Consider the following 58,348-nt stretch of genomic DNA (forward strand, 5'->3'; position numbering starts at 1 on the left):
TTTAGTTAAGAGGGTTTGAGACAAACCTGACAATTAAACAATTAAGATTCTATGAAGCAGGGATCATCAACTAGATTCAGCCGCGGACTGACTTTTTTTCTCGAGCGGATGGTCAGGGGGCCGGAACATAATTACAAATAATTTGTAGACTGAAAATTGACCACAAGAAGCCTGAAAAACTATCATGTTTGACCAAAACATAATCACATTACATTTTTATTAAATCACACATCTCTCTATTGTGCATGGGAATACTTTGGAACAGATTTCCAAAATCATTTGGAGCTGATTTTCTGGTGTTTTTACAGTATTTTATGCTTTTGTTTTGCTCAGAAAACGGGAGGACGAATAAAATCACCTGACCAGCGGACCGCAAGTTGGGGAACCCTGCTGTAAAGACCTCTGTGAGAAGTGGTCTTGTTGAAATGGATATATTGCATTTGGAGTCTGGCAATGACATGCAAGGCTCTCTAAAATGTGTTGTAGTGCTCTCTTATTTTGGAAAACAACTCACATACCAAAAGAAATACATTTTATGACCTGTTGGCCGTAAGAAGTGACTCATGAGCCAAAACTGAGTGAAAAGAAACATTCCCAAAATAAGTCAATCTAGATGTTCAGCAACCGGACACATTTATGTGACCCCATTTATGTGAGTCCTATTAATGGTTGCCTTTTCTCTAACTCTGTAACTCTCCGTGAAGTCTTCTCCAGGCAGCCCTGACGTGGTCTGAATGAAGAAAGAGAGAGGAGCCACTTACCTGTATCTCAAAACACTATCTGGATTGTGGGAGGCAGAGAACAAGAAAGGAGAGGGAGGAATGGAGAGAGGGATTAGAAACTAATCCAGGACACAGCCAATCCCAGAGGAGCTCCTTTTCTTCCAAGACGCAGACAAAACAGTCGCACGGATTACTGCACTTTAGTGTATTGTCTTTTTTTAAAGCATTATTCCTTTTGTATGGTGTTTCATTGTCCCTAAATGCCTGGTGTCCCGGGCCTGTGGTAAATTTGCTGAACTGTACAACAAAGGATAAAAGAGGACAACAGTCCTGGTGAGAGGGGAGCGAAGTGACAGGATGTCTCATGGACTGTGTGGTGCCACACGCAGATAAAGCGCTTTAGTGGAGACGACATGTGTGAACGGACCCCATGCTCTTTCTGCTGGGTCTCAGAGGGACTGAAAGCTGACACCCCTGTGGACGGTACATTCAAGATCAAACTTCTATGAGGGAATACTGAGTGGCTAGTGAGTGACAGGTTGGAGATATTTTAGTTGTTGATTACAGGGGAGTATAAGGTGAGGTTGCTTTCAAAGCAGGATTACAAATTAGTTTCTGGAAACACTTACTGTATCTGAAGGGAAGAAGGACTTGATTGAGGAAACCTGCGGCAGCCTAGAAACCTCCATCATTAACTGGAAGGACCTGAGTTGTCAGTTAAGTGACTAAGTATCAAGTGTGTGTTTTGGTATTTGAGTGCAGTGTGTTCATGTGTGTAGGTGCATTAGAGAAGATTATTAGATGACAATCAAAGGTGTCAGCCTATTGAGTCACTCCTCAATAAGCCATATCTAAAGTGACCTGGTTGGTGAGAGTTGTTGTCTTGGTATTGTCTTGGTGTTGAAGCCTGTAGCGGTAAGAAGAGAAAGCACTGGGTGAGAGTGAAGTGGTAATAAAGGGTGTTTTAAAGCTGACATAATCCCATTACAGTTCCTTAACAAGTTATTTATAATCTCCAACATGTTTATTGGACAGAGCACACAGCCTGACTCCTATCTACTGTACTGTGCCAAGTCGAGAAGGAATTTTAACTAGGTTTACAGAAAACATAAATATTTCTTCTCATTTTACGAGGATCTCGTAAACCTCTGGCAAGGTGATTAGTGTCTAGACGGGTGGGATGTTCGTTAACTGTTTGTAAACAAGACCTTGGATGGTTTTCACAGAAAGGGGTCTCTAGGTAACACTGCTGGCTGTCCAGCCTTGACAGAAGACATTGGTGCTCATTTTAAAGGAGGTAGGTATAGACTTCAGTTTGGACTGATCCTAAAAAGAGAAGAACAATAATATTTTTTTGTAACGCCTCATTGCTTAACTTTGAGAGGGAAGTTTAAGGACCTGTATATTTGTGTTGCTGAAGGGAAAGGTGCATTTAAGTGACCTAATTATAGAAATTGTTGTGCACGTCTAAGATTGATTTAGCTCTAGAAACGTTCACAGGTATGAGCTTGCCAACAGAGAGAGCATCATAGTTATATTGTTAGTGTTCACAAGCAGAAACACAAGTTCAAAATAACAGCCAGGCACTACTCCAATCCACAAAGAGTGAAATGTATTTTGTCTGATGGACAGAATATGAGCATCTCTTGGTATTCTCTCACTCTTTCACTGCACAAATACTGGATGAGTTATCTTTCACTGTCAGTATATATTTGGAGCCGCAACTGGATATATTTTCTGAACTGACATTCAAAAACCCACCGTCTGGAAAAAGCCTAGTGGATCCCAAGCTCTCAGACCACGTAGGCTGTGGTTATTCCAGAATCCCTGGGATGTGTCATTCCTCCTCTTTTTATTCCTCATGACTGAAAGCTGCTGGGAAGGAGGACAGGATTTCTTTGAGGCTGGAGTCATTCTAAAGCACAGAATTGGCCCTGAGAGAGAAAGCTTTGAATGTTGACTGACTCCAATAGATAACCATCATTCAGCTGAAAACTTCAGTGGGACTTCCTAAAGCCAAACTGCAGGCTTACGCTCGATGAATAGCTGGCACTTGCTGCCGTGTGGAGAATGTATTCTACACACATTCTCAGCACACAATTTGTGTTTTTCTTTTTTTAAGGATCCAGAAAGTTGTTTAAGTGTCTTCTAACACTAATTTTACATTGGAAAAGTTGACTGATTTCTTACTGAATTTTTTATCCCCCTGATTAATTATATTTAAAGGGTATTCATCTCTGCTACCATGAGTCTGGGAAAACTGCCAGGGATTAAAGGCCTAGTGTCAGGCTCTCAGGGGAAGAGGCGCTTTAAGAGCGAACTCTCCGTGGACATGATCAGCCCACCGCTACCAGATTTTCGCCACACCATGCACGTGGGCCGCGGCGGCGATGTGTTCGGAGACACCTCCTTCCTTAGCAATCATGGGGGCAAAGGGGAACCAGTGAGCCCCGATTCACCCACCACCAGCACGAAGACCACCCGCTTCTTCTCCCGCACCCTGAGGCATGTACGCCGGTCCCCTGTGCCCCGTGCCAGGATCGGTTCCCGTGACCTTTCACCCCCACCGCCTCCTGTCTCACCCATCATCAAGAACGCCATCTCACTGCCCCAGCTGAACATTGACATGCCCAACGGCTACCAGAGGGTGCTGTTCCCCAGCTCAGTGAGCTCCCCAGATGCCTCCCTCTACAGCTACGGTAAGAACATCTGTAATGGGAAAAAGCACATATTGCACACACACACACACACACACACACACACACACACACACACACACACACACACACACACACACACACACACACACACACACACACACACACACACACACACACACACACACACACACACACACACACACACACACACACACAGGTTGCCATTTCCTCTTCTCAAACCACCAAACAGTCAACAAACAGATAATTTGCAATTACCTTGGTTACACCTGTGCACAATTACGCCTATAAACACAAACAAACACAGCTGGGGAGAGAAAGATACCGAGAGGGCATTTCCTGTCATCTTTAGTGTTTGTGTGCTGCTTGACTGCACCGCAGAAACCCAACACTCATCATCTCCCTTTTAAATCACTGCTGGTACAGCGAAACTGTGTGTGTGTGTTCAGGGGTAGGGGTTTTTAGAACGGTATGTGGGATGTCTGGAATTCCCCCCAGCCACTGGAATAGTTACCCAACTCAGATGGAATGTACCCAAATAAAGAGCAGCAACAGAGGGCACAGAGAGCTAGATGATCTGGGGGATCTGTGATGTACATGTTCATTTGTATATTCTGGTCATTTCTTTAGCTCTTCTTTCTTTCCTCTCCTGTCCCATTTTCCTCTCATTCCTTTTCTACTCTCCACATCATCAACTTTTGAAAAACTTTAAGTTCCTTTCTCTTTCCCACTCTGTTATCCTCTTTATATGTCTTTCTGGGTCCTCCTCCCACTTCTCTTTCAGTAGCGGCTGAGAACTGTCCACTGTGCAGAAAACCAAGCCCCCCCCCCCCCCCACCCCAGGGAGCATTCAGAACCAGGAACCAGTGAAGTCATGGCACTGTGGAATGTGTGTGGGTTGGGCTGGTGCTCTGAAAACACTAAACACCTTGCTTGTTTTATACTGTCACCCTCTGGCCAATGTGGCAAACTGCAAGGCTCCCTGACATTATTTTCAATGCACTTCTTTGAAAGTTGGTTTCTCTGTCTAATGAAAGTAATTTGATATTATACTGTATACTTTTTCAAGGCATGAACTGTTCTAAAAATGTTTTACATTTTAATATGTTTGTCTCCTTCCTGTCTGCAGGTCTGCAGTCTGGTTTCATCACACTACCCCGCCACGCCCGCCTAGATAAACAGCTGCAGGACGGCACCGGACTGTTCGCTCAGAACTTTAGCTGTGGCTCGCTCCCAGACAACGATGGCTTCGCGCTAACGCGCTCCGATTCCTTCACCTCTTTCACAGTGGACCTTGGCCCCTCCCTCATGAGTGAGGTTCTGGGCATGATTGACAGCCCCAGTTGCCTCACTATGCCCAATCACAACTGGGAGTTGGGGGAAGAGGAGGAAGAGGAGGAAGAGGAGGAGCAGAGCTCTGTGTTTGAGCTGGCTGTTCAGAGCCCCATGCTAAGCTCATCAAACCCTTCCATGTCAAGCACTCCGCTCAAAATGAATGTGAACAACAGGGGGCGCTCTTGCAGCTCAGAGTGGGCAGAGGGAGAGGAGGAGGATGAGAGGTCTCTTAAGACGCCAGACGCATCTATGGGGTCTCCTACACAGGTAGAACCAGTTATGGAAGCTGAGAGGTTCCAGAGGGCAGCTGACGTGCTGGCGCGTCACTACGGGGGAGGCTCCTTCTCCAGGAGTCATCGCAGCGATTCTGCCTCCTCCTCTTCCTCACCCCTCAGCCAGCCTAAAGCCCCTTACGCCTTCCCTGAGGAAGAGGAGATCAAAGTCTGAAACATTTACCAAATGTCTATCCTTGTGAGGAGAAGAACCCTTTTGATCATTAGACTACTTACTGGGTGACATTGGTTCTGAATCCTTGCACTCAAGACCTTCAGAGGGATCCATGTTTTTCTATAAACCTTTTACATGAATGATTTGAATTGGAAAGCTCCTCCTCATAACGATAAGAGCTCTCTTGTCTACCATCTAACAACTGGATCAATACTGTCTCTTGTTCAGTTCTAGAGAAGCTTGTGTAGAGTTTCTCAGACATGATCTGACAGCAACATTGGACAGGGTACATATAAAAAACAACCTTTAAAACATGACAGGTTTCATTATATCTTCATAAGAAATATACCTTATACTAAGCAGATCCCATTAAACTGTCATTACATTCTGGGATGGATCAATCTCTTGATATTGCGCAATTCTGTGCTATAGCAGCTGCAGTACAACAGTCACACAAGATACCGTACAACAACCAGAAGGAAGGACACAGGGATCATGAGCCAAGGCTGTCTGTCAAAAGCACTCATAGTGGTCATTCACAGAAGTAAGGAACATAATATGTTTTATGTTTAGAAGACAAAGGTAGGATTTCCAGCCTAATGACACACTCCTTCTGTGAAAAGGATTGAAAGGGGAAATAAAACATGACTATCTGCAAAACTATTTGTCACAGTATGTGGATACTAAAGGGACAATACATTTTGTTTTGTTTGATTTTGTTTCTATCCACCTAACCTAAATTGACATATCTTCAGTGACAAAAGCATCTATGTTTTTTATTCAGAGTTCCGTGGTCACAGTTTTAACTTTCAGTTAGACCTAACACAAAGCCAATTTCATCATTTATCATTTCCCGAGAAAAGTTTGAAAGGAATAAAGCTTTTCTCACTAATATCTGGAATAATATCTAAGATTGCACTGCATGCTAAAGTTGAAATGAAGGGTGTGTCCTGTAAAATGTATCAAACTAATTTGGGTTACATAGCCCCATAATCGTTTAAACCTATAGCTGCCTTACAGTGATAGTTATTGTCAAGTACTTTTTCCAAGTATGTTTGTTCTCAGTGTTATGTTCATACATGTGAGTATACTTTTTTTTTAAATAACAAGGAAAAAAATGCATTGTCATACATGAAGGTAATCAAATTAAGTTGAATATTAGCTATGTTCATAAGACTACAGGCACTCTACTTAAAATGACCAGTACAGACTTGTATGTGATGTCACATATGAATACAGTATGTATACGGAATAAAATATGACTGTATAATTTCATCCATTTACCAGTAGCTGTCGTAGCAGTCATATTCTTAATAAATACCGTTTTTTAATAAGCATGGTTCTGTCCTTTTTGACACATTGAGTGGATAAAGAAAATATACAGAAACAAGCAACAGTGATTTTCAACCAGGAATGGATATTCACTATAGACCAGAGGTAACTTGATTCAGCCGTGGGACAATTTATTTCTGAGTGAATAGGGGGCCGGAACATAATGATAATAATTTGTACACTGCAAATTGACCACAAGTAAGACCAGACAGATATTGTATTTGGAAATAACATTATCATTTCATACCATACATTGAGACACTATCACGTGTCTCTCTACTTATTCAAGGGAATACCTGGGAACAGATTTACAAGATTAACATCATAATTTGTACTAAAAACTACATTAGACATACAAAGAAGGCAATACTATATTGTCCCTTCATTCAGATGTAGAAGCTAAACACTCAAATTCCACTTTCTGAGACCCCAATGACTAAGAATGAGGACTCAGAGCAGAGACACGGCATCTCTTCCTCTCTCTCTGTCAACAACTTCCTGCACACACACACCTGAGGTTATCTTGGTGCAAGTAAGATGACATTCCACAAAAGCATTCACAGACAAGCACATGTATAAACACAAATGCACTTTTACATCTACCCACCACAGCCACACACACACAATGCTGTGCAATTTCTCGGAGCAAACGAAACTCATTATCCTTGTAAACCTGCTTTATAAAGGTGAGTCATTCAGAACAAACTCTGTCTTCATCATGTGACAGGGTGGGGGAATGCATTCTCAAAGGTCTACAGTTGAAGTCGGAAGCTTACATACACCTTAGCCAAATACATTTAAACTCAGTTTTTCACAATTCCTGACATTTAATCCTTGTAAAAAATTCCCTGTCTTAGGTCAGTAAGGATCACCACTTTATTTTAAGAATGTGAAATGTCAAAATAATAGTAGAGAGAATGATTTATTTCAGCTTTTATTTCTTTCATCACATTCCCAGTGGGTCAGAAGTTTACATACACTCAATTAGTATTTGGTAGCATTGCCTTAAAATTGTTTAACTAAGGTCAAACGTTTCAGGTAGCCTTCCACAAGCTTCCCACAATAAGTTGGGTGAATTTTGTCCCATTCCTCCTGACAGAACTGGTGTAACTGAGTCAGGATTGTAGGCCTCCTTGCTCGCACAGGCTTTTTCAGTTCTGCCCACAATTTTTCTATGGGATTGAGGTCAGGGCTTTGTGATGGCCACAATATCTTGACTTGTTGTCCTTAAGCCATTTTGCCACAACTTTGGATGTATGCTTGCGGTCATTGTCCAAATCTGATTGTTTTTTGCAAATTCTTTTGATTCGAAAGAATTGGCTGTAGGGAACACTTTTTCAAGGGAAGCAGGTAACAGTTATCAGCCCCCAACAAACTGTTACGATCAGTAGGTTTCCTGTATAGATCAGAGTATAGAACCTTATCCTCACACAAAAAAAGAAAATCAAGGAAACGGATTTGACGTGTGCCAGACTGCATAGTGTAACGTTTATCGTCTGGAGAAAGAGAGGAGGACCAAAGTGCAGCGTGGTACGTATCCATAATTACTTTTTATCAAGATGAATACACGAACAAAAAACAACAAAACGACCAACAAACAGTTCTGACAGATGCAACAAACACTAACCAGAAAATAATCACCCACAACTCAAAGTGGGAAAACAGGCTACCTAAATATGGTTCTCAATCAGAGACAACGATAGACAGCTGCCTCTGATTGAGAACCACACACGGCCAAACACAAAGAAATAGACAACATAGAACACCAGACATAGAATGCCCACCCAAACTCACGCCCTGACCAACCAAAATAGAGACATAAAAAGGATCTCTGCGGTCAGGGCGTGACACATAGTAAATCTCAGGTGCTTAGAACAAGAGTTAAGAAAAGCATGGAATGCCTGGAGCTGTTTTTCATCAACCCTCCATAGAACATCAAATATCAATGAACCGTTTCCATATAATAATATTTTTTTGTTTTTTGTACTGTTTCACAAACAAATTAGCATAGTTAGGAGCCAATTGATGATCCCATAGCAGTACTCTTGGTCTGAATAAAGAAATAATTTATAAACATTAAATAGTTTCTAAACATGTGTGAGTACTATTTCAGTAAATGTTATAATGCATGCACTGGAAGGTAGTTCATTAGGGTCACGTTGCAGAAGAAAATGTTCCATGGTTTCAATACCGCCCTCGTGTGGAATATTCATGTATAACGATTCAACGTCAAAAGTAACTAAAAATGTATTCACAGGGAGAGAATCAAGAGATTCAATAATAGAGATCATACTGCTGGTGTCCTATTATTGTCAAACACACGTTAGTTAGTAATTTTGGCTTGTAAAACTGACGCTCTGGCATTTTCCACATTTTGCACCAGGTTTGGCAATTTACCTGTCTAACATCAGCTCGTTTGCGCTGGGGTGGGAGAGGTGGGAGGTGGGGACATTTGAGAACCACTCAAATTACCTATTTTCCCAAATGCAGATGATTACAGCATGGATTTTGTCAGCTGTGGCCATGGCGCAATGCCCATGCAAATATTATTATTTTTGTACATCTTAATCACCAAAGATTTATTAAAACCATGTTTGTGAGCAGCAAAACAGTGAGCGGACATTCCCTTTTTATCTATGTATTGGACATTACTTTAGCCAGTTCCTGTTATTATTTTGGATGTGCGTAAAACCCCCTCCAAGGCCATGTGTCCATATGCCCATCATGGATCGAGAGATGCGATGATGCCGGTGACCCTAGTATTTAGAAACGTTTAAGTTATTTTCCTGTACAATTTCTTGTTTTACGTTTCCTTTAATTCAAAATCAGGCCATCAATAGGCTATCCTACTACAACAAAGTCTGGTTCATCTGCGTCGGTGCATATTTTTTTTAAATCCTGGCCATGCATTAGTCAAGCAGCCTATCAATAAAAGGTTTTAAAATTGTCTACTCATCAGAGTGCCTTGAAATATTTTGGAGGTTTTTGCCCGCATGCTTTTGTATAATTCACAATTCACACACTGTACCTGCGCCGTTACACTCAAAAGCTACTGAATTGGTGGAACTTTTGACTTCACCTAATTTTAACATTGTCATAAGAAGCACATGTTCAACTTAATAAAAAAACGAGTTTTTCCGTCTCAAGAGGTTATCCCGTTGTGACAGGGGGAATGGAAGCTTGTTGTGTGTAACAGGGAGTGGCAATTGAATGCAAGCTTAATATATATATTTTTTAGTTAACAATTCTAGCCTGTCTATCAATGGGTAAAGGGTTGACGTGTTATGCTCGACCTGCTCAGTTTGACCACAAAACACCAGAAAATTGCCAAAAAGAGTAGAACCAGTTCACCTGCTTTTACACTATGGTTTGACTATGATTTTCAATGTTCCTTTTGAAAGAAATTATATTGAAAAAGGAATAATTTCATAATATTAAAATGAGAGTTCAGTTCCTGTAACAGGGACGTAAATTAATCACTAATCACATGAAATAAATAATTATATTCCGAAATGACTTAGTCAAAGCTACAAAATAACTAGGGCTTTACAATGATGGTGAACACTTTGAGAAATGTTGGGGTTAAGTGGATTAAAATCTTTCTAGAAGTCACAGAGGGTGCATGGAGGGACATGTCAAAATGCAGAATTTTGGCACTTTAGCAAATCTTTATTAATATTTTTTTTTAATCAGATTTATTGCATTCTCTATGTGGTCTATATGAAAGGGCACTTAATTTAATATAAACGGCTTATAAAATGCAATATTAGTGCACAATTTCTACCTAAAATATCAAAGGGTTATGGCACTTTTAGTGGAACGACCCACCGGCATACTTAATTTCGCATGTTCAAATATCCATCCCCATTTTCAAAGAACGCGTCTCGTCCGAATACCAAAGCCACGCTCCTTCAAATGTATTTAAATGTTTCAGTCCTATAATGTCATATCAACGGCAAAAGTATATTGCCTATTGAGAACGTGCCTCGCACATGAAATACAATTAGTAAGAGCCTTTTTATTTCTGGAGAAGTGCGACTGTGATGTGTAAAGACATGTAGACCTACATGTTGAAGCCAACTAGAACAATGTGGATTGCAAATAGCATATTTAGCAAAACTGGATGCATTTTATTGTTGCTATTATTCGTTACTGTGTGCTATTTAATAATTGGATCAATCCACAATATTGCGTGCCTTCCAGACGAATAGGAGTTGATTATAATGCAAAGACTGTTAATAATCTACACAATTTGAGACAACCGCATAAAGGTTGGTATAAAGCCATGAAGAACGTTGATTGGCCTGTGAGTGGTCAAGCTCTTGTCACACTTACAATTTATTTATTCATCCAAACCCTGCCCTTTTGCGTCACCGCCAGCGTTTGAAATATTTCTGCCACACCCACAATTTGACAGCACTGCGTGATTGCACTAAGAGTTACCATTGTTAGATTTGTTAAAATAGAACCATGTGAATATTAAATCTTGAAATATCCTAACAAAAAACAACTCTCCTGTCTCTGTCTATACCTAACAGACATTGAAAACGAAAATGATGATTTGGTGGATCGTTGTGAGGAAAGTTTAACCCCCACTTGCACAATTCCTTAGGCTCATCAAGATCAAGATACCATGGTTCACCTGGATCACTTTACTGACACCCATATTTCAAGAAACGTGGATAATGTTGACACAGTGAGCAAGAAAGCTGTAATAAATATTGCAACAGCAGTGTTTATACTATTGTTAAACAATTGGGGGGTCATTGAAATGTTCAAGATAAGTGATATTGTGTTTCCTGTACAAGTAAGGTTAAACCTCTTTCAAGAATACTTGGCAATTTGTACCAACATCTCTCAGTAGTTAGAGCTTTTGTGTTAAAGCACGGCAACTATTTCTACAGTTGGAGCCTGAGGCCCTTGACATCACAGACATTGAGAGTCAACACAGCACAGACAAGCAAGACTGATGAAGAAAATAAAGAAATCATAACATCTTCTAATTTCCCAGAAAGTGGTAAGAAATTTACATTTGAGTAATTTAGTGGATGCTCTTATCCAGAGCAACTTACAATTATAAGTAAGACAGGTGAGATTGTTTTAGTCAACCATCATGTCATAGCATTGTACGTGATTTACAGCTAACTTACAGTATGTACATTTAATTGTTCTTATAATAATTTTTCAGTGACACCTGTTCTGACAATTGCATTGATTGGTGGCACTGATTCTATGGAGATTGAATCTGGAAATCTCCTTCTTGGTCAAAAGGATCTACCAGCAGCAGAACTCTCACAGATAGCACCCAGGATGTGTGATTTGTCCGGTCGTTGTGTCTCTGTCATCAACATGCTGGGCTTGCAGAGTTCTGAACTTACCCAGGAGAATCACAAAGGTCCACTTGTGCATAAGCAGGGTATCAATACTGTCCTCTGACTTCTACCATTGGGTCAGCTTATTGATGAATTCAAAATGGGAGTGGGGTGGCTGGAAAGAATGCTTGGAGAGGGAGCCCTTGCCTTTACAATAATCGTCTTTACCCACAAGAATGATCAAGACTTTGGGTTGGGTGATCTAAAGGACAACAATGATCTGATGGATCTCATAGAAATGTGTAGAAATAGGTATCTCACCTGCAAAAAGAGTATGAATGATCCAATCGAGATTTCAACATTACTTGAACAGATAGACCTCATGGTGTCTGAAAATGATCCATGCTGCTACACAGGATAAATGTATGATGAAGAGATCAGGTAACGGCAACTGAAAACAGATTGGGGTGACCGATCACAAAGCGAGGAGAAAACTGCATCAGGTATGTCCTCAATGCATTTGTTGCAGCAGCCGCATATTAAAAAAGGCAGAGTGGGAATTATACGGTGACATTCGAGGGGGGGTCTATTTTTTTCAGAGAGCACTGTGTGCACTCACACCATTTGATGAATGGAAAGAGACATCTGTTACAAAACACCAAAAAGTGTAATGACATTTGGCGATTGTCATTGACCACGTTTACATGCAAATCAAATCAAGCTTTATACAGCACATTTCAGAAATGGAATGAAACGCAATGTGCTTGACAGGAAAAAACTATAAAAATAAAAGCTGCAATATTTACTACACAACAAACATAAGGTAAAAAACAAAAGAATGACACAAACTGAACAACTAAAAAGCACCCTAAGGAAAAGCAAAGCTAAAAATATATGTTTTAAGATCTATTTGAAATATGTCCACAGTTTCGGCCCCCCTCAGGTTCTATGGGAGGCTCTCCATGCCTCTTGGTCCTAGACTTTGGGATAGTTAAAAGGACAGTGCCAGAGGACCTGAGGGACCTACTGGGTACATAACTTAAAAGCATGTCTGACATGTATTGGGGTGAACAATCATGGATTGATTTAAAAACCAAGAGAAGAATCTTAAAAGGAATTCTAAAACTCACAGGCAGCCAGTGCAGAGACCTTTAAACCGGTGTAATGTGTGCTCTCTGTCTGGTCTTGGTCAGTACCCGTGCTGCAGCATTCTGTATGTTTTGCAGTTGACCAATGGCTTTCTTGGGTAGACCAGACAGGAGAGCATTACAGTAGTCTAGCCTACTTGTAATAAAAGCATGGATGAGTCTCTCTGTATCAGCCTGAGAGAGAAACGGCCACACCTTGGCAATGTTCCTCAGGTGGTAAAAAGCTATGTTGGTCACATTCCTAATGTGTGACTTAAAATGTAGTCCAGAATTGAAAATAACACCAAGATTTTTTACCTGGTGTTTTTTCTTTATTGCCCGTGAATTCAAATGTGCGGCTAGATTCTCTCTCTGTGCTTTGGTTCCAACAATAAGTACCTTGGTCTTTAACTGGAGGAAGTTATGAGCCAACCAAGTATTTAAATCACTAATACAGTCTAATCATTTATCCATGGAGCTAAAATCCTCTGGTGACACAGAAATGTAAAGTTGTGTATCGTCTGCGTAGCAGTGAAAATCAATGCTGTGCTTTCTGATAACGCTGCCAAGGGGTAACATATATAAACTGAACAGTACCGGACCCAAACTCGAAACTTGTGGAACGCCACATGTGATATGTATTTTCTCTGAGTTATGTTCACCAAGGGTCACAAAAAACTCTCGACCGGTTAAATAGGTCTAAAACCAATTTAGAACCGGAGAGGCCAACCCACCTCTCCAGTCTGTCCAGAAGGACATCATGGTCAACAGCGTCGAATGCAGCACTTAAATCTAAGAGTACAAGGACAGAGAGCTGTTTGGCATCTGTGTTGGCTCTATAATAATTTACTACCTTAACTAAGGCTGTCTCTGTGCTGGGCACAATAACCACATTGTATTTTTTTTTAAATAGTTGGCACTTAAAAAATCATTTAGCTGTTTGAACTTCAATTTCTCCAGAACTCTGCTTAAGAATGGAAGGTTGGAGATTGGCCAAAAATTGCTAAAAGCTGAAGAATCTAGATTATTTTTATTCAGAAGGGCTTTCACCATAGCAGTTTTTAGTGCACATCAATATCCCGTTATTATTCGGGATACTTAAGTATTCTGTTTTTGAGTTGAGGCATATGAACATCATATCCCGTTTACAATAACTCAAAAAGCTTGTATCCCGTTTATGAGAAGCCTGGATAAAATGCCTGGGATATGATAATCTTAGACGGAATACTGTGGTATGTAAACATCTTATCCCGTTTACTGTTATTTTTCAGTCTGTGCAGGCTCAGTTTCACATATCATGGGTGTTGTGTGATGTTTTCATCTGATTGCCAAACAAAACACTTCAAAAAGTAGGTTTGATCCACCATAATCATTTCATAATAATTTATTTTGCTGATACTCATACTGCACCGTATTGCCTACTGGCTATTTTCACCCCTAATTTAGACAAGTTTCAATGACAATGACAGTTACATGCAAGAAATAGCAACTCATGTCAAAGAAAGCATGAAGGAATTTGAATCTAAGATAAGAAAATATGCATTCAAAAAGGAATTTACGATTGATCTTTCACTTCATGTACAGTAAGTGAGCTTGCAGGAAGTAAGTTAGCAGATTCCCATAACAAATTCAGAAGCAACAATGATGCCCTTACTTACCTGGAGCAGAAGAGAACACAGTACAACAAGATTTTCAAAAGACACTGCAAAGGTTCCTCATCTGCAGCTGTGTTTGCTGAGTGAATTTGCAACACACTGAAATAATCGATTGTACAGCGGTCTATGACCAGACGGCCATTGACTTGGCTGGAGAAATGCAATTAAGTCACCCACCATTCAGTGGAAACAGGTCTAACACGGAGAAACACATCCTGACATCACTGGCGGAAGAGAATTTTGACAAGTTCATGACCTACATTCACAACCCAAGGAAACACTTTGAGAAATCTATGAGAGAGAATGTAGAGAAATATATGCTCACAAAAAGGTCCAAAGTCCTTGCCTTGATTGAAGGGAACATAAAAGTTAAAGAGCAGTGTGTGAGCCATGCAGTGCATACAGCAACAAGACGGTCAAAAACAGGAATGGAGACACCAACATGTGGCTTAGAGAGTTTTCCAGTGCTCTAAAAGATGAGCTGAAATTTGCAGAAAATCATTTCAGTGATTTCTGTGACATAACCGACTTTGACTTCCTCGAAGAAGAGGTAAGGGAAGGTCTTGCCAACAGAATCATGGAGATCAACAGAAGCCTCAGCAATGTGTCACTCCTGAGCATGAAGCAGTTCAGGGAGAGGCCAGATGAGATTCTGATCAAACATTTTTGTGATTGCTGCTGGGTAAGGTGTCCCTTCTGTAAAGCCATCTGCACAAACACCATGGAAGGGCACAAACCGAAGGATCACAATGTCCCTTTTCATCGCCCTAAACGAATCAATGCATGCCACTTCAAAGACACAGTAGAATTTTGGATAGATTTTTGTACAACTTCAGTAACAAGTAAATGGCCGGTTTTACCCATCCCATGAATCAGAGGATAAATATATTTTGAAAGAATCCTGAAAAGCTGGCCCAGGATTTGCTGATTGGAGCATCACACCAGACCTCTCTGAACTTCCATACTGGAAGTGGTTTGTTTGTCGATTTCAAGAAGATCTGGAAAGGTATTATGACCTAAAATTCCAGGGCAAATAGTTTCATAACCTCATCCTCATATTACCCTTGTGTTTAGTGTACGTGCGATTGTAAATATTATTGCAACAAATATACCATACTATGGGAAAAAAGATAAACAGTGATAGACTGTGGTCAACCCAGATACATATTTAATATGTCCAACAGTTCACTAATACATATATTAGAACAATGATTTGATGAATGTCATTGCTCCTGTCCTAACCCATTGATCTAACTAAATCACCCCTCATATATTGGGGTCTAGTAGATTTTGAAAGAAGTAAGTTTGAGGTCTCCTTTGATACGAATGTAGGTAATGACATCTAGGCCTTCACGATTGGGGAACTGGATCTCCTGTCCATCAGGCATCTCCACTTCAAACATGTCGCCCGTCAGCTTCAGCACAATCTTGAGAGGGAGAAACCCCATTTGTTTACATCATTAGTGTTGTAGCACATTCACCCTTACACCCACATGGCCAATTGCAACGAACAAGCTGGACTAAGCATTAGCGCTAGTTTCCTTAAAATGATACTAGCGGGAGATTACATGGACATAGGCCCTAATTGTTTCTGTTATATTGAACACCTGAAACATTATGCCCAAGATTCTCCATTTTTATAGTCAGGATCAAACCCCCCTCCCTCCATATTTTCAACCTCCATTTTCACACCTTGAATGTAGAACCCCTTTGGAGTGGATTGTGGATCTCTCTCTTCTCATCACCCCAGCAGCCGGCAATCTTTGAGTTGCACACGAGCACAGTACCATCAGTGTCATCATTGAAGCGTGGGTTAAAGTGCAGTGCCAGGTCATCTTCATCACAGCCCAGGTCGATCTGGAACCTGGATATGGGAAATAGGAAATCACATAATTCCAGAAACCCTAATACATGTTTGTCTAACATTAATTGATTTCACGCATACAGTATACCAAAACAAAACCATTCTCTGGTCCGTCCTCTCCTCTTTCGAGCAATAATTTGTGAACCTGGAAGTTTATAATTTTTTTATGCATAAGATTAATTTATGGGTCCCTCTGTGTGATATAAACACAAAAAACAGTTAAATGCAGCTCCCAAGTGGTGCAGACACTGCATCTCAGTGCAAGAGGCGTCACTGCAGTACCTGGTTCGAATCCAGGCTGCATCACATCCGGCTGTGATTGGGAGTCCCATAGGGCGGCTCACAATTGGCCCCGCATCGTCCGGGTTTGGCCGGGGTAGGCCGTCATTGTAAACAAGAATTTGTTCTTAACTGACTTTCCTAGTTAAATAAAATTAAAATGTTTACATGTACCTCTCAGCCTCATCCATAATCCTCCCCTGTACTTTGAACTGGTCTCCAGCTCTCAGCTCCACATGCTTCAGCTCAAGTTCCTATGAAGAACCATATAATTAAATTGAGTGCTTTTGAACATAAGGTAAAAGTGATTTTGTATTTTAATATGTCATGTTGGGTTATAAAATATTTAATGACTGACTTTTAATAATCATTGGAATCACAATGTGCAGTGCATGCATAGATTACTTTTTCAACAATTACCATGTTGTCAAAACATAATCAAGACTCAAGGGCCTGACCGTTTAAATTAATTCACTCAGCAACACATATCTGAGTGCAGTAAGCATGTAGGCCACTATGGCTGCGTTTACACAGGCAGCCCAATTCTGATCTTTTCTCACAAAAGATAAGATTTGGGCTGTCTGTATAAACACAGCCTCTTCAGTAAGTAACTGTGTGGAATAAAAGTATCAGCATATGCATGAAAGTTAATGAGACTTACCATTGGCATTGCCATGTTGTCACTGGTGGTGAAAGCGGCCCTGAATGTGGTTTGAGTTGCAAGACGGACTGGGATCGGACAAGATACCCTTATTTCCTGAGATACAGAGAGTAGAATGTTAGTTGCAAGTTTGAACTATCCTTTTATGTGCGCAACTCTCCTCACACAGGTCACTCACTGATTAGCATAATAGTGAGGCGTGCTAAATGATGATTCAATAAATAAATAAAAATGATTCTCTCACTCACACCCTGATACTAGGTTATGAGAAGACGCTTGGTGGCAGACTGGCAGTGAAGATAGTTGCCTACTAAACTGATGCTTTTACTCACATTGAAAAGCCTGATATTTGATCAAAGTCACTCTGATCAGTAATCAACTGTGTAGTGCTGCACTGTATATTATAAACTGGGTGGTTTGAGCCCTGAATGCTGATTGGCTGACAGCCACTAGTGGTGCTGTAATGACGGTGTTTAAAGTAAATGACTGTCCAGTGAAAAATCTCACTTTTAAAAGATCATGTTGTGTTAACTCATACCCAAATAATGTTATCAACTCATCTTTTACTCATATTTTGTGGCCAAAGCATACATTTCAGAAGAAAACACACTTCAAACCCCACCTTAAAGTTGTATCTCAAACAGACCGTTTCAAAAACACTTGCTATTTCCTCATATAACGTGATGTCACGTTTTTGGCCCAGACGTCTCATTGGCTCATTGGCTGAGCTGGCCATTAAGTCGTTTACTTGTCATTAATATTTTTAACGACTGGTATACGCCCACAGCATTCTGTTGTTTCAAACACAGAAAAGCTGCTTTTTAATATAATAAAAACAATTGAAGGAAATAACTATTTAACTAATATTGTAATTAATTATAGGTCATATTTATTAGAAATCTGGAAACACTGGACAGTTAAAGTGCATGATCTGCCCTTAACAAATACAACAATGAATAGATTTTATGAATCAACAGTATATTCAGATATATGTGCTGGGAAAGTGTGACTACGTCCCTATCCTATCAACCTTTTAGTCTTTGAATGGTCTTCCAAGTGCAAAACACACAAAAACGCTATTGAAAATCTTTTAGAAAAGGCATCAGGTAGAATAAGAAGATGAATCCACAAATAATATTTTATACATATCTTAAATAACAGCGTGTTCATGAATTTTATGATATAATATTGAAATCCAGTCCAAAACAGTATGATCCTTGCTATCTGGAATTCTTGGGACCTCCCTACCCCATTGAAGTAGAAACATTAAATGGTTAAGGTAAGGGTTAAGGTTAGGTAAGGATTATGTTTAGGGTAGGGATAAGGTAAGGGTGGGACGTCCCAAGGGTTCAGGATAGCGCTGTTTTGCATGTTACTGTTTAATAAATAAAAATATCTATGGGGAAAGAGGAAAAAGGAATCAGTGACAGTTTCCGCCAAATTCCCGGAAGTGACGAGGACAAGTAAACAGAATCTTCTTTTTGACAGATGAATAACCCGTGAAGTGGTGCGAAGAAATACAAAATAATCTAAAATAAAATGTACATTTAAAGAAACATTCCCCAGGGGCATGAGATAAACGTTTGTGTTAAGATAACAACGCGCGTCATCAACTGTCGGAGGTAAATAGCTGGCCATTGGCCACCTTTCTTTTTTATCATGCTCATTTGCAATATACATACTGCTGACAGCTGCCAACATTGGGTAGCCTAGCAAGCAAGTAAACTAACATTTTTTTAGGGAAGTGGCTAGCTACGGCGCAGCGTTCCAAGGCACTGCATCGCTGTGCTAGAGGCGTCACTACAGACTCTGGTTCGATTCCAGGCTGTATCACAACCGGCCGTGATTGGGAGTCCCATAGGGCGGCGCACAATTGGCCCAGCGTCGTTAGGGTTTGGCCGGGGTAGGCCGTCATTGTAAATAAGAACTTGTTCTTAACTGACTTGCCTAGTTAAATAAAAGCCTAGCTAGTCTTGAACCAGGACCGACTAGCTGTGCTTGTGAAGACGACGATCTCGTCATATTCATCGTCGCCCAGGTACTGGTTCAAGCTAGGCTCAACTATCTACCGTTGGCTTCATCATTAACTGACTAGCTAATTCCAATTTCTTGCCAGCAAATAAAGCTTTCTAGTTATATTTGTTGCCCACATATTCTGTTACACTTACTGTGTCAGCATTGGCAACCTTAACCTGGGATGGAATTTTGTGTGCCGTAACTAGTTAACTTATTTTTTTAATGTCTTTATAGACTAAGATTAATCAATGCCATTCTTGTTTTCCTCTTAGACAGATTATACAGGATAAACAGTCCTGGAATGTTCACAGACATGGACTATGAGTTGGAGGAGGACAAACTGTAAGTAAATATGATTTGCATCCTTTTCATGTTCTACATGTGAAAACAGGTTTTATATATATATATATATAGGTTTTATATATATATATATATATATATATATATATATGCAAACATTTCTAACAGAAATACCTTATTTACATAAGTATTCAGACCCTTTGCCATGAGACTCGAAATTGAGCTCAGGTGCATCCTGTTTCCATTGATCATCCTTGAGATGTTTCTACAACTTGTTTGGAGTCCACCTGTGGTAAATTCAATTGATTGGACATCATTTGGAAAGGCACACACTTGTCTATATAAGGTCCCACAGTTGACAGTGCATGTCAGAGCAAAAACCAAGCCATGAGGTTGAAGGAATTGTCTGTAGTGCTTCGAGACAGGATTGTGTCAAGACAGAGATCTGGGGAAGGGTACCAAAAAATGTCTGCAGCATTGAAGGTCCCCAACAACAGTTGCCTCCATCATTCTTATATGGAAGAAGTTTGGAACCACCAAGACTCTTCCTAGAGCTGGCCGCCTGGCCAAACTGACCAAGAACCCGACGGTCACGCTGACAGAGCTCCAGAGTTCCTCTGTGGAGATGGGAGAACCTTCCAGAAGGACAACCATCTCTGCAGCACTCCACCAATCAGGCTTTTATGCTAGAGTGGCTTGACTGAAGCCATTCCTCCAGTAAAAGGCACAAGACAGTCCGCTTGGAGTTTGCCAAAAGGCACCTAAAGGAATCTTACCATGAGAAACAAGATTCTCTAGTCTGATGAAACCAAGATTGAACTCTTTGGCCTGAATGCCAAGCATCACATCAGGGGGGAACCAGGCACCGCTCATCACCTGGCCAATACCATCCCTACGGTGGCAGCATCATGCTTTGGGGATGTTTTTCAGTAGCAGGGAATCAGAGACTAGTCAGGATCAAGGGAAAGATGAACGGAGCAAAGTACAGAGAGATCCTTGATGAAAACCTGCTCCAGAGCACTCAGGACCTCAGACTCGGGCGAAGGTTCACCTTGACAACAATGACCCAAAGCACACAGCCAAGACAACGCAGGAGTGGCTTCGGGACAAGTCTCTGAATGTCCTTGAGTGGCCCAGCCAGAGCCCGGACTTGAACCTGATCAAACATCTCTTGAGAGACCTGAAAATAATGGGAGAAACTCCCCAAATACAGGTGTGCCAAGCTTGTAGCGTCATACCCAAGAAGACTTGAGGCTGTAATCGCTGCCAAAGGTGCTTCATCAAAGTACTGAGTAAAGGGTCTTTGCTTTGCCATTATGGGGGTATTGTGTACAGATTGATGAAGAGAAAAAACTATTTAATCAATTTTAGAATAAGGCTGTAACGTAACAAAATGTGGAAAAAGTGAAGTGGTCTGAATACTTTCCAAATGCACTGTACATCTAATCTAATTGGCTTTGACAGCGCTTGCTTTCCCAAATCATATTGTGGACACTAGACAGACAATGTATTAAAAAGATCTCCAATTATTCTTCAACAGGGGGATCCCTACAGTCCCTGGGACTATATCACTGAAGAAGGATGCTCAGAACCTGATAGGGATCAGCATCGGGGGTGGGGCGCAGTACTGTCCCTGTCTCTACATTGTACAGGTATTATGTACCTCTATACTGTACCTCAGTCCATTAGAGCGGTTGTTTGGTTCAGTAGCTATGTATCCAGAGTGTTAACTAAATCAGAAACATTAGATTATAGATGCATTGTATAAACCATTATCTTGAACTTTCTTAAAGCAGTTTGTTTTAAGGCTTATGGCTTGGTTTTTGTCATTATTGGATCTATTCTTTACCTGTAACTGGGATCTCTGTCAGGTCTTTGACAACACCCCTGCTGCTCTGGAGGGGACTCTGGCGGCTGGCGATGAGATCACAGGAGTGAACGGCAAACCTGTGAAGGGCAAGACAAAGGTGGAGGTGGCAAAGATGATTCAGGCTGTCCAGGTACAATAAGAGGGCTTGGAATCAGCTTTTCAATCAATTTTGGTTTGATACTGCAAAAGACTACAAACCAGTTAGTGTATTTCTTATAGTTATTTTTTTGTTAGCCACACAACCCAAACCATGTACCAACACTGACAAGACTAACAAGACTGACACTTACCAGTAGATAAAAATAAAGTCCAAAGCCACAGTATTTAATTCTGGATTCTGTGTTTTTTAGCAGTAAATTACCAGTCAGTCTGAAAAGGGCTGCGGTCACTACTAGATGTTAAATAATATGGACACCTCAGATCGTTCAGCGGAGCTAGTGAGAACAGGACGATAGCCAGGAGTTTGGACCCTCACGTCACCAGTGTGGAGTGGCAATGTTGTTTTTAAATCCATTGTGATGACACAGGAAGCTATGCGAGTTCAATGACTACCCCACCATGGTCTGTGCTCAGGATTAGAGAGATGGGGAGAGATGCTCCACTGTCTGTATAAAGGATTAGTATGTGCCATTGTTGCCCTTAGGCTTCGCTGACGCTTTCATTTTTTTGCATGCTATGCCCACTGAGTTTAAATTGTCACAGTGGTGTTTATTGATATTACTTGAAAACTTTGTGCAGTTTTATCAGAGGAGCTGTAATTCTTATGTTCCTGCACTTGCAGAAGCACCTTTGTTTGGCTTAAAGACTGCTATATTGTGCAGTCTTGTCCTTCATGATTTTCAGTTGAAATTAGTTGCAGACACACTTTGTACACATGGATTGTTTGTCAATACCTGGTTGACAATAACCTGCCTGTAACGTGAGTCCCCAGACTAACCAGGGGAGAAAGCCAATGTTAGGTAGATCTATCAATACTGTATTGCCTGGGGGAACTCCATAGGCTATATATTTTAGTTAGAGTAATATGACCCCTGGGGGAAGTGTCTGTAGATTTGCATCATGGTTTTAATTATACTGAGGTGGTGTTTGAGTGACTGTCTTATCTCTTCCATTCATTCCTCTTGTCTTTGCAGGGAGAAGCAACGATCCACTACAACAAGCTGCAGGCTGACCCCAAACAGGGGAAGTCACTGGACATAGGTAACAGTCGCAGAATACATCTCTAAAATATACAGGTAATTGACAAAATAAAGGAAACACCAACATAGTGTCTCAATAGGACGTTGGGCCACCACAAGCCGCTAGAACAGATTCAAACCTCCTTGGCATAGATTCTACAAGTGTCTGGAACTCTACTGGAGGGATGCGACACCATTCTTCCACAAGAAATTCCATAATTTGTTGTTTTGTTGATGGTGGTGGAAAAGGCTGTCTCAGGCGCTGCTCCAGAATCTCCCATAAGTGTTCAATGGGGTTGAGATCGGGTGACTGGCACGGCCGTGGCATATCGTGAAACATCAGCAAATTGAGCAGTCTTCGTCACTGAAGCTCTTGTCAAACTTGCCCCAACAATCATCCCTCTTGCAAAGTCACTAAGATATATTCTAGCCATGGTAGCCAAAATATTGGGCAACTGGGCCTGCCTAGCATTTTTATACATGACTCTAATTCCACAACTGTGTGGAAGCACCTACTTTCAATATACAGTACATTGTATCCCTCATTTACTCAAGTGTTTCCTTTATGTTGGCAGTTTCCTATATATAGGTAGAGTACCATTCTTACTCACCAGACCGACAGATGCTACCGTCATAGTATGTTTTTACATTGTGGTGTGTGTTATCTGGTGTGTTTTAGTGCTGAAGAAGGTGAAGCACCGCCTGGTGGAGAACATGAGCTCTGGTACAGCTGACGCTCTGGGGCTCAGCAGAGCCATACTCTGCAATGGTGAGACTGGGACAAAACACACTGTCCATCCGTCTGGCCATGTTATAGATTTCTATTATTTCTGACTTTACTTTTCTCATTGCATACACTTGAAGCCAATTACAGTCAATTGAAGCCAATTTAGTTGACATCACCCCTAAGATACTGGCCCTGTCCGAATAACTATACTAGCGTACTACATAAACTATATACTCATTTCGGTATTTGATCTTGCAGAATACCAAAATGAACGAATGGCGGGAGTCAACGCAATCACGTATTAGATGACTCATTCGGAGTACTATTTAAAATATGTCACAACTTTTTTTCAGATGCTATCTAGTATGCTAGTATGGGTATTCGGACACGGCCACTGCATAAGCTCTGTGCAATCTCATGATGACTGATATCATCTGAGAGGACCGGAGAGGGGCACTATGCTACTACTGTAAGTGTCCTCATACTAGGCCCTTTTCTTTTTCAGATGGTCTGGTGAAGAGACTGGAGGAGTTGGAGAAAACAGCGGAGCTGTACAAAGGTATTTTTTAAATGATTAATGTTATTATGTGTGACATTCTCCATACGTTCTCCCCTCTTCATGCACCACTGTCCTTGTTTGTCTCTTTACAGGCCTGATGGAGCACACGAAAAGACTGCTCAGAGCCTTCTTTGAACTCTCTCAGACACACAGAGGTGAGTTACCACGCCTTGAAACTACACAAACATTATATTAAACTACAGATCTAGACACAATATAACCATGTACTATGATCATACTCAAGCTCCCTCACACTGAAAGTGAACAGGTTTGTATTTACAGTAATGTGTTGCATGCCATGAGACTGGATGATGTTTGATTGTTCCACTCTCTCCCTCTGCCTGGACGACCCTCAGCGTTTGGGGATGTGTTCTCTGTGATCGGGGTACGGGAGCCTCAGGCTGCAGCCAGTGAGGCCTTTGTGAAGTTTGCTGAGGCCCATCGCAACATGGAGAAGTACGGTATCCAGCTGCTAAAGACCATCAAGCCAGTGAGTAGTAGAAGACATTAACAAACAGTCAAATCAATACACAAACCATTAACAGGATTCATATGCCAACACCCCAACAAGCTTACATTCACTCCTGCATATACCTAGATTAGATAACTTACATCCCCACACATCCATATATATATTGGGAATCAATTAATCATGTTCCTCTCTGTCTCCTGTTTTGTAGATGCTCCATGACCTGAACACCTACCTTCATAAGGCTATACCAGACACCAAGCTCACCATCCGCAAATACCTGGACGTCAAATTTGAGTACTTGGTGAGAGCAGACCCCTTATTCAAAATGTCAACATTGATCAACTAAAAACAGGGTCTAAACTGAACCGAAGCGTTTATATTTCTAATGTGTTAGTCATTGGCGTAAAGGTTAATCCATTTTGTGTTCCAGTCTTACTGTCTGAAAGTGAAGGAGATGGACGATGAAGAGTACAGCTGCATTGTGAGTACCTTACCTTCCTATGCCTGTAGTCCACACAGAAACACTGATGTCATTGAGTAACAAAGTGGATCTATGTAGCGTGTTTAATTTAGTTTTTCTTATATACCTGTGTGTTTCCTTAGGCGATGGGAGAGCCTATGTATCGCGTCGGCACCGGGAACTACGAGTACCGGCTTGTGCTGCGGTGTCGACAGGAGGCCCGTGCTCGGTTCGCCAAGATGAGAAAGGATGTGCTGGAGAAGATTGAGCTACTGGACCAGAAACATGGTTTGTTCTCTCTCTGTGTCTGTCTACCTAGGAGAATCATCCTCTCCATTAACGCTCTGTCCAGCTACCTGTAATAAGTGGCCAGAGTATCTCTCCAAACAGTCTCTCTCTGTTTGCCCATTACTAATGGATATAAGCCTTCCCACTAGGCAAAAACTGGGTATATCAACGTTGTTTCCACGTGGAAAACTGATTGGATTTGCAAAATCATCAACGCAAGGGAATGTTGTATTTTTTTCCCCACCCAACTTTATAATAATTCTTTTAGATTGAGGTTTCAACTAACTTGAATTCAACAATCAAATGTAAATCAAAACTAGACGTTGAACTGACATCTGTGCCCAGTGTGGGTAAATTTTATCCAATGTATGATCAGTCCCTCTCTCCCTGCTTCACGATATACTAATGTATCAGGCTGAGCGTTTCTCGGCACAGATGGCCTACTAATTGTAAACAACCCTTTCTTTGACATCTGCACTGCTAGGAAATACCAGATCTGTCTAAAGTGTGGTATAAAGGTAGGGTGCGTGTTAACACCCTTTTCCCTTCCTGCTTCCCTTCAGTCCAGGACATCGTGTTCCAGCTGCAGCGTTTTGTGTCAGGCATGTCGCGCTACTACGACGAGTGCTACGCCGTGCTGAAGGATGCTGACGTCTTCCCCATCGAGGTGGACCTCTCACGCACAATGATCAACTACGGCAGCCAGTCACGCTCCTTCACAGAGGAAGAGGAAGAGGAGGAGGGAGGAGGAAGTGAAGAACAGGATGGGGGTGCTGGCAAGCAGGCTGAGAACGGTGCTGAAAAACTGATTGATGATTATTGAGAGTTAATGATTGTTTTCTGGAGCAAAATTCCACCTACGTCTATCAACTGCCACTCTGCATTTACTTAGCAATGATTAGTTAAATATGTGGAAATGGTCAGCAAAGTCATCACAATGGAAAATACTACTGTGAATTGCTGCTATTCAACTGTACTGGAACTAACTATTGCAAACTACTGTAACCAATACCATTTCCACCATTGACAGCCATCACTGTAACTAACTTTGTGGGGCTTGAATTGATTCAATGGGTTTTTTCTGGGTCAGTTTATTCTGCAAGTTTATTTCTAGTTCCTACCAAACACGCATATCAGATTGGTGGATGATATTTCCCTAACAAAAAAATGATATTGTTGCTAAATGAGTGCAGCATAGTATGTTACAGAATGATTGAGCAAAGTGTATTTTTATCTACAGGTTTTAGGTGCTGATGCTTCAGTTTAGGAGTGTATATATGTTTGGGGTGCCTTCAGTCTCATTTGAATCATATGTGGACAGACGAGTCTATTCTCAACAAGTGGCCAGTCCTGTCTTGATGAGATGACAGCGGTTAAATGCTGTTCCCAATAAAATGATGTAGTCATTTGGGGCGAGCACATGATTAAGAGTGATCATTAACCAGGGCTGGCCACAGACCAAAATAGGACTCATTTTCCATTGACACAAGCCCTGATGTTACAAGTTTAACAGTCCCACTCAATATTTTGCATTCTATCTGCACTAAACCACATGGAATTTTAATGGGGTAGCTGAACAGAGTGAGGTACAAATCACTTCTAAAGGATGAGAGGGCAAGGTTCAGCCCAAACAGCATTTTAAACTGAATGAAGGAACCTCGGTCAAATGAAATGTTATAATTCCAGTGTGTTTTTTGTTACTTGTCTTTTTCTGTCATTGTTAAGGATTTCTCTGTCTCGCTGCTGCACCCGATGCTAGATTCTCAGCCCCACTACAGTTTAATAATCATAAAACAAGTGCAGTAGAGGGGCTGTGTTCTTTCAAATTGGAATGTATTTAATCAAAGGGACCTTTGTCTTTATGTTTTGATTTGTCAACTACTGAACTGTATTGATTTTGTGCTGAAGCTTTAATCTGGTTACATTGCTACTCTTGCTCAGTTCCACAAACAAAGTGAACCTTGAACATTATACCAATTTGATATTTTTGTGTAAATTGTTTTTATTTTCCTCTATGCTTCATGTATTATTCAAATACAGTATGTATCCATTGTGAAAACCATGGGTTCATAAAGGATTTACAATATAAAGAATATACTGGAATTTACATTGCTGGAGCTTCCAGAATGTTTTATTTTATGAAGATATTGAATATTTTTATTTATTATGGGTGTTTTAATCTTGTGTTGAGCTCTTCTGTCTTTGTTTATGTTACATGTTGTGTGGCAGAAGGATACATTAATTATTCTGATTTAATTAAAGTTTCTGCAAAAAAATATTTGGTAACCATTCTGTGTGTTATTAAGATACAAAATATAACTTGATTGTTTGGATCACATGTTTACATGTGACATTCTTCGCACGCTTTGAGGATAACACGGTGCCCCCGACGCAGCCCGCTACCAAGGACTGTGGGCTCTCCTTCTCCGTTGCCGACGTGAGTAAAACATTTACAGTGGCTTGCGAAAGTATTCACCCCCTTGGCATTTATCCTATTTTGTTGCCTTACAACCTGGAATTAAAATTTATTTTGGGGGAGTTTATCATTTGATTTACACAACATGCCTACCACTTTGAAGATACTAAATATTTTTTATTGTGAAACAAATAAGAAATAAGACACAAAAAACACTTGAGCATGCATAACTATTCACCCTCCCCAAAGTCAATACTTTGTAGAGCCACCTTTTGCAGCAATTACAGCTGCAAGTCTCTTGAGGTATGTCTCTATAAGCTTGGCACATCTAGCCACTGGGATTTTTGCCCATTCTTCAAGGCAAAACTGCTCCAGTTCCTTCAAGGTGGATGGGTTCCGCTGGTGTACAGCAATCTTTAAGTCATACCACAGATTTTCAATTGGATTGAGGTCTGGGCTTCCCCTTAAACCACTCGAGTGTTGCTTTAACAGTATGCTTAGGGTCATTGTCCTGCTGGAAGGTGAACCTCCGTCCCAGTCTCAAATCTCTGGAGGACTGAAACATGTTTCCCTCAAGAATTTCCCTGTATTTAGCGCCATCCGCCATTCCTTCAATTCTGAACAGTTTGCCAGTCCCTGCTGATGAAAAACATCCCCACAGCATGATGCTGCCACCACCATGCTTCACTGTGGGGATGGTTTTCTCAGGGTGATGAGAGGTGTTGGGTTTGCGCCAGACATAGCGTTTTGCTTGATGGCCAAAAAGCTAAATTTTAGTCTCATCTGACCAGAGTACCTTCTTCCATATGTTTGGGGAGTCTCCCACATGCCTTTTGGCAAACACCAAACTTGTTTGCTTATTTTTTACTTTAAGCAATGGCTTTTTTCTGGCCACTCTTCCATAAAGCCCAGCTCTGTGAAGTGTGCTGCTTAAAGTTGTCCTATTGACAGATACTCCAATCTCCGCTGTGTAGCTTTGCAGCTCCTTCAGGGTTATCTTTGGTCTCTTTGTTGCCTCTGATTAATGCCCTCCTTGCCTGGTCCATGAGTTTTGGTGGGCAGCCCTCTCTTGGTAGGTTTGTTGTGATGCCATATTCTTTCCATTTTTTAATAAAGGATTTAATGATGCTCTGTGGGATGTTCAAAGTTTATGATATTTTTTTATAACCCAACCCTGATCTGTACTTCTCCACAACTTTGTCTCTGACCTGTTTGGAGAGCGCTCTGGTCTTCATTGTGCCCCTTGCTTAGTGGTGTTGCAAACTCTGGGGCCTTTCAGAACAGGTGTATGTATACTGAGATCATGTGACAGATCATGTGACACTTAGATTGCACACAGGTGGACTTTATTTAACTAATTCTGTAACTTCTGAAGATAATTGGTTGCACCAGATCTTATTTAGGGGCTTCATAGCAAAGGGGGTGAAAACATATGCACGCACCAATTTTCCGTTTAAAATATATATATTTTGAAGTTCTTTTTTTCATTTCACTTCACCAATTTGGACTATTTTGTGTATGTCCATTACATGAAATCCAAATAAAAATCTATTTAGATTACAGGTTGTAATGCAACAAAATAGGGAAAATGCCAAGGGGATGAATACTTTTGCAAGGCACTGTAAAAGTGTTAACCCTCGCAAGGCTGCCGGCCCAGACGTCATCCCTAACCGTGTCCACAGGGCATGCGCAGACCAGCTGGCTGGTGTGTTCACGGGCATATTCAATCTCCCTATCCCAGTCTGCTGTCCCCACAGGCTTCAAGATGGCCACCATTGTTCCTGTATCCAAGAAGGCAAAGGTAACTGAACTTAATGACTATCGCCCCGTAGCACTCAACTCTGTCATCATGAAGTGCTTTGAGAGACTAGTCAAGGATCATATTACCTCTACCTTACCTGACACCCTAGACCCACTTCAATTTGCTAACCGCCCCAATAGATCCACAGTCGATGCAATCGCCATCACTCTGCACACTGCCCTATCCCATCTGGACAAGAGGAATACCTATGTAAGAATGTTGTTTATTGATAATAGCTCAGCATTCAACACCATAGTACCCTCCAAGCTCATCATTAAGCTCGAGGCCCTGGGTCTGGACTTCCTGAGGGGCCGCCCCAGGTGGTAAAGGTAGGAAACATCACCTCCACTCCGCTGATCCTCAACACCGGGGCCCCACAATGGTGCGTGCTCAGCCCCCTCCTGTACTCTCTGTTCACCCATGACTGTGTGGCCAAGCACCCCTCGAACTCAATCATCAAGTCTGCAGACAACACAACATTAGTAGGCTTGATTACCAACGATGACGAGACAGCCTACAGGGAGGAGGTGAGGGCTCTGGGAGTGTGATGCCTGGAAAACAAACTCTCACTCAATGTCAACAAAACAAAGGAGATGATCGTGGACTTCAGGAAACAGCAGAGGGTACACCCCCTATCTACATCGACGGGACCGCAGTGGTGAAGGCGGCACAACAGAGCCTCTTCAACCTTTACGTTTACAGATGCACAATTGAAATCATCCTGTTGGGCTGTATCACCGCCTGGTATGGAAACTGCACCGCCTGCAACCACAAGGCTCTCCAGAGGGTGGGACTGTGCTTTGGCAAAGTGGGTGGGGTTATATCCTGCCTGTTTGGCCCTGTCCAGGGGTATCGTCAGATGGGGCCACAGTGTCTCCCGACCCCTCCTGTCTCAGCCTCCAGTATTTATGCTGCAGTAGTTTATGTGTCGGGGGCTAGGGTCAGTCTGTTATATCTGGAGTATTTCTCCTGTCTTATCCGGTGCCTTGTGTGAATTTAAGTATGCTCTCTCTAATTCTTTCTTTCTCTCTTTCTCGGAGGACCTGAGCCCTAGGACCATGCCTCAGGACTACCTGGCCTGATGACTCCTTGCTGTCCCCAGTCCACCTGGCCGTGCTGCTGCTCCAGTTTCAACTGTTCTGCTTGCGGCTATGGAACCCTGACCTGTTCACCGGATGTGCTACCTGTCCCAGACCTGCTGTTTTCAATTCTAGAGACAGCAGGAGCGGTAGAGATACTCTGAATTATTGGCTATGAAAAGCCAACTGACCTGTTGCACCCTCGACAACCACTGTGATTATTATTATTTGACCCTGCTGGTCATCTATGAACATTTGAACATCTTGGCCATGTTCTATTATAATCTCCACCTGGCACAGCCAGAAGAGGACTGGCCACCCCTCATAGCCTGGTTCCTCTCTAGGTTTCTTCCTAGGTTCTGGCCTTTCTAGGGAGTTTTTCCTAGCCACCGTGCTTCTACACCCGCATTGCTTGCTGTTTGGGGTTTTAGGCTGGGTTTCTGTACAGCACTTTGAGATATCAGCTGATGTAAGAAGGGCTTTATAAATCAATTTGATTTGATTTGGTGCGGTCTGCCCAACCCATCACCGGGGGCAAACTACCTGCCCTCCAGGACATCTACAGCGCCTGGTGTCACAGGAATGCCAAAAAGAGCATCAAGGACATCAACCACCTGAGCCACTGCCTGTTCACCCCGCTATCATCCAGAAGGCGAGGTCAGTACAGGTGCATCAAAGCTGAGACCGAGAGACTGAAAAACAGCTCCTATCTCAAGGCCATCCGACTGTTCAACAGCCATCACTAGCACATTAGAGGCTGCTGCCTATAGGCATAGACTAGAAAACACTGGCCACTTTAAGGATTGGAACACTAGTCACTTTAATAGTGTTGACATGTCTTGCATTACTTATCTCATATGTACTGTGTTCTATACTATTCTACGTTATCGTAGTCACTTAATAATGTTTACAAATCTGGTATTACTCATCTGATATGTATATACTGTTTTCTATCCTTCTGCGGTATCTTAGTCACTTAATAATGTTTACATATCTTGCATTACTCATCTCATATGTATATACTGTGTTCTATACTATTCACTATTCTACTGTATCTTAGTCTGTTCCGCTCTGACATTGCTCGGCCATATATGTATATAGTCTTAATTAATTCCTACTTAGATTTGTGTGTATTGGGTATATGTTGTGTAATTTGTTAGATATTACTTGTTAGATATTACTGCACTGTTGGAGCTAGAAGCGCAAGCATTTCGCTACACCCGCAATATCATCTGCTAATCACGTGTATGTGACCAATACATTTTGATTTGATTTGATTTGAAGCTATGCTGTGCATGTTAGGGAAATGAACGTAAACGAATTACTCCAAATTTAAAACGACACGCCCCCGCATGTTCGCTCGCACGCGCCCCAGTGGCCTAATGGATAAGGCACTGGCCTCCTAAGCCAGGGATTGTGGGTTCGAGTCCCATCTGGGGTGGACCATTCTTTTGCGTCAAATTTCCTTTTCCTTCATTGAAATTATGATTCGATCATTAATCGTATTCTGGATGATATATTTGGTAACGTATGTGTTTCACTTTGTAGGCTGATGCAATGGGATCTTGCTTCTGGTGAGAAATCCAAAACGGAGGGTAACCAATCAAGGTAAATTCACGTGTGTGTCATGAACAATATTCGCGAAAGCAACAATAGTGGAATCGGCAGGTTCGTCTTTGAAATAAAAGTCCGTCATTGTAACGGATGCAAACTGATAAAAATTGTGAAAACATGCCATAATTGGACTAGATAATGCTACACAAAGTTGGAATGTTGTTATATAAATTCAACAAAAAAATGATTTGTTCATTTGAAGAATATATATTTTTTAATGTGGATATATTTTAATTTAGAATTGCATTGGGGTCATAATTACAGTTTATGCACTGTACAGCCTAACCTATGGATTGTGCACCCAGACATGGGGTATCAGCCTACTCAGTGACACTCACAGAACACAACTGTGAAGAGTTTACACACCAAAAATATACACAGTAGGCTGAATAGGATTTGGCCAGGATTGTTCCGGTTTGGCCACTAGATGCCCCCATTGTGCTTTTTTGACCCTTTTGTTTTCCCTTGTTTCCAGTTATTATTTGCACCTGTGCCTCGTTTCCCTTGAATGTATTTAAACCCTTAGTTTTCCTCAGTTCTTTGCTCTGTGTTTGAAAGTTAGCACCCAGCCCTAGCGATGCTGTGAACATTTGTTGCTTCAGTTGGACTCTTGTGGTACTCTGTTTTTGTTCTCGTTTATTTATTTTTGATTATCTTTTGAGGCTTTTTCCTGCTGTACCTACCACCTTGTGGATTTACCTTTTGACTTGGAGGATTACCTTTTTCTCTTGGAATTACTTTTGATGTTGTGGATTTATATTTTTGCCTAAAGAACTTTCCTTTTTACTTTATTAAAACACCGTCTCAAGTACTGCTGTGTCTGCCTCATCTTCTGGGTTCTGCCGACTATTAGTGGCTCAGTTTGCTAAGTGACTGTTTCTTACACCGGAGACCCGAGTTCGTAACCGGGTCTTGACACGTCAAAGTCCTGCAATAAGAGTTAAGATGCTAATATTTGTGTATTAGTATATTTTTTATTTGTTTTTATTTAACCTTTTATTTAACTATAGTTGTGTTCTGTGCATGTCACTGAGTAGGCTGATACCCCATTTCATGGGTGCACAATCCATAGATTAGGCTGTACAGCAGTGGTGGAAAAGTACCCAATTATCATACTTGAGTAAAAGTATAGAAACCTTAATAGAAAGTTACTCAAGTAAAAGTGAAAGTCACCCAGTAAAATACTACTTGAGTAAAAGTCTAAAAGTATTTGGTTCTAAATATACTTAATAAGTATCAAAAGTAGATGTAATTGCTAAAATATACTTAAGTATCAAAAGTATCAAAATAATTAGAAATTCCTTATATTAAGCAAAGCAGACAGCACCATTTTCTTGATAAAAAAATGGACGGATAGCCAGGGGCGCATTCCAACACTCAGACATCATTTATAAATGATGCATTTGTGTTTAGTGAGTCTGCCAGAACAGAGAAAGTAGAGATGACCATGTGTTGTCTTCATAAGTGCGTGAATTGGACTATTTCATGTCCTGCTAAGCATTCAAAATGTAACTAGTACTTTTGGGAAAATGTATGGAGTAAAAAGTACATTATTTTCTTTAGGAATGTAGTGAAGTAAAAGTAAACCTTGTAAAAAAATATTAATAGTAAAGTACAGATACCCACAAAACTACTTAAGAAGTACTTTAAAGTACTTTTACTTGAGTACTTTACACCACTGCTGTACAGTGCATATAAGTATGCCCCCAATGCAATTCTGAATTCAAATACATCTGCAGTGCAATTTCAACTAACTTTTTTGTCAAATTAACGAATAATTGTCTTTTGTTGAATTTATATAACAACATTCCAAACTTGTTAAGCACTATCTAATCCAATTGTGGTATAATTCCACTATTTTTATCCGTTTGCGTCAGTTTCAATAAGGAACTTTTATTTTGAAGGCAAATAACTGATTCCACTTATGCTAATATTGTTCTAAACACATTTGTGATAAATTCCCCACCGGCTCCACCAATAAGGAAACTATAAACTTGAACCAGACTTTCAGTTCCCCACTGTTTTTATTTTGTGAATAGTGGGATTTATTCAGGTAACATTCATATCTGTAAATCACGCATTTAAAATCTGTATTTTCTTCGAACGGAAATGAAGAGGCTGTGTCTTTTTTTTTTTTTTTTTGCTGCGACTTTCGCCAGTGCTGACAGTAAGTGAAACATTGTAGCCGAAGTTATTTTGTGAGCTGTATTTGATTACACACAGCGAATGCGTGTATACATGTATGCTAGACGAAATAGGCTGACATCTCAGATAGTGAAACTTACAGTGAAACGTAAAGGGTTGTACCGTGGTTGAGACAATTTTTTCCATTAAATGCAGAAATGAATCCATTTAAATCAATGATAAACCCAGTAATTTCCAAAGCTCACATCGTGTTTCTGTAATGATTAATTTAATGTTTTTTTACTTAAAAAAAAAAAAAAACGTTTTGGCTATCCTGCACAAATGGAGCTAGAAACATAAGCATTTCGCTGCACCTGTGATAACATCTGTAAATCTGTGTACACAACCAATACATTTTTATTTGATAATATCAATTTTAAGAAATCCTCTAATGTTTCTGTTGAAAGTTGACATGTGTATATTGCGTGCTTTACAGTTGAAAGCAGCCACAGTGTACTGGGATGCTACACATAAGACTGTCCAACTGAAAGAAGGAGTGATAGAAAAAGAGGGGGATGCATATGGATACCTCAATGACAGCCTCTCTCAAACGGGATGGAGTGTACTGGAGATCCGTGCAGGGTTTGGGGAGACCCTTGAGTATGACGAGGTCACCTACTTCCTTGCGGGATACCTAGAGGGCTTCCTCACTGCACCGTAAGTGGCTTGGGCATTGTTGCATGTCAATTCAATTTCTGATCGACATTGTCATGTTTAATCTTATTTTGTTTTTCATCAGGCAAATGATTAGGCACTACGCCAACATGTATCCCCAGCTGATCAAGGACCCTGAAGTTTTAGGTCCAGTGGAGCGCTTCATGGTGTGAGTTTCTTTTTTCTCCTCAGGGATGATGGCCAATAACCATAGTGAAAAGCCAGGTCGGATCTGCATCCTGTCCTTTGAGGGTTTTGAAATGTGCTTGGCTCTATCAGGAAGCAGGACTCGTGTACCAGGGAGCAGGTGAAACTGAACAGGAGCACTGATCCTCTGTGGCACCACACTGGCTTCATAGTGGCCCAGATGGACGGACTTCAGGCGGAGGTCGCACACTGGGCCAAGAAACAAGGGAAAGAGGTACGCTGATATCTAGGAATGGATCAATAGATTCATGGATCATCATTCAGTGGCACAATGTGATCTCTAACCTCTTTCTGCCTGGTGTCTCCCCCACCTTAGCCTCTGACCCTGTTTGCTGTCCAGTTCCTGAATGCGGTGGTAGATCTGCTGGACCTGATTCCAGCCCTCGTCCCTGGCACTGAGCCTCCTCTCGGACATTTCAAATTACCCAGGAATGGGCCACTGCTCTGCCCTCATTAAGGTTAGAGGTCATTCTGCTCTTGCTGTTGAGAGATTTATTCTGGACAGATCATTAGTGATATCAAATAGTGTGGATCTGTTCTTGACTTAATATGGTTTTCCCTCTATCCATTACAATCAATGTTTCTATAGTACTCAACACCAGTCTCTCTCTCCCCCTTCTAGATGCTCCCTGGGTTTGAGAACCTGCTGTTTGCCCACTAGCTGGTATACATACGCTGCCACCATGCGCATCTACAAGCACGGGGACTTCTACCTCAGTGAGCCCCACACTGCCACGGGCAAGCTGTCCTTCAGCAGCTACGCAGGTAGGTACAGCACCGTATAATGGCCGCTGTGACAGTATAAACACTACCCGTGGCTGAAGAGATACTTCAATATTTTGGAAGCGCTAGGTGTAGCGCCTCTGCATTTTCATATAAATGTGTATATTTTTTATTCATGAAAACTGTCAATGTTGTTAACATGCTTCAGAATTAAACAGTACAGATACTGTGAGACCACCCTCTACACAGGCTTCCTGGTGTCTCTGGATGACTTCTACCTCCTGGGCAATGGCCTGATGATGACCCAGACCACCAACAACGTCTTCAACACGTTCTCTGACCAAACTCGGGCCCTGCGCAGGGGTGAGGAACACAGATATGGATATAGTACTGCCAATAGATGTACATCTTAAGCATAAACTTAGCAGAGATAAAATCTGTGGAGGAGATGGTAATTGAGCAAGATCTTCCTCTCCCAGGTTACTGGCCCTCCTATAACGTGCCTTTCCACCCAAAGATCTACACCCTGAGTGGCTATGGGAAGATGTGGGAGGAGTACGGGGAGGACTTCTCCTATGACCTCTGCCCCCGGGCCAAGATCTTTCGTCGGGACCAGGCTGAGGTTAAGGAGCTCGACTCCCTCAAACACATCATGAGATACAACGGTGCGCCTACGTTCCTTGCCTTTAACTGTGGCCATTTCTTTTTACTCTGGTTAGCTTTTAGTTATTTCCTTTAGTTAATTTCCTCTCGACATTCTCTCAGCTCTCACTTTGAGTAGCTGTTAACCATGTTCCTTTCTCTTTCAGACTACAAAAATGACCCCTACTCCAAGGGTGACCCATGCAAGTCCATCTGTTGCCGTAATGACCTGATGGAGAAAGACCCCAGCCCAGGAGGATGCTATGACACCAAGGCAGAACTTTTACTAGCATTCATTCAGTTCGATCTCTAAATATTTTAAGATAATGTAATAAACATCTGTCTCTCTCTGTAGGTGACTGATTTCCACATGGCGCAGGATTTCAGAGCGGAGGCGGTGAACGGTCCCACGATGCAGGGCGACCTCCCTCCCTTCTCCTGGGAGGACTTCAATAGCACGGCTCACCAGGGTCTGCCAGACCACTACGACCTCCGCTTCATCAGCATGCAGCCTGCACTCTTCATGCCCTGAGAGAGGTGCCATAGAGGAGGGGGGGGGGGGGGGGGGAGGTTTGAAGAGTTGCCTATGGGGTTAGGGTAATGGAGGAGGGCGGTTAATGCAGATAGTATTAAAGTCTATCATCTTTATTTACAGTCCAATATAGTAAATCAGCCTCGGAGAAATGCTGCAATAATGATCCAGCTTAAGGGATTCTTATTTTATGTGTGTTTTGTCAATTAGCCTACCTACTTTTTTCTTCATGCACTCAGTTGACCTATGTCTTGGACATTGACTAAGAGTTGCTGCTGTATTGCCGTCATTTAGACATTTGAAACACGCTGAATCAATGTAGAAAATGACTGAAGCCTGGTTTGTTCGGTGCCAAATACTATCTTTTTAAATTCAGGTCAATGACCTAAACCTAGATTAAAATTCAGTACCCTTTGTATTATAATCAAATCCTGACCTTGAAACTAATTACAATTCATGTTGTCATATGTTGAATTCACTATGATAATATCAATGCAATTCTCAGGGCTCTTAATCTCATGTTTCATGTTTGTTACATGGCCTGCTGCTACGGTGGGTGTTTCTATTTTTATACATGGAAGAATAATTTTGAACTTTGTACATGTTTGATGTCTTGGAAAGCTGCACTTCAGAAATGTATTTTCTATGGTTGTTAATAAATTTGAACAGTGCCCATAACTTTCATATCTTTATTCACTTTTATGTGCACCCTCAGCTGAACACATCTTATCCAGTCAAATATGACTTTTCTGGTTTAAGTTTGATCTCTCTCTCTCTTGGGACACATTGGTGATTCATCCTTTCCTACAAAAGGAAGAACTGAAATGTCTGTTGAGGGACTCCTCCCCTCCGTTGCCCTTTCTTTCCCCTCATGTCTTTCTCTCTGTCTGGTCCAAATGGTTTCACTGTATGTTATTCTCTGGTTCACACACAGCTACATGAGGACAGAGTGAGGCAGCAGGTTTCTCTAGTGTGGGCATTAATTACATGACCAGGCATCGACATGGCAAAGAAGACCTGTAATCCGGGCACAACGTGGGACAAACTGCTCATCACCTGTGTCAGCTTGACAAGGCCTCAGCCAAAGCCAGCCACAGGTGAGTTTCACTGCTCTGGTTTGTCTAAGGGCTCTATTCAATCCGTATCGCGGAAATTCAACATTAGTGTGATTGGAATTTAAAGACAATGTACCCACTTTAGCAGAGACTGCATTCACTGTAAGCGCTGCAGATGTCGGCGCAATAGGAAATGACCTTTACCTTTCTACAGCGATACAGATTGAATAGAGCCCTAATCTTGGTTGTCCTCACTTATTGTCTGCAAGTGCTTCTTTTAGGAAAAATACTTATTTCACTGGCTTCTCTATAGTATGGCATTGATATGGCGATATATATCCTCCCCATTGTCTTAGTGATGGATGCAGCATAGTCACTAATAAGCAGCATTGATACAGTATTATGGGGACTTTGTCATCCTTTTCCACCAGAATCCCCACCTGTAAAATGGAGTAGCGATGTTCCTCCCCAGTACGACCCGGCAGTGAGTCCAGCTGTCTGGATATCAGTGGTAGTCGTAGTGAACGGCTCCATCCTGGCAATGTTTCTATGGTTCATCATATACAAAATGCAGGCAAGGCGCAATCACACTGCAGGTAAGGAATGCCATTGAGGCTAATGGAGAATGTGTATTTTTATCTGTGTTTCACAGCAAGTGTCTTGTTCAGTGCTTTCATTTGAGTTAAGTGGGGTTGAAGACATTAAGCAGGAAGCTCATCTAGTTTCTGTTCCCCTCTGATAGGCTCTCTGGGGACTGCCCTACTGTCTATTTAACTCTTAACACACATCCGTTGGTTTTTGAGGACCAAAAAAGTATTCTTCACACCCAATGACCTCACACACTCATACTTACACACACACACACACACACACCCAAATGGCAGCAGTTACTACTACATGCGAGTACACCACTGAATGGTAATGAGATTACTAGGTTAGCTCCATTACATTCAGGGATACATGCCCTGAATACCAGCCCTCATTTCGCTCTGTGTTGAGCTAGATAGAAGACATAGAACAACCATTTAACTTAACAATATTTGAAATTGGGTGACGGGTATGTTATTTAACCTTAACTAGGCAAGTCAGTTAAGAACACATTCTTATTTACAATGACGCCCTAGGAACAGTGGGTTAAACTGCCTTGTTCAGGGGCAGAACGACATATTTTTACATTGTCAGCTTGGGAATTCGATTTCGCAATCTTTCGGTTACTAGTCCAATGCTCTAACCACTAGGCTACCTGCTACCCTATTGTTGTATATACATTACCATTCCATTGTTTGGGGTCACTTAGAAATGTCCTTGTTTTTGAAAGAAAAGCAAAAAACAAATTTGTCCATTTTTAAAATAACATCAAATTGATCTGAAATATAGTGTAGACATTGTTAATGTTGTAAATTACTATTGTAGCTGGAAACGGGTTTTCTAATGATCAATTAGCCTTTTAAAATTATAAACTTGGATTTGCTAACACAACGTGCCATTGGAACACAGGAGTGATGGTTGCTGATAATGGCCCTATGTAGATATTCCAGAAGAAAAAAAATGTTGTTTTCAGCTACAATAGTCATTTACAACATTAACAATGTCTACACTGTATTTCTGATCAATTTGATGTTATTTTTACGGACAAAAGATTAGCTTTCAAAAACAAGGACATTTCTAAGTGACCCAACTTTTGAAAGGTAGTGTATATATTAATTTTGCTTTTCCGAGAGAACATTCTTCTTAACTCTATCCAATGATTCAGATTAGAAGTATAGGCCTTCTTTATCATGTTGATGTAGATTTCTCTTTAGGAAGAATAATGCTGGGTAATGCTTGTTTCTGCTCCAGGTGAACCAGAGGCAGGACTTAACCCTCCAGCTAAAGCCCTGCCACCTGTGGAGGGAGACTGTACAGCAGCTGTGGTACAGAGAGAGGAGGCCCCTCCATCCTGTCCTCAGCTGAACGGTGGGCCCCAAACATGCTTCAGGCAGGAGGTGTCCACCTACAGCGGCTCTCTTGGGGAGGTCGGTGGCATGTTCGTGTGCAATGGTCTGAGGGAGCATTGGATCCCACTTCCTGCCACTGAGCTGGGGGATGCTGCTTTGGTGACCACCAAGACTGTGCAATGCTCCGACTGAGAGGACATCATTCTGACATATAAAACCACATGGCCATTGTTAAGCAAAAGGACTTGTTCTTTACAGTATTGTTGGTACAGTATAATCATTTAGATGTAAAAACATACATTTGTGATGGTGTAGGGCTAAAGACAAACCTGTAAGCCTATACTGTGGGAGACAACTATGTACTTGTGTTTCTATACTTAAATATTGTCTAAGACAAATCTGAGTAGATTGGGTTAACTCCAATAATAACAGGGCTGTTATAGGATATTTCTATTTGAACTCTTATTCTGTGTAGATTTTTCTGGTAGTTTTAGAATGAAGGTATTATCTGGACAATTATATGGCTATATATCATGCTGTACAAAAACAATAACATGGAATTCATAAAATGCAGCGATTTGATGCAATTTGGCGATATGTCAATGTAAAACCAGTAAAATTAGGAATAACATTTACATGAACTTTATAATTCACATTTAGATAATGTAGAAGTAAAGGTGACAACTGCTATTAACTTGGGGATATATTTGACACGACAGTCAACAAAACAAAAAACGTATTCTGTAGAAATTTTACCGACTCATATACAGTACATTTTGATAAGAAAGAGGCAAGGTTTTTGGTTAAACAAAAGTATACTCATCTTTTACAGAAAGTAATTTTGTTCCAATTCAGTGGACACACTTTACTAATAAAGGTTGGAAAACCTATTAAAAAATGGTATTAGACATGTATTAGCGTTTCAAACTACACATTTCGTACTATGACCCAATAAAATGCACTGAGATTAATGAGAAACTATGAACCAACACTGTGTGTATACATCATTTATAAGATGTAATCATCACGTTATTGATGGCAATATTAAGCTTTAGTATTATTATGCTTCGGTGATAATCAGTGATATTGTTTTGAACAATTGTTCATCGCTGAGAAAATGCAACAATACTCATATTTGTCTTTTCTCCAGGGGCTTCTTAAAATAGAGGAGTACCATCCTGTTCCTTGGTTTACTGGTTCAGGTTTTCCTAAAGCATCTCCATTACAGACTATTTATGGAACGTCCCCACACATTTTGCTCATGTGACCCAAAATAACCTTTAGCTCAAACCAGAAAGCCATGTCTTTTACCCAGAAATTCATTGTAAAATAGTCAGGTTTCCTATGTATAAGGCATTACTGTAGCTATTATATCAGGTGAATATAAGGCTACTTGACTCCACTGTCACCATTTGACAGCGTGTAGTAGCCCTGTATCTCCACAGGAGGTAGTCTGGTCCTGGGTGGCTACAGGTAGGTGCTGGGAATGTCTGTGATGGCCAGGTGTAGGTACTCTGGAAGGCCGTCCTCCTGGCTCCCATTGGTCTCCCTCCTCCTGACTCTGGTGGAGAGGGTCTTCCTCTTCTCCATGCCGTTGGTCCCCGCCCCTCTGTTCTCCAGGCTGGACACGATCATCTCAGACAGATCCTGCTGTAGCCTCTGGAAGTTCTCCCTGAGGAGACAATCAGGGACAAGATGTTTGAATTATTTGACATGCATAATGCTCCATATAGATACAGTATAAGTTCAGGATGGGTGGTTTCTACTCACGCTGTCGGGGGCGTTGACAGGTTGTATTCTGTCCCCGTCACCCCTGTTAACCAGTATGTCATCTCATTGCCTTTACCCTATAATACATACACAAACATACAGATTGTTGGCATAATCTGAATTCTATACTCACAAAACCATCTCATAGCTTTATGAACCCAGCTTACCTTCAGAAAGGTCTCTCCTCTCTGCTCATACTCAAACTTGCAGTCTGTCCGTTGGAGAATGTTTATGGTGGGCTGGCTGACATGGATTCTTAGTGCTGGAGAGGAAGCACGAGAGGTGTCATCCTATGGTGAATATATGCTGCTAGAATGGAGCTGTGCTTGTGATAGCTGAGGAGAAGGTATGTAAGTGTTCATCCCAGTGGTTATGTTTGATGTGTCGGTGTCTGTGTGTGCTGTCTCTTACGCAGGCCTGCGGACTCCATGCGTGAGGCAGTGTTGACCGTGTCTCCAAACAGACAGTAACGTGGCATCTTGTTCCCCACCACACCTGCCGCACACGGCCCTGTAAATACACCAGACACAGTGAAAGCTAAACACACAGCAGGCAGTGAAAGTGTTGCTAACAGGACTGTATTGGCCCAATATTATTAACTTAAAATAAAACTAAATTGTGGGAAAATTAAAGCTCCATACAAACTACTGTATGGGCCAGTTATATTGTGCTGAGATGGGGTACCTGAGTGCACCCCGATGCGGATCCACAGGGGTATGCCCGGTAGGTGTTGGAGCTGGAAGGTCCCTACGAAAGCTAGGATGTCCAGGGCCATGTGGGCGATGTCCACTGCGTGCCGGTTGCCATTGCGCCGCGGCAACCCTGACGCCACCATGTACGCATCACCGATCGTCTCCACCTGGCAGAGAGAGAGAAGAAGAGACAATAACCCTCTGAAATGTCATCTGAATACAATAATAACATTCATATGAAAACTGTTTTCCGCACTCAACTATTCCATCTCAAATGGTATGAATGCTTTCAATTCCATAATACTACAGTAACAACAGTACTGTAGATTATTCTTTAGTACAGTGGCTTGCAAAAGTATTCACCCCCTTGGCATTTATCCTATTTTGTTGCCTTACAACCTGGAATTAAAATAGATTTTTGGGGGGTTTGTATCATTTGATTTACACAACATGCCTACCACTTTGAAGATGCAAAATATTTTTTACTGTGAAACAAACAAGAAATAAGACAAAAAAACAGAACATTTGAGCATGCATAACTATTCACCCCCTCCAAAGTCAATACATTATAGAGCCAGCAATTACAGCTGCAAGTATCTTGGGGTATGTCTCTATAAGCTTGGCACATCTAGCCACTGGGATTTTTGCCCATTCTTCAAGGCAAAACTGCTCCAGCTCCTTCAAGTTGGATGGGTTCCGCTGGTGTACAGCAATCTTTAAGTCATACCACAGATTTTCAATTGGATTGAGGTCTGGGCTTTGACTAGACCATTCCAAGACATTTAAATGTTTCCCCTTAAACCACTTGAGTGTTGCTTCAGCAGTATGCTTAGGGTCATTGTCCTGCTGGAAGGTGAACCTCCGTCCCAGTCTAAAATCTCTGGAAGACTGAAACAGGTTTCCCTCAAGAATTTCCCTGTTTTTAATCGCCATCCATCATTCCTTCAACTCTGACCAGTTTTCCAGTCCCTGCTGATGAAAAACATCCCCACAGCATGATGCTGCCACCACCATGCTTCACTGTGGGGATGGTACTCTCGGGGTGATGAGAGGTGTTGGGTTTGCGCCAGACATAGCATTTTCCTTGATGGCCAAAAAGCTCAATTTTAGTCTAATCTGACCAGAGTACCTTCTTCCATATGTTTGGAGAGTCTCCCACATGCCTTTTGGCAAACACCAAACGTGGTTGCTTATTTTTTACTTTAAGCAATGTTTTTTTTCTGGCCACTCTTCCATAAAGCCCAGCTCTGTGGAGTGTGTGGCTTAAAGTGGTCCTATGGACAGATACTCCAATCTTCGCTGTGGAGCTTTGCAGCTCATTCAGGGTTATCTTTTGTCTCTTTGTTGCCTCTCTGATTAATGCCCTCCTTGCCTGGTCCATGAGTTTTGGTGGGCGGCCCTCTCTTGGCAGGTTTGTTGTGATGCCATATTCTGGATTTATTGGTGCTCCATGGAATGTTCAAAGTTTTGGATATTTTTCATAACCTAACCCTGATCTGTAATTCTCTACAACTTTTTCCCTGACCTGTTTGGAGAGCTCCTTGGTCTTCATGGTGCCGCTTGCTCGGTGGTGCCCCTTGCTTAATGGTGTTGCAGACTCTGGGGCCTTTCGGAACTGGTGTATATATACTGAGATCATATGACACTTAGATTGGACACAGGTGGACTTTATTCAACTAATTATGCGACTTCTGAAGGTAATTGGTTGCACCAGATCTTATTTAGGGGCTTCATAGCAAAGGGGGTGAATACATCTGCACGCACCACTTATCCGTATTAAAAAAAACTTTATTTTCTCGTTCTTTTTTCCATTTCACTTCACCAATTTGGACTATTTTGTGTATGTCCATTACATGAAATCCAAATAAAAATATATTTCAATTACAGGTTGTAATGCAACAAAACAGGAAAAACGCCAAGAGGGGTGAATACTTTTACAAGGCACTGTATGTGAACATGTCAAGCCTCAGTCCCAACTACCTTGTATACATCATGGTGGTCCAGGATCCTGTCAAAGTTCTTGTAGATGTCGTTGAGCATGTCCACCACCTCCATGGGCGTGCTGTACTGGCACAGGGTGGTGAAGCCCACGATGTCGCTGAAGTAGACCGTCACCTCATCAAACAGCTCTGGCTCCACACTGCCCGTCTCCTTCAGGGAACGCACCACTGGGCTGAGGAGGGAAGCAGGGGGACGGGAGGTTAGGCTGAGCGACTCCTTGTCGTTCTGTTGGCTTCCAAAAGCTAAATAGGCTGGCAGGTGTGTTAGGGTAAAGCGTTAAGAGGATTAGGGTTGTTAGGGTTGAACCAGGATGTGGACATAACGCTCAGTTTAGGGTTAAGGTTAGGGTTGTAGCTAGGGTTAGGGTTGAACCAGGATGTGGACATAACGCTAAGTTTAGGGTTAAGGTTAGGGTTGTAGCTAGGGTTAGGGTTGAACCAGGATGTGGACATAAAGCTCAGGTTAGGGTTAAGGTTAGGGTGATAGTTAGGGTTGAGCCAGGATGTGGACATGAAGCTAGTGTTAGAGTTAGGGTTAAGGGTTGAGGTTGAGCTGGGATGCATGACATACGCTGGCAGGAGCAGGAAGTTGAGTCTGTCAGCCCTGTCCCTCTCAGCCTTGTACAGAGAGGTTCTCTCCTCCACCAGGTGCTCCAGGTTCCTGGAGTACATCTGCAGCCGACGGATCAGGTTGTCCATGTAGCTCTCATTAGCCTGGTTGTGCAGGTTGCTGAATGATTGTGGAACATGGAAAAAAATGACAAAATCTCTGTTATGATAAAAGCCCAATAGCTCAGAAAATCTTTAACAAGAGAAAAATCCAAATTGGAGATTGTCTATCACTCCAACTTTTGCATGAATAACGCATTGACAGAACTCTAAATTTCTAAGACGTCTGTATGTTAAACACAAATCAGCTGTTGACATGCCATGGCTTTTGGTATGTAAAAAGGGTTTTGATTGACTGAATGTACTGAGTGTACAAAACATTACTAGCATCCGCCTTTTCCATGACATAGACTGACCAGGTGAATCCAGGTGAAAGCTATGATCCCTTATTGATGTCACTTGTTAAATCGACTTCAGTCAGTGTAGATGAAGGGGAAGAGACACGTTAAAAATACATTTAAGCCTTGAGACAACTGAGACATGAATTGTGTATGTGTTCCATTCAGAGGGTGAAAAGTGCTTTGAACGGGGTATGGTAATAGGTGCATGGCGCACTGGTTTGTGTCAAGAACTGCAACGCTGCTTGGTTTTTCACAGTCAACAGTTTCCTGTGTGTATCAAGAATGGTCCACCACCCAAAGGACATCCAGCCAACTTGACACAACTGTGGGAAGCATTGGAGTCAACATGGGCCAGCATCCCTATGGAACACTTTCGACATCTTGTAGAGTCCATGTGGGGTGCAACTCAATATTAGGAAGGTGTTTTGTACACTCAGTGTAGATATGGAATATCAGGCATTTTGTACACACACAAACAAACTCACACATCATGCACACACACTCACACGCTCACTCTCATGAAGCACTGGGCTTACCTGAATATCTTACCCAGAGATCCCTCTATCTTCTTGAAGTCTGGCCTCCTCTCCGGGTCCTCTTCCCAGCAGTTCTTTATCAGCATGTAAAGCTGCAGGAGACAAGTAGAATGACAACCATACATACAAACTAACACAGATATGCATACGTACGTGAGGAATGCTATGAGGGGCCTTGTACCTCCGCCTCGTTTTCTGCTGCTGTCTCAAAGTTCAGATCTGGCCTGAAGAAGCCAGTTTGACTTGGGTACTGCACCATGTACAGCTTCTCTGAGGGAGGAAAGAAAGGGGAATTCAGTTGACAGCCATGCCCTCATTTACAGTAAAATAATACAAATTTCACTCTCCTTTTCCAAAATCACTAGAATAGTAATTGATAACAGTGATCCCTAGTGAGCAGAAGTTGTATTTACATGTAATGGCCAGCAGGGGCCGCTGTTAAATTGCCAGTGTGAGATGCATAGACATAAAAAACTTGATAACTTTTACTATTGCTAAAAACTGTTCTGCATGACTCTCTGACTCTAGCCGCCAGACCGTTGTTACCTGCGATGTCGGAGCAGGCCTGGGTGAAGAAGGGGTTCTTCCTCAGTATGATCTCCTGAGCGATGATGGCAAAGCTGTAGACGTCCCCCTTCTGGGAGATCCCCTGCTTCCGGAGGTGTTCTGGAGCTGTCCACAAGTCTGACAGAAAGGAGAGGGACCAGAATGGGATATCAAATCCCTCTCCTGCTTGAGTTTTTTACTAACTTCATTGCATAATACTTTCAGGTTGAATCATTTACTTGTGAGGGAAATAGTGGGCAGAGGGCTTCACCTTTGCAGGGGTTGAGGATGGTGTTGCAGCCAAAGTCTGTGATTTTGACCACCATGCGGTTGTCCACCACACAGTTTGAGGACTTCAGTCGGCCATGGACCTCAATGTTGCTGGAGTGGAGGTAGGACATGCCCTGAAACCGCCACCAGGGTGAGCCCCACACAGCTACAGCATGCAACACCAGTGGTTCCCAACCAGGGATACTAGGACAACTGGGGGAACTTGGCCTATCCATAGGGGGTACTTGAGAACTCATGAGACCATAGGGTTACTGGTTCAATGCACATGAGGGGGTACTTAAGGGGTACCGCGGCCAGAGCAAAATTCAGTTGGTGGTACAGTAAGCAAAAAAGGTTGGGAGGCACTGGATTACACCATATTATAATGTCAGTGCATTTACCCACAGTAAACACATAGTACAACCAAACTACATAAGCATACCTTAGCTATGTCATACATGACTGATATCTTGAATTCCAAGTCCATGAAGGTCTTTTCAGGATAGGAGATTGTGTCATTAAGGACATACTGTAAAGACAGTGAATTACAGAGTTTACTGCAGTTCAATTTATGCTTGAGTGTTTTTGTTTCTGCCTGGTAGGGTATTAGAAAACTGAGTGAATGTAACTGTGACCCAGGCGCTGTCGGTAAAGGAGTCCTGTAATCAACATGTGTGTAAATGTCATTTGCTTATCATTTCACAATGAAGATATATGGGTGGAAAGTAGGTCACTGATTCCCACCATAAAGTCATGTTCTCTGCCAATCCTCTTACCCTCAGGGATCCCCTCTCACAGAATTCAAACACTCCAAACAGGCCATACTCAAACTTCACCGTGCCATAGAACTTGGTCAGGTTGTAGTAGTCAATACGCAGGAGCTGAGAGAGAGAGAGAGAGAGAGAGAGAGAGAGAGAGAGAGAGAGAGAGAGAGAGAGAGAGAGAGAGAGAGAGAGAGAGAGAGAGAGAGAGAGAGAGAGAGAGAGAGAGAGAGAGAGAGAGAGAGAGAGAGAGAGAGAGAGAGAGAGAGAGAGAGAGAGAGAGAGAGAGAGAGAGAGAGAGAGAGAGAGAGAGAGAGAGAGAGAGAGAGAGAGAGAGAGAGAGAGAAAGACATCCTCTTAAGGGTGATCATGACTTCCTCACACTTATTTACACACTCTACTTTTATCACCTAGTTGCTCACATAAGGTTACATAGTCGATCTCCTCTGATTGACACGGAGATGAAAGATTGCTCCATAGGGCCACAAAGCCACAAAACATACACAAATCCGCAAACCTCTATTGTTCACATCACGATAAGCAAATATATGGTTGACTTTGAGCCATATAGACACTCAAATTGGACACTAGATCAGTGGATAGCTGACTGGACTAGTGTTTGAATCGGCAGGTTAGAAGGAACTACGATAGCGGGGGAAAGGAAGTGACATCACTAGCAAGAACCTTACAGTGTTGAGCTCAATCCTCTGGATCTCACTGAAGTTGCCGTCTGTGTGTTGCAGCTCCTTCAGGATCACGGGCTGAAAATAATAGATCCATAATAATAGAGTAGAAGTTATGCCCATTTCAGCCTTTGAGAGTAGTTACTGGTGGGTCGTTCCTCCAATTCAGTGCCTTTCAAGAAGTGTAACTGTCACAAAGAGCACATATTCAACTTCATGAAAAACACTTTTTCCCCGTCTCAAGGGGTTAAATAAAAATATTACTATAGTAAGTGCCTATTAAGTGTCAAATAAAGTAACAGGGTTGACGATTTCATCTTAAATAAGCCATAATCCCCTTGTGACAGGATAAATGGAAGCTTGTTGTGTGCAACAGGGGGTTGCAATTGAATGCAACCTTCACAATATTTTTGTAATTGTTTTATCATTTCTAGCCTGTCTATCTATGGGTAACCTGGTTGACGTGTTATGCTCGACCCGCTCAGTTTTCCACCACAAAACACCAGAAAATTGCCACAAAGACTAGAACCAGCTCACTTGCTTTTTATACTATGATTTGACGATTAAGGGAAAGGGAAAGGGGATATCTAGTCAGTTGCACATCTGAATGCCCAACCCAACCCCAACCCAACCCCTCTGAATGAAATATGTTTATTTTGAAAAACATGTTTAAAAGGAATAGTTGTACCATATTAACGAGAGTTCAGTTCAAGTAACAGGGTTGACCTTAAAATGAGGAACAAACGTAAATGAATCACTAATCACATGAAATAAATAATAACCTTCAGAAACGACTTTGTCAAAGCAACAAAATAACTAGGGCTTTACAATGATGGTGAAATTTGGGGGTTAAGTGGGTTAAAATCTTCCTAGAAGTCAGAGAGGGTGCACAGAGGGACATATCAAAATGCTGAATTTTTGCACTTTAGCAAATCTTTATTTATTTATTTAATTCTCCATGTGGTCTACATTAAAGGGCAGTTCATTTAATATAACAGGCTTTTAAAATGTTATATTGGTGCACAAATCAATGGGACGCAAAAGGCAATCTTTTGGCGGAACGACCCTGGTATGACAACTCACACCATGTCTTTAAGTCAGTTAATGGACCAAAGAGTGTAATGGCACCTTTTTGTCATAGCGCGCCCTATGAATCTGGTAACAGCTGTCCTTCCTGTTGTCTTCATCGATCTGATATATAGAAAGAAAAGGAATAAATAATGTGGAATAAACCGTCAACATTAATAAAATATCACAAGACTATAGGCATCCAATTAGATCCCTGGGTATTAGAGAACACAGGGAGTATCAGAATGTAAATGAAAGAATTTAAACCAACATCAGTGTAACACCAGCTTGTATTGACCATGCATTATGGGAGTTTGAGAGATTACATACTATAAATAGAAACAGACAGGCAAAAACATCATGACAAGGAGGAGGTGAGGGAGCTCACCTTCAGTGAGACCAGGCTTAACTCTTTCCCATCCAGCGGACTAATCAGGTCTTGGCTGATGTGGGACCACCTCTTTTCGTTTTGACGTTCCTTCATGTTCTGCCTATTGGCCATAAATCAAATGTAAACAGTACAGGGAAATGCTTGCTTGCAAGCTCTTCCTCAACAATGCAGTAATGCTAAGTAATATAAAAGAAAAATACACACGAGAATATATACAAGGTCAATATCAGTACCAATCAATGAAATGGATTCTGGTGACAGTTGTGTAATCAGGTTTAAAGTGACTGAGCAGAAGGGTAAATATAATAATAATAATAATAATGTTAATAACAATAATAATAATAAATAGACAAACACAGAGGTGAATGAGGCATGTCATCAAGCAACATTGTGATTGGACAAAAGTGAGAACACAGAGGTTGGTGTGGTGCATATTTGACCTGTAGAAGATCAGAGCGATGGCAGTCACCACCACAACACTGACACTCAGGACGATCACAATGATATCCTTTGTCTTCAGATCTGGAATCACAAACATAGAATAAGTATTCCCCCCACCAATACTGTATCTTCGTACCAAGAGGTAACAGAAACTTCAAAAGAGCTTGTGTACTAGAATAAACTTTGTACTGTTACTAGTAGCCCTAGTGTTTATAAATCAAATCAAATCAAATTGTATTTGTCACATGTGCCGAATACAGCAGATGTAGACCTTGCCATGAAATGCTTACTTATAAGCCCTTAACCAACAATGAAGAGTTTTTAAAAAGTAAGAAAAATGTGCTAAATAAACTAAGGGGAAAATAGTAACACAATAAAAAAACTATAACGAGGTAATGTACAAGGGGTATAACGGTACCGAATAAATGTGAAGGGGTGCGGCTTAGTCGAGGTAATTGAGATAATATGTAGGTAGGGCTAAAGTGACTATGCGTAGATAATAAACAGAGAGTAGCAGCAGTGTATTGGAAGAGTGTGAACGAATGTGCATGTGTGTGTGTGAGTGTCCAGTGAGTGTACATTGAAATGTATGCACTCACTACTGTAAGTCACTTCGGGTAAGAGTGTCTGCTGAATGACAAAAATGGAAATAAAATAAGGGGGTCAATGCAAATAGTCCGGGTAGCCACTGTTCAGCAGTCTTATCGCTTGGAGGTAGAAACTTCTACTGGCCTGTTACAAGAGCTTATACAGTGCATTCGGGAAAGTATTCAGATTCCTTGACTTTTTCCACATTTTGTTACGTTACAGCCTTATTCTAAAATGGATAAAATTGTTTTGGTTTTCCTCATCAATCTACACACAATAAAACCATAATGACAAAGCAAAAACAGGTTTTTAGAAATTTTTGAAAATGTATATTTACGTAAGTATTCAGACCCTTTACTCAGTACTTGGTTGAAGCACCTTTGGCAAAGATTACAACCTCAAGTCTTCTTGGGTATGACACTACAAGCTTGGCACACCTGTATTTGGGGAGTTTCTCCCATTCTTCTCTGCAGATCCTCTCAAGCTCTGTCAGGTTGGATGGGGAGCGTCGCTGCACAGCTATTTTCAAGTCCAGAGATGTTCGATCAGGTTCAAGTCCGGGCTCTGGCTGGGCCACTCAAGGACATTCAGAGACTTGTCCCGAAGCCACTCCTGCATTGCCTTGGCTGTGTTTTTTAGGTTCGTTGTCCTGTTGTAAGGTGAACCTTCGCCCCAGTCTGAGGTCCTGAGCGCTCTGGAGCAGGTTTTCATCAAGGATCTCTCTGTACTTTGCGCTGTTCATCTTTCCCTCGATCCTGACTAGTCTCCCAGTCCCTGCCGCTGAAAAACATCCCCAGATCTGTGCATCGACACAATCCTGTCTCGGAGCTCTACGAACAATTCCTTCGACCTCATGGCTTGGTTTTTGCTCTGACATGCACTGTCAACTGTGGGACCTTTTATAGAGAGGTGTGTGCCTTTCCAAGTCATGTCCAATCAATTGAATTTACCACAGGTGGAAATTGAAGTTGTAGAAACATCTCAAGGATGATCATGGGAAATAGGATGCACCAGAGCTCAATTTCGTGTCTCGTAGCAAAGGCTCTGAATACTTAAGTAAATAAGGTATTTATATTTTATAAATTTGCAAAAATGTATAAAAACTTGCTTTCGCTTTGTCACTATGGGTATTGTGTGTAGATTGATGAGGGAAAAAACAAATTTAATACATTTTAGAATAAGGCTGTAACGTAACAAAATGTGGAAAAAGTCAAGTGGTCTGAATACTTTCCAAATGCACTGTATGCCATTACCGTTAGAGTTGATTGGCTTGTCATCTGGCAGTTGGGACCCGGGCCAGGGCAGTGAGGGGGTGTTGTCCTCCACTCTGGTCTCATTTATGGACGTATCAAACACAAACAGGGTTTTGTACTGGAGGGGAGGTGCAATGACAGCGTTATTAAGTGATCATTAAATGATGTCCTGCTGCTGTTTAACAGGGGACGGAGATGGTGACCATTCCAATAGTTACATTGGATGAAGCCTACCTGTTTATCGATGGTGGATGTGTAAATCACAGAGAAGTTCACGTCCCTGTCCCCATTCTCATCCAGCACGTAGTGTCCCCCCATACCTGCACACAGATACTATTATGTCTAACCCTTTAAGAGTATCACCATTTATCCTCCTGAGCAGAAAACTGTTGACTGAAACACCAGCCCTTAACAACCATTTGCTCCCTTATTATAGCACCAATAATCACACCACTGTGAGCAACAATTCCAAAGAAATTGAGGCTATGACCTAGTGCTATACTCAAGGTTCAGGTTGGGAAATGTTATCTAATACAAGAGGTTGCAGAAGACATATAACCAGCTGAATTACTATGGTCCTCAGCTATAAATGGACAAAATGTGAAATGTTGCCCATAAAGGTCAGCAAAGAGAGAACACTCTAATTAGCCATGTACTGCACTGTAAAATAACTCTAAATGAAATGGGTTTCTGCATAATGTGTGGCTTTTCGTTCCTGTGTGGAGAATGACGGTGGTGTGACAAAAATGAAACATTTACTGTTCTGGTTTGCGCAAGTTCCCGTTGGACGAGAGTCAGAAATCAGATGCTAAAGGTTGCCGCCGAGCAGGATTGCCAAGTCCAACAAGTATAGGTTCTCACCATTGCCTGACGTAAAATGTTATGGTGTTTAAATGGAGGACTGAGGACAGGATGGACCATGGCTCTGGCCATTAGGCCATCCTATACCTTGAAAAGAGACATTCCTGAAGGGGTTTACATCGGAGAGCTCTGTGGCGGTTGGCTGTGTTGCTCTGCCTCTCAGCTCACTGGTCAACCTCTGCCTCAGCACATGGCCAAAGAGCAACACACCGTCATGGTACCCCGCTACATAGTCATTTAACTTCTGCAACAGGAGAGGAGAAGCAGTCAGGAAGACAGGGAGAGAGATAGAGAGAGAGTGAGAGAGAGAGATGTTATCTTTGTTTAGACATTAGGAAGTCAGAAGAACTGAGGAATGAAGACAGATGAGTGGAGCAGGGACTAACCGTGCTGTTGTAAACTTTGTTGTTGTATTGTCTCTCAGGCAAGGTGAGCACCAGAACATTGTCCATGCTTGGGTTGGCAGTCATGTTAGTGTGATACCCATGGCTAGGAGATAGAAAAGTTACATGGTTTCAACTTTCAATCAGTGTCCTCAAAAGAAACTATGTAATGTAGTGTAACAAACTACCAAAACCAGTCTCACTTATAGATATCGATGAGGATGAAGACAATTTCTGGGGGAATCGTTGTTTCGTTCTTTATAGTGGTGATGTCATCTGGGGTTCCACAGAGGATGAATACTGAAAAACATTGTGCAGGGGTTATAAATCTGTGAGATGAAATAACATCTAAAAGATTGTAGCTAGGTTCCAAAAGTTTTGTTTTAAGTATCAATTGATTTATTTCCTATTCGGGGTGGAACAAGTGGCTGGAGGGTAAGGCATGGATAAGACTTGAGAAGGTATTGAAGAAGACAGAGGGAGAAACACACCGTTGCTGTGTCTGTTTTCAGACTGAATAGCTTTCTTCAGCTCTTTCTTGCTGCGTAGCATCTCTCTTGAGATTGACATAGCAAACTGGACCGAGGGTGCCTCCAGAGCATTGATGTACCTATGACGATGGCAAAAGGGAAGTGATGTAACGGTGCACCATGGAGCACCCAACAATAAACTCTTCTCTCCCTGACATCAAACTTACTCTAGATATGTATGTTACAGTGTTACAGTCTACCATACACATGCAATGAGCATCTCTGTACTGTCTGTATGTGTGGACGTGGCGGAAATCCCCTTTCAAATGCACAGGTGTTCCATCTCACCAAAAACAGTCTTCAGTTTGGTCTGCCTTCTTGTAGACATAAGCGCTCCCCCAGTGCATCTTCAGACCATGTCTGGTGAAGTTCCAGAAGTGGACAAAGAAGTTGGAGATCTTGCGTGCCGGGGGCAGCAGGCGGCTCAGGTTGGCCTTGTAGTCACAGGACAGACCGAAGCTCCCGGCGGAGATGATGGGGATAGTCAGGGTCAGGCCTATCTCCACGCTGAGACACACAGACCGGGGGTCACACAGTTCTCCAAATAGAGGGATCATGACCAGCAGGTCAATCTGTCCTTATCTTACAGGACAACATATTATAAACCAGCATAACAATAAACACTATTATCATAATCACCTAGTGGGTCATTTACCACAAGTACACATCATCAACTACTAATAATCAGGCAAAACAAATACTTGTTCAATGGGGATGACAGAGACAGGGATCATTAACATGCGTGTGTGCGTGCAAGACAGAGAGAGTACTTACTCCACCATAAAGAAAGTGGCAAATGTACAGGAGGGTCCCAGCATGGCACATCCCACCTCACCTTTAGTCTGGAGCACAAACAAATACGTACATAAACATAGGCACTTATGTTGTTGAGTAATGGGGAAGGGCTTGTCTCTGTCTCGTTTCTCTTACTGAAATAATGTCATCTTTATTAATCTTATAGGCCCTCTTCATCAGCCCAATTTTAATCTGACTGAAATTACTGCTTAGTTTCAGTATAGTCATTGCGGTATACGTCCATAGGAATGGAAACTTCTCCACCTGATGTCTTAGAAAAGTTTTACTAGCCAAGCGGATCCAAATTATATGCCTACTGTGAATAGTTGAAATTACACTTCAATGGCAATTCATCTTCTCATCTGCACATCTAAATCAGTCTATCAGTCAACATATACAGTTGAAGTCGGAAGTTTACATACACCTTAGCCAAATACATTTACACTCAGTTTTTCACAATTCCTGACATTTAATCCTAGTAAAAGGTCAGTCTTAGTCTTAGGTCAGTTAGGATCACCACTTTATTTTAAGAATGTGAAGTAGCAGAATAATAGTAGAGAGAATGATTTATTTCAGCATTAATTTCTTTCATCACATTCCCAGTGGGTCAGAAGTTACATACACTCAATTAGCATTTGGTAGCATTGCCTTTAAATTGTTTAACTTGGGTCAAATGTTTAGGGTAGCCTTTCACAAGCTTCCCACAATAAATTGGGTGATTTCTGTCCCATTCCTCCTGACAGAGCTGGTGTAACTGAGTCAGGTTTGTAGGCCTCCTTGCTCACACACACTTTTTCAGTTCTGCCCACAATTGTTCTATAGGATTAAGGTCAGGGCTTTGTGATGGCCACTCCAATACCTTGACTTTGTTGTCCTTAAGCCATTTTGCCACAACTTTGGAAGTATGCTTGGGGTCATTGTCCATTTGGAAGACCCATTGCGACCAAGCTTTAACTTCCTGACTGATGTCTTCAGATGTTGCTTCAATATATCCACATCATTTTCTTTCCTCATGATGCCATCTAAATTGTGATGGCAAAGCACCCCCACAACATGATGCTGCCACCCCCGTGCTTCACGGTTGGGATGGTGTTCTTCGGCTTGCAAGCCTCCCCATTTTTCCTCCAAACATAATGATGGTCATTATGGCCAAACAGTTCTATTTTTGTTTCATCAGACCAGAGGACATTTCTCCAAAAAGGTATGATCTTTGTCCCCATGTGCAGTTGCAAACCGTAGTCTGGCTTTTTTATGGAGGTTTTGGAGCAGTGGCTTCTTCCTTGCTGAGTGGCCTTTCAGGTTATGTCGATATAGGACTCGTTTTACTGTGGATATAGATACTTTTGTACCTGTTTCCTCCAGCATCTTGACAAGGTCCTTTGCTGTTGTTCTAGGATTGATTTGTACATTTCGCACCAAAGTACATTCATCTCTATGAGACAGAACGTGTCTACTTCCTGAGCGGCATGATGGCTGCCTGGTCCCATGGTGTTTATACTTGCGTACTATTGTTTGAACAGATGAACGTGGTACCTTCAGGCGTTTGGAAATTTCTCCCAAGGATGAACCAGACTTGTGGAGGTCTACAATTTAGGTCTTGGCTGATTTCTTTAGATTTTCCCATGATGTCAAGCAAAGAGGCACTTTGAAGGTAGGCCTTGCAATACATCCACAGGTACACCTCCAATTGACTCAAATGATGTCAATTAGCCTAGCAGAAGCTTCTAAAGCCATGAAATCATTTTATTGAATTTTCCAAGCTGTTTAAAGGCACAGTCAACTTAGTGTATGTAAACTTCTGACCCACTGGAATTGTGATACAGTTTCTTGTTCGAAAGAAATTTGTGGAGTGGGTGAAAAACGAGTTTTAATGACTTCAACCTAAGTGTATGTAAACTTCCGACTTCAACTGTAATATCTTCAAGTAGCAATGGTGTCCTGGAAGAGATGGTATCAAGATGGGAATGGAAGTTATAAGTGAAATAATCTGTCTGTAGACAATTGTTGGAAGAATTACTTGTGTCATGCACAAAGTAGATGTCCTAACTGACTTGCCAAAACTATAGTTTGTTCGAAAGAAATTTGTGGAGTGGGTGAAAAACGAGTTTTAATGACTTCAACCTAAGTGTATGTAAACTTCCGACTTCAACTGTAATATCTTCAAGTAGCAATGGTGTCCTGGAAGAGATGGTATCAAGATGGGAATGGACATTACTGTCTAAAAAAGACTGGCTCACATGCAGGGACTTGAGTATCTCCACTCCCTCACAGCTACTGCTCCCACAGCCCTTTCGTTTGTACAGCGTGGTGTTGAACCCATTGAAATTAGCCGTTAAATTGGTGTTCAAACCTTGTCATGGGAGAGAGTGTTGTAGGAGGATGAGATAATAACTGTTATCAAGCATAATGACATTTCCAATAGGTTTGTGTGGTAGGTTACAGCTGAATTTTGTTTATCACTGACACGTTTGTTTTATGTTGAAATTAAAGTATGTTGAAATTAAAAATAAATACATGTTTCTGTACCTGCTGCAATGTTCAGTTGCCTGTCCGCTTCAATTGCTTGCAACACTGTACCCTTTACAAACCCTAGGCTCCAGTCTGAGGTTTCATCCTCCAAAAGTACAACGTTCATGGTGTATTTGGGTTTTGATTTCATGCATTTGTCCAGCATTCGGCTCTCAACAAGTGCCACAAATAAGACTCCAACGCAAAGAAAACAATTTGAATTCAGCATTTTGATGCTGTATAGAACAGGATTTTTTTAAAATACTGTAAAAAAGATGCCACTATCTAAATCCAGATGTAGAAATTCTTAACATCTTTAAAGACACACCCTTAAGGGCTACAGGCCACTCCAAACCAAAAAGGTAGAAAAGTTAGAAATAGGAATAAGAAAAAAGATTGTTTTAAAAAGCGGGACTGTAAAAAGAAAAAAGTCAATTTGAGTAAACTACTTCAATTCTTAGATAGGCTAAATATAAAATGAAAAACAATGGTTAGACCTTCAAAAACAAAAAACAAATGAACACTAAGTTAGTTGCAATCACAGGAGACACACCTACCAGAGCTAAGGTAGAACAAGAAAAAATGGGATAGAAAGAAGTTGTTTATGTCACTTCAACCAACTCTCTGGATAAAGTAATGGTATATAACAAAAAGTAGACAACCCTCTGATATTAAAAGTAGAAAGGTTTGAAGGAGTAGCAAAGGCAATAGATCCACCAGTGAGCGCTTCAGTGAGATAGTACCTGTCAGCCACTCTGTCACACGCGTTAATGAACAACCACCAGTTGACAGATTGTGCACACAGAAGAGGGAGGGCAGCTATGCCTGACACCTACAGTTAATTTATTTATATATCTCAATATGAAACTGAATGATTTAATCATGTTTATAAACATGCTATTTGTTGACCCTGTTAACTTATAGGAATAATCCTGTAGTATGCAGAACACTCTATAGAAACATTGTAAATTAATTTATTGTAGGCCCTACAATAATCTACTTACCTCTGAGAATGTATCTCTTTAAGCATGGCCTTTATTGAGTCTCTATTGTTTCCTTGTATAAGACACAGGTGAGTAGGCCTAAATCCAAGGGTTCAACTGACTAGTAGAAGGAATTGGAGGAAACAATGTGTT

The 58,348-nt window shown here is 41.6% G+C and overlaps 4 protein-coding genes, 1 non-coding gene and 2 pseudogenes across 11 annotated transcripts in view; 5 read left to right on the top strand and 2 right to left on the bottom strand.

Annotated features, from left to right (window-relative positions):
* LOC139576963 (cdc42 effector protein 1-like) overlaps window positions 1-6,516 on the top strand; it is a 10,527-nt gene extending 4,011 nt beyond the window's left edge. The window contains exons 2-4 of one of the 4 annotated variants that reach the window (XM_071403633.1): window positions 334-404; window positions 705-3,421; window positions 4,530-6,516. In XM_071403633.1, coding sequence (XP_071259734.1) covers window positions 2,968-3,421; window positions 4,530-5,182 — 1,107 coding nt within the window. In that variant the 5' untranslated portion in view covers window positions 334-404; window positions 705-2,967 and the 3' untranslated portion in view covers window positions 5,183-6,516. Of the gene's footprint in view, window positions 1-333; window positions 3,422-4,529 lie in introns of all 4 variants that reach the window. The other 3 variants (XM_071403650.1, XM_071403624.1, XM_071403641.1) reach the window with 3 other exon arrangements.
* A 5,731-nt stretch (window positions 6,517-12,247) lies between these two features.
* LOC139561352 (interferon-induced very large GTPase 1-like) lies at window positions 12,248-15,743 on the top strand (annotated as a pseudogene).
* An 8-nt stretch (window positions 15,744-15,751) lies between these two features.
* Window positions 15,752-21,671, bottom strand: LOC139577000 (galectin-2-like). Of its 2 annotated transcripts, none has more exons than XM_071403698.1 (5): window positions 21,578-21,671; window positions 17,413-17,508; window positions 16,926-17,005; window positions 16,301-16,472; window positions 15,752-16,035 (listed from the first exon to the last, which is right to left on the bottom strand). In XM_071403698.1, the coding sequence occupies exons 2-5, from the start codon at window positions 17,425-17,427 to the stop codon at window positions 15,889-15,891; spliced, it is 414 nt and encodes a 137-aa protein (XP_071259799.1). In that variant the 5' UTR covers window positions 17,428-17,508; window positions 21,578-21,671; the 3' UTR covers window positions 15,752-15,888. The 2 variants fall into 2 exon arrangements, with proteins under 2 accessions (XP_071259799.1, XP_071259791.1); XM_071403690.1 differs by lacking the exon at window positions 21,578-21,671 and adding an exon at window positions 18,035-18,152.
* Window positions 18,832-27,560, top strand: LOC139576984 (PRKCA-binding protein-like). 3 transcript variants are annotated; one of them, XM_071403681.1, is made up of 13 exons: window positions 18,832-19,034; window positions 19,701-19,770; window positions 21,269-21,380; window positions 21,600-21,728; window positions 22,732-22,798; window positions 23,456-23,545; window positions 24,009-24,062; window positions 24,155-24,217; window positions 24,419-24,552; window positions 24,743-24,835; window positions 24,965-25,015; window positions 25,138-25,282; window positions 25,846-27,560. In XM_071403681.1, the coding sequence occupies exons 2-13, from the start codon at window positions 19,730-19,732 to the stop codon at window positions 26,103-26,105; spliced, it is 1,239 nt and encodes a 412-aa protein (XP_071259782.1). In that variant the 5' UTR covers window positions 18,832-19,034; window positions 19,701-19,729; the 3' UTR covers window positions 26,106-27,560. The 3 variants fall into 3 exon arrangements, with proteins under 3 accessions (XP_071259782.1, XP_071259763.1, XP_071259772.1); XM_071403662.1 differs by having other exon boundaries at window positions 18,895-19,034; window positions 19,705-19,770; XM_071403671.1 differs by lacking the exon at window positions 18,832-19,034 and adding an exon at window positions 19,318-19,450.
* A 2,532-nt stretch (window positions 27,561-30,092) lies between these two features.
* On the top strand, window positions 30,093-37,812 carry LOC139561421 (phospholipase B-like 1; annotated as a pseudogene).
* Window positions 31,947-32,019, top strand: trnar-ccu (transfer RNA arginine (anticodon CCU)). The gene has a single exon. It is a non-coding gene; the product is annotated as a tRNA-Arg (tRNA).
* A 2,999-nt stretch (window positions 37,813-40,811) lies between the features above and the next one.
* On the bottom strand, window positions 40,812-57,956 carry LOC139577012 (guanylyl cyclase C-like). Its single transcript, XM_071403712.1, has 27 exons — window positions 57,231-57,956; window positions 56,942-57,054; window positions 54,684-54,751; window positions 54,198-54,416; window positions 53,871-53,989; window positions 53,583-53,679; window positions 53,383-53,485; window positions 53,084-53,240; window positions 52,370-52,455; window positions 52,136-52,253; window positions 50,294-50,375; window positions 49,851-49,953; window positions 49,523-49,585; window positions 48,401-48,472; window positions 47,727-47,831; window positions 47,393-47,479; window positions 46,952-47,084; window positions 46,681-46,818; window positions 46,316-46,404; window positions 46,135-46,226; window positions 45,160-45,318; window positions 44,569-44,761; window positions 42,581-42,755; window positions 42,308-42,406; window positions 42,064-42,158; window positions 41,897-41,973; window positions 40,812-41,798 (listed from the first exon to the last, which is right to left on the bottom strand). Exons 1-27 carry the CDS (start codon window positions 57,439-57,441, stop codon window positions 41,594-41,596), a joined length of 3,258 nt encoding a protein of 1,085 aa, XP_071259813.1. The 5' UTR covers window positions 57,442-57,956; the 3' UTR covers window positions 40,812-41,593.
* Window positions 57,957-58,348: the final 392 nt, after the last annotated feature.

Source organism: Salvelinus alpinus, chromosome 1, assembly GCF_045679555.1.
Source record: "Salvelinus alpinus chromosome 1, SLU_Salpinus.1, whole genome shotgun sequence".
Classification (NCBI taxonomy): Eukaryota; Metazoa; Chordata; class Actinopteri; order Salmoniformes; family Salmonidae; genus Salvelinus; species Salvelinus alpinus.

Excerpts from the sequence above, each read along its gene's own strand:
- LOC139577000 (XM_071403690.1), bottom strand. The coding sequence starts at position 18,148 with ATGGCCAGCTCAGCCAATGAGCCAATGAGACGTCTGGGCCAAAAACGT. Across the intron at positions 17,509-18,034 it reads GTTTGAGATACAACTTTAAG|GAAATAAGGGTATCTTGTCC; the intron begins GTGGGGTTTGAA and ends TCTGTATCTCAG. Across the intron at positions 16,036-16,300 it reads AAAGGGGTTCTACATTCAAG|ATTGTGCTGAAGCTGACGGG; the intron begins GTGTGAAAATGG and ends CTCCCTCTCAAG.
- LOC139576984 (XM_071403681.1), top strand. The coding sequence starts at position 19,730 with ATGTTCACAGACATGGACTATGAGTTGGAGGAGGACAAACT. Across the intron at positions 23,546-24,008 it reads CAGAGCCATACTCTGCAATG|ATGGTCTGGTGAAGAGACTG; the intron begins GTGAGACTGGGA and ends TTTCTTTTTCAG. Across the intron at positions 25,283-25,845 it reads GCTACTGGACCAGAAACATG|TCCAGGACATCGTGTTCCAG; the intron begins GTTTGTTCTCTC and ends GCTTCCCTTCAG.
- LOC139577012 (XM_071403712.1), bottom strand. The coding sequence starts at position 57,441 with ATGCTGAATTCAAATTGTTTTCTTTGCGTTGGAGTCTTATTTGTGGCA. Across the intron at positions 49,954-50,293 it reads ATCGCTCTGATCTTCTACAG|GCAGAACATGAAGGAACGTC; the intron begins GTCAAATATGCA and ends TATGGCCAATAG. Across the intron at positions 46,405-46,680 it reads GGCCTGCTCCGACATCGCAG|AGAAGCTGTACATGGTGCAG; the intron begins GTAACAACGGTC and ends TTCCTCCCTCAG.